The sequence below is a fragment of the Lygodium microphyllum genome, chromosome 26 (genome assembly GCF_053477565.2).
Source record: "Lygodium microphyllum isolate KBCC chromosome 26, Lygodium_microphyllum_v1.1.10, whole genome shotgun sequence".
Taxonomy (NCBI): domain Eukaryota; kingdom Viridiplantae; phylum Streptophyta; class Polypodiopsida; order Schizaeales; family Lygodiaceae; genus Lygodium; species Lygodium microphyllum.
The window spans coordinates 73,689,866-73,761,954 of NC_141160.1; positions in this window are offsets into that span (position 1 = coordinate 73,689,866).

Consider the following 72,089-nt stretch of genomic DNA (forward strand, 5'->3'; position numbering starts at 1 on the left):
AGAAGGAAATCAACCACTATGACCTTAATCAAACAGTGGAGGAATGCATTGGTATGACAAAGTTAAGTAGCATGGAAACATTATATTCTACCCACAAATTAGAGTGGTTTTAGCATAATGGACATACATGCACAGAGATCAAGGTAGACAAGGATTATGCAATCCTTCTCAAACACACATCAATAACATGGTAGTTTCATAGTGCATTGGATGGCAAAAATTACCTATTCACAATATTGTATACAACACAATTAGCTTTCAAGGTAAGTAGATGTAAGAACTAGTCAAAGGCCTATGGGAGGCTTGGGAGGAGTACAAAGACGCGGGGGTCTAGTTAAGAAACACAAAAAGTGAACTTCTCTGGTTAGTATATTAGAGGCCATAAGGATCAATGTGACAATGCCACCAAATTGAGGAATCATATTGCAACATGCAACTCAATAAAAAAAGAGTAAGAATGTGGAAAGATATTTGAGATGCCAAGGAACATAGTTGGAAGCAAGATGAGGAACTCAAGAGGTGTTTTGACTAAATGCATTGGTCTATGATATAGAAGAAAGAATTGGAGAGATACCGATCCCCTCTTTATCCAACTAAACATGTAGGTCAAGGTGCAAGACTTCAGGTGGATGATGAGACTCTGACTTCTGCCATCCCCTAATCTCGAGAGGGACGTGGACATGTTAGCCAAAAGACTCAATGAACGCTAGCTTTTGCAATGGATCTCATAATTAGTGGTCTTACAATTTTGAACACGTGGTCCACGACTATAACCCCAAAAGCTTCTTCACTTATGTGGCTGATTTTACACAAAGGGTTACAGACTAATAAACATGCACTCAAAATAGAGGTAGGAGATGGCCACTTCCCTAGATGAAATAATGAGATTGAAACCATCCCCCACTTATTTATTTCTTGTGATCGAGGGAATAAGGAACCCCTACAATAACTCTATAGAGTAATTTTTTGGTGCATTCTCAAGCCTTAACATGGAAATAACTCGTCCTTTGGGAGGCTAATGGAATAGCAACAATGTACAAATAATATGTTATTGCGTGACACTAGCTATTGTGGCTTCTAGATTGAGAGTTGATTTTATAAATGAGGATATCATAATCAAGGAGGATGCCCAAAATTCTATTCAAGCCTTGAAAGTCTACCTCTCCAAGAAAGAGAAATCATCATTACTCTAGGCCAAGGAATTGAAGTGGCTCATATTTTACTGTCACTTAGGGGACACATATAGCAAGTCCTTGTGGAAAGCTTACTACAAGGGACAACACTTGCATGCTAGTCTACAAAATAAAGACATCTTAGATGGAAAAAAGGCTACTTTAACTTTTTGTCACTATCGCTATGCACTAGTGCTTTCGGCGACTTGTATAGTGATAATCACTATTTTCATATATTGCCATAAAGTTGCTTAGTTGGACTAATGTGTATTGGCTATTGCCTTTCGAAGCCTACATTAACCTCATTTTTTAAAAAAAATATTGATGAATGCACTTTATGCAAATTTTTGAGTGATAATCGACAAATAAATAGTGTGAAACTCAATTGATATTGATGAGAACTTTGAGCCCCTTTTAATATTGATAAATGCACTTCATGCAAATTTTTGAGTGATAATCGGTCAAATAAATAGTCGTGAAACTCAATTGATATTGATGAAGAGTTTCTCCATTGGTGAAAAAAAAGATGGGTGTTATGTAGCTTCCATTGTTGCAATAAATGTAGGAATGTAGGCCTAGAATGATTGGGCTGATGCAAAGGCACTGTCTGCCAATGAGTGGGGTGTGCGAGTTCCAACCAGTCGCAAGTTCGATGCCTCCCAGCTGCTGGTGCACACGGTCTTAGAAGCACCTGCCAGCTTCCAAGATGGTGTTCGGGTGAAATCCCGTTAAAGATATATATATAGCCGGTTGGTGGCAAAATAACGCATTACCAAAGGCACTCTCTGGCAGCCATCCGAGATACGTGTGTGTGGTCACTGGTGTGTGTAGAGAGAGAGAGAGAGAGAGAGAGAGGGGGCGCCGCGGGGGGCCGGGGCCCGGGGCGGAGGGGGTTGTGTATTTTTTCACCTTTTCTTTCTTGTCAGCAAAAAGAGGACGGCGGGTCATTTCATTCCAATCCATGAGGAATTGAAGAGAGAAGCACACCTATCACAGTTCACTCCTTTCATCACTCCCGATAGGACATCTCTCTCTCTCTCTCTGTCTCTCAGAGGAGCAAGCTGGCAGCTCGGCTGCATACCTAAGAATCCCTATCACGCCTGTCTCTCATCAGACCCGATAGGACATCATCATCTTTCTCTCTCTCTCTCTCTCTCTCTCTCCCTCTCCCCCTCTCCTGGTTAGTGGCTGGCTCTGGGGCGCTCAGTGACGAAGTTCTCATGACAGCCGTTCCTTTTTCTCGTGAATCGTAATGCAATAACCACACACACACACACACACACTCTCTCTCTCTCTCTCTCTCTCTCTCGTGTACATACAGAGAGAGAGAGAGAGAGATGGTCGTTGTATTTCTATTGGTATGCTGGAGCGTGCGTGACTGCGTTGGGTTTGTTGCAAAAGGTCGTGGCGCTCGGTCATCCCACGAGTCATGTCCCATCAGAGTGTGTCATTATATATCGCAGCACTGCGGGGGCTGCAGCCCTGCAGGCTGCGCCCAGAGGCCCTAGACTCTAGTCTCTCGAGTCTCGAGTGTGATGTGCTTTCCCGATCAGTCACCATACCATACTCCTTTGGGAAGAGCATTCAAGCGAGCATGAACCCACACCACGTACGCCCCCCAAACGCGCGCCTATCCATGCATGGCACGCGTGCCCATCCACCAATTGAAAACGTCCCCTTCCCTTCACATGACTTGATGGGTTAAACTTTAAAGTAGCCAACAGAGTGACATTTGAGTCGTCCCCATTCGGGCTTTTTCATCTTGGTAACTTATGTGACATTTTTAATCCAACTTATCCTTTGGTGCCTTTTAACATTTTTATCGTAGGTGACATGGTTATAAGTGAAGGGGACCACAAAAGAGTGACAATCGCGGGCGCCTACAAGTGACTCTCAAGGATGATGCATTGCTCTGAGGTTTTGCAAATCAAATTCCAAAATATAAAGAAATTTACACGGCTCAATCGGTCACTCACATGAAACCTACATTCGTAAGAATCTGTATTATAACTTCAAATGGCTAAAAACGACTTATATTTCGTGTTTTGCTTCTTGGGTGGCAGCATCATTTTATTCTCCCCTTTACCTTAAAGTAGCACTTACTTTTTGGCATCTCATGTAGCTTTTTGAAAGGGTAGTAACCTATAAGACTTTGAAGGCCTAATAAATAACCTTTAAGACTTGAAGGTCCTTTCAATATTTCATTTGCTTTTAAGGGGAAGGGTTGAAACCCCCTTTGATAAAGATTTACACTACTCAAATCCAAGGGGTGAATATGACGTAAGCTCAAGGATACTAACTCAAAAGTGGTATCTTTCTTAGCTAACTTAGCCATAATAGCTATGGCTTCAAAAGCTATTTCATGACCAAAATCAATAAGCACAGTTTGTGCTCTCCTTTGCTTACAACTAGGATTTCATTCATGATAATAAGCCAAATACTCGTAAGGTTTAAAGCTCTCAACAAATCTCAAATCTTTCTAGATTCGTCACTCAAGCCTTCTTTACTCCCTACTAATAGCAACTTCTTCTAACTGACAACTACTATGTAGATCAACTTCCTTTCTTATCTTTATCAACTTGCATTTGTAGATACATGGAATACTTGCAACCTTGAGACAAACCCACCATATCTTCATATATCTATAATAGAGGACACATTGAGGAGAAAAATGTTGATATTTGTTGAGCATATCTTTAGAAGGCAATCTTCTAGACGCTCCACATAGTTACATTTAACTTGAAGGAAGGAGTAGCTTTCCAAAAATCTTTCAACCTTTTCTTCTAGATATGAAAAGATTCTCAAGGATCTTGTGTTTTTTTTCAAGTTTTCATTTAAAAAAAAACTAACATGTTATTGAGTTCTTTAGAGGCACCTCTAGTCTTTTGTTGACCAAGTTCTTACCTATTAGATACCCACTACTTTAAAAATCCCTCTTAATTAACATGCGCAATATGCCAACTATCACTTTGAATTCAAAAACTCTATTTGGTTGCCTAAATCAATTTTATTGAAGTTAAAGTGATCTATAGTGTCAATAATGTCCCTTAATATAGGCCTTTGTGAATCCCATACATCCAACCAACATTGGATGTCTTTCTTGAGTAGAGAAGTTGAGAGCTTCACATTATCCATCACTAGAACAAATGCATCTTCAAATGCAACACCTTACAACTAGATAATCCATTGTGATGAGGTATTTCCTGCTCCTATTAGTAGCGTCTGACTAGTCACATCTTAAACATATCATGTCTAAGTATAGGCTAGTGTTTGAGCAACATTATGTGACCTTATCACAAAATTTTAAGCCTTGAGAAAAGTAGTCATCATGGCAATTAAGCCCCTCCTAGTTTACCACTTGAGAAAGGGATAGACGATCTAATGCTTCAAGGTTGTGACCTAGGGCTGATCCTCACATAATCTCCTACATAAATTGAAGTAGAGCCTTAACTCCTTTTTATTGCGAAGCCTTTGGAATATCACCGTAGCTAACATACAATGCTTTAGTCTTATATGCATTGATTAGAGATCTCGATAGGTTTGGAAATTCATCATAATCCTACAAAAAGATGCGATTGAGTTGTCATCTACTAACATTTGAGCACATACTAGAGTCTTTCCACTAGGAAGGGGAAATTCTTTAATCAATCCATGTATGCTTCTTTTGATGCAAATTAGAAGAGACTACGTAATAAGAGAAAGTGAAAATGGAGAAAGAGGTCATCCATGCCCATTAGGGGGAAGATGGACTCAAAAATATCCCTTTAGCTTAAGAGTTAACGACATGTTTATTAATGATAAGATATTTGAGTGGACCAATGGAAGAGGGGATGGTGTGCACATTTTATCCACTTCCTTTTTTCCATTGTCCCTATCACTTATAGGCTTACCCCCTTGTGTCCTCTTTTACCTCCCCACTTTTATCACCCTATGTCAAAGGGGTCCCTTTGGGCGTCTAAAAAGGTGACCCAAAATTTCAAAATTCTCCCCACTAAAAATGGCTTCCCCCACCCCCTCCCCCCAAGACCTCTTCTTATGTCATGTTGTTAACCCCAAGTCAAGAAGGCCGAAGAATGAATGAAAAAGCGGAAAAAGAATGGAAAAAGAGAAAAGACACAGAGGCGGCCTCTAAAACTAAACTGAGGCAAAAAGAGCAATTTTAAGGAAAAGCGCCTCAAAAACTCTAAAAACTCTTGTAAAAGAGTTCCAAGCTCCCTCCTGTGCCACTTGTAAAAGAATAGACGGGTATAGTATTAGGGCATGAAGCAAGAAGAGGGAATTAGAAAAAGGGACCTTGCCACTGACCAATTCCTGGGCCGAGTCCCAGAATCGTACCTCGGCCACGTGTCAAATTCGGCCCATCTGACCAAAACCCTAATCGGCCCGTCCGAATGACTCCGTCCGAGTCCATTCTGTCTAAGTTCCCGGATTCAGCCCTCGGCCCATGTGCCTCGGCCCGTCCGATTAACCCATTCGGACCCTGCAATTCAGACCAGTTGGGCTGAGTGTAGATTTTTGCCAGATCTTCAGAAAATTGACCTGACCTGGCTAGGACTCAGCAGCTCAGACTGTCGAGAGCCCGTAGGGCGCTCAGAACTTGATTCTGGCACGCGGAATAGGCAAATAGGAGGGCACGGCTGCTTAGCAGCTAGGAGTGGCAGTTGCGAGACCTAGAGACTTCGACTCGACCCGCTGAGCTATAAGGCCTGATCGGACCAGAAACGAATGAGGCATTATCTTAGGGGAACCCTAAACCCTGACAAGATGGCCAGGAAGTTGACCAACAAGCCTATTCGGCCCAAAACAATGCAAGAGTGCGTAAGACGACTAGGAAGTGGTTGCTGCACTCACCCTGAATTTTTGCACTTGAAGTACACTTAAGGAAACTGAAAGCCTGATTGAGCACAAGTGCACGAGGAAAGACACATTTAGTGGCCATGAATTGAGGACTATATTAAATAACTGAAGGAACTCACCTAGATAAACCACTCAAGGAACCCACTGATAGGAGAAAACCCAATACAGAGACAAACCGTCAACGCTCAGAGGTAGGACTAAGCAAGGGACGCCGACGAAGTAGATCTGCCGAGCCTACTGAACCTAATCGATAGCTTGGTGGAGCATGACAACTCGACAATGGCAGAGGAAAGTTCAGACCACAGATACAACGAGGAATTCGACTTAGGAGCCTTTCGAGATTCAGTTCAGTAGCTAGTCAATAGTTACGACGCTCATGCTTGGTACGAGCACCGTGGTAGGACGGCGGACGCTATCATTGCAGATCTAGAAGAGGAGAAAAAACTGGCCCACAAGGCATTGCAAAGCATGCTGAGTACAATAGGGATCAGCAGGCGAGGAATCAAAGGCAAGGCTTGGAGTTGCGAGAGGTGTAGCGGGTACTAAACTTGGCTGGCAGGAATCAAACGGACCATGAGAGGGCACTAGAAGGAGACTTAACACTGAGTGAGCTTCTGATGAAGCGACTGCTCGATAACATGGCTGCAGAGCAAAGTGCCACGGCTCTAGCAACATCGCTGGTCTCAGAATTAGGAGCAAACCAAGGCTCAAAGAGCCAGGCTAGAATCCCTATTGTTGCCAAGCAACTCAATAAGTACCAGCCCCATGACGATCCCTACAGCTTTGTCGAGCACTTTGAGCAAGTCTGCGAAGCCAACGGCCTCAACGACCTGACTCAACGCTCACAAGTGTTCGGGCTTTGCTTGGGCGACAAGGGTAGGACGTGGTATACGAGCTTAGATAACGCGGAGTGAGCCAACTTCGATGGCCTCAAGGATCTCTTCATTAAGAGATTTGCCGAGCCCGGATACTCTGATAATCTACTCGTATGCTTGATGAACGTCAAGCAGAAAGAGAAGGAGGACATTCGCGACTACGTGACCCATGTACGGAGTCTCTTTAAGAGAATCTCTACTAGAGAGCGACCGACTGAAAGAGCAGTGTCAACTGTATTCATCAGCGGGATTCAGAACAAGGATCTATACAAGGCTTTGGTAGGCAACTCGAGCTTGCAGTGGGACGTGCTAGCCAGGGTCTTTGAGGAGGCCATCCGAGTGGACGATCAGCTGAAGGAGCAGAGCTCCAGAAGCACGAACGTAGAAGAGACCACTTCGCAAAGCTCAGAGAGGCTGTCAGCCTCGAGTGAGTGATCAGCACCATCAGCCCGGGATAAGGGAAAAGCAATCGACACAAATCAAGACTTGGCTGATGTTAGAATGGAACTAGCCAAGTTGCAAGAAATGTTGAGATGACCAATGCGTCCACACATCCAATGCGTGTACTGTGGCGGAAACCACTTGCCAGCCAAGTGTCAAGACCCTAGGTCACGACCTTGCGCTAACTGCGGTAGGTTCGGTCATGACGTCGCGCATTGTAGACTGCCAAGGAGACTTCCATACTCACAACCATACGGCTAGCCTTACCTAGTGAGCAGGCCGCAGCCATTCTTCGGAAGGGGAGCCCCATTGGCCCTTCTCGTGCCCAATGATGTTAAGTCGGCCGTTCCTAGGATGGAGATAAATCCTACAGGCATTCCTAGGCTGCCTAGTCCTTACGTAACCCACCCACCGAGTGACGCTCCTGTCCACTATGTGGAAGAACCAAATGAGGAGGAAGCTTACATATGCCCTTATGTTTCGCATGACGACGAGGGCAACACTGTCCTCATGGGCTATCAACCAGTCCCGGTGATGGTGTTGGGAAGAGGACGAGGTAAGGGCCTAGGAGGGCAGACAGAGGACCCAATTACATGTTGAACCTGTGGCCACCCCGGTCATGTCTCATCGTGCTGCCCTGAAAGGGAGCAACAAAATAGAGATAAGGCCGACCAAAGGTGCGCTGAGTGCAGAATCACCCATCTTTTCATCGATTGCCCAAGGAGAAAACCGCCACCTAGTTCAGCCAATGAGCCATCTGTCCCATTGGGGTTGTTCGGTGTCGAGAACCACGACGGGGAGGCCATGCCTATCCCATTGCAGGTCATGATCCGTGCCCAAATGAAGCAAGCTGGCATCTCTCTGCCAAGATCTAGCAATCTAGATGCAGTCTCGATAGGGAAGAAGGGCTGTAGATGGCAGAAGAGGAAGTCGGAAGCTAAAATCGCACTAAAGACTGAGAGTGTTACAACTCTGCCCACTACAAAGAAGGTCTTCGATGCAGAAGCAGAGACGTCAGCCCCTAAGACAGCCGAAAAGGGAAGCGCTAAGGTAGGGGAGTACCCACAACCGAAGCGACAATTAGAGGCCATAGAGAAGGTGAGGGAATGGGTGAAAGAAGCCCAAGAACACCTAAAGGATGCTGAGCCCATCATAGAAAATGGGATCGATGACCTCTCCAGCATAAGTACGTCAACCTCACTTCCACAACCAAAGTCGAGAGAAACAACTGCACCACAAGCGGTGACGTTAAGGCCAAGCCTTGACGCTGCTACAGGGCCACGGTTCAGTCACGGCCACTGGTCAGGACAATTCAGGTTAGAAGAGAGACGAACACCCAATGATCTCCTAACCACACTAGTGACTACCCCTGTAACACTCAGTTTGGGAGATCTGCTTAGGTAGCACCCCACCCTATGGGAGGACCTTAAGCAATGGGTTGAAGGGACACAAGAGCAGGTCATGACAGACTCTCATGACCATGAGGCAGAAACGCAAATACCAAGTTTAACGTTGCACACTGCACCTAAGTGCTTGCACATCAATGCCATTTGGGAAGGCTCCGAGATGCATGCAATCTTACCAGTTTTAGCCCTGGGCGACACAACGAGGAAGGGAATCGTAGACATGGGAGCCGGGGTTAGTATGCTTAGCCACACAGTGCTTCAGACTTGGGGAAACCCACATGTTGAGACTGCTAGGTTTAATGTCACGCTAGCGAACGGTATGAGAGTTAAGCCATTCGGGGTGCTTAAGAATTGGCCAGTGAAGATCGCAGGTGTCCAGTTCTCCGTTGACTTTACAGTCATGAAAAGAGTGGACTACGACATCCTATTAGGCCGCCCCTAGATGCGCAATGCTAGGGTCATCGAAGATTGGGGCAACAGCTTGATCTTCCTTGGCAATAGGATGGACGCTGTGAGAGTGGAGATGGACACTTGGAAGACTTCATCCGTCAACTTAGATGCCATCTCTGCTATGCTCAAGGGTAATGCTCAGACCAAGAAGTCCTATGGGGCCTTGACCAGGTATATCCCATACCCAGAGGACGAGCGGGATTGGATGCATGTCCTTGCTACAATCGACCTGCCGTTCTCTGATCACGAAGCATATGAGCAAGCCATCAAAACAATCAGCAAAGCTGACAACACACCCTCCGTGCCAGTCTGCATGATGGCAGTAAGCCTTCAAGGGAAGCCGAAGCCCGTCAACTCCCACGTTCTAACCAACAAAAGGAAACTCCAGGAGATACTGGAATATCTATCGGACAAGCTAACTGGCAATCCAGCTGCAAATCTCAAACCACTCCAGGACCTCTTAAATGAATCCAAGTGGCAATGGACCAAAGTGCATGACTTAAACCTCATGTATAACTGGGCCCTGGTGCCTGACCAACGACTAAGGACAGACTGAGTCCTAGGAGATGACGAGCAATCTGATGAAGGAAATTCGAACGACGAATACGAAGACTGCCAGTCCTTCAATGATGAAAGTGAGGGTGAGGTAGATACTGTGGAATACGACACTGAAGGACAAGAAATAGAGCAAATACGAGCAGAATCCAAGCCACAGAGAAGGAGTATCTTCTGAAGGGAACGAGGAGTCATGAGCGTGGAATGTGACCGCGCCTAGTTGGAACACTAGGAGCCATAGACCTCAAGCAAGCGAGACTAGCCCAGCTAGGAATGACGTTGGTATTGAGAATTGAATCACCATCTGAACTGCACCCACCAGGAGAAACCACCTCTTCTAGCGAAGGAGGGGGATTCGAATCTGAATCAGAGGTTAGCTCGGAGAGTGATCTAGAGATCCCTAGGCTGCCCACAACCAAACGCACCAAGGAGGACCTACCAGTCCACTTGAGGCGCAGGCGATTGAGACAGGAGAAGGCAAAACAACCCAGGGAGGATCGAACGGAAGAACAGCGAAAGCCGTAGGACCTCCCTAAATGATTCACAAAATTCAAAAAGGGGGATAGGGTGGTAGTGCTGTTAGGTGCCAAATGTCAGAATAAACAAGTGAACCAATCGAGGGACCAGCCAGGGTCAAGGAGGTGGACCTAGCCCAAGAGGGGGAACCACCTCAACCAGTCTTCATTGCTGATGATTTGACTAATGAAGAAGAAACGAGTCTTATCGCTCTCTTGCGAGAGTACATAGACGTGTTTGCCTGGTCCTTAGGAGAGCTTAAGGGGGTAGACCCAAGTGTCGTGACCCACAACATACCCATGACGCCGGACACAATACCGGTCAGGCAGCGACTATACCCTATGAATCCTAAACATGCTCATGCTGTCAAGGAGGAGATTGATAAGCTAATGAGAGCAGGATTCATTTATGAAATTGAGCACACGGACTGGGTATCGCCCATAGTTATCGTGATGAAAAAAAATGGAAAAATCTGAGTGTGCGTCAATTACAAGAAGGTGAACGCTACCACCAAAAGGGACAACTATCCGATGTCATACACGAGCACATGCTGGAGAGAGTGGCAGGCAAGGAAGCCTACAGTTTCCTGGATGACTTCTCAGGGTACAACCAAGTGCAAGTGCATCCTGCTGACAGGCATAAGACTGCCTTCGCCACTGAGTGGGGTGTCTTTGCTTACATAGTCATGTCCTTCGGGTTGACTAATGCCCCTGCCACTTTCTAACGCTTCATGTGCACCATCTTTAAGGACATGCTTTGCAAGGAGTTAGAAGTCTTTGTTGACGACCTCTGTGTCCATTTGACATGGGTCGAATACTTAGACAAACTCCGAGCAGTCTTTAAGCGGTGTCGTTTATACCACCTCTCCTTGAACCCCTTAAAGTGCCAGTTTTGGGTGAAGCATGGATGCATCCTAGGGCACGTGGTGTCAAGGAACGGCATTGCCACTGACTTCTTGAAGGTCAGGGTCATCATTGACCTTCCACCCCCGAGCAACTACAAAGGAGTTCAATGCTTCATAGGCCATACAGGGTACTATCGGCGGTTTGTACTCAATTATGCACTGATTGCCAAACCATTGTACAAGCTGCTTATAGTCTTCGAATGGACTGAAGCATACCAAAGGGCATACGAAGAGTTGAAGAAGGCTCTAACCACAGCACCAATCCTACGAGCCCCCGATTGGACCATCACCTTCCACGTGCATATCGACGCTTCTAAGTTTGCCATGGGGGCAGTGTTGTGCCAGCCTGGCAAACACAATTTAGACTATCCAATGAGCTTTGCTAGCAGACAACTCACTGAGACAGAAATGAATTACTCAACGACAAAAAGAGAAGGACCAGCCATGGTATTCGCAGTGAAGAAATTCCGGCATTACCTCTTGGCCACACCCTTCACCTTCTTTGTAGACCATCAAGCCTTACAATATCTAGTAAACAAACCTTGTGCTACAGGACACATTGCTCGATGGCTCCTTCTGATTTTAGAGTTTGACTTCTCTGTAGTGGTATGGAAGGGAAAGCAGCATTACATGGCTGATCACATGTCGCGCGTCCCCACCGGAGAAGCCGCTGGACAAGGTGTTTATGATGAACTGCACGACGCCCATCTGTTTAACCTCTCCAGCGAGAGAGACCTGTTTAAGGCTGATCTAACACCGTATTGGGCAGATGACATATTCCAAGTGCTTGAGCATAGACTGCCTGACTGACCAATAGAAAAAGCTCGGCTTAGGAGATTAATCCTTAAGATCCAACCCTATCAAGCTGATTGTATGCCAACTCTACATATTGGGGCAAGATGGATTGTTGCGCAGATGCGTGTGCGAATATGAGGTGCACGATGTGCTCTTAGAAGCGTACGGCGGCATTGCTGGAGGGCATTTTAGTGGAGACACGACAGCATGAAAAGTGTTGCAATCTCAATTGTGGTGGCCCATGCTTTTCCGTGACACAGCATGATTCGTCAAGCACTGTGACGAGTGCCAGCAGACAAAGGTCCCAATTCGCAAAGATCGAATGGAATATCCATCCTCTGGAAGAGGTAAATCCATCGTGGAAAGCTACATGTAGAATACCAACTTCTGTAAGTGGTATTGGACAAAGAAAGAATGGTCTGATGGAACATATTCCTAAAACTGCTCAAATGTAGACCATAACAAGTCCATTCTGGATTGCAATCTTTCCACTTTATCTTGGAATAGAGGACACAAGGTAGCCTGTCTTTGAAGAGCAGCCAAGTCCTGCTGTGAAAGAGAAGGGATCAAGGGAACATTAGGGCTTGGAGGAACAGAGAGTGACTTTGCCAGTTGATCTTGCAACTGCTTGATTTGGGAGGCTTGGGATTCCACTGTGTCATTAGCAATCTGTATTGCTCGTCGACAACCCTTCGAAAAATGGGGAATTGATTCCATTGGGCCCATCAGTCCTGCAGCACAATATTCGCAGGCTAAGCACATCATTGTGGCCACGGATTACCTCACTAAGTGGGCAGAAGCGCGAGCCACACAAAAAAACGATGCTAGAATGATGGCTAAGTTCTTATGGGAGCAAGTAATCTCACGATTCGGTTGCCCCATCGAACTGGTCAGTGACCAAGGCATGCACTTCATCAATGAAGTGATTGCACACCTCCTGTCCACCTTCCTCATCATCCATCGCAAGTCCTCGCCGTACTACCCTCAGGCAAACAGCCAGGCCGAATTAACAAATAAGGTTCTCATCAATGTCCTAACCAAGGTCGTTTCTGCTTCACACAGCGGACTAGGACAACAAGTTGATGGCAGCTCTGTGGGCTTACCGAACCACCTATAAAATGGCTGTCGGCCAAACCCCCTTTAGGCTGACATATGGGACAGAAGCAATTCTACCGATAGAGTTCTTCATCCCTAGCCTGAGAATAGCGCTTCAAGAGCGATGGGAAGGGAAGGAGGCATGGACGCAGCGACTAGTTGAACTCAAACATCTCTCAGAGACTCGTCTTCTTGCCACCCATGCACTAATCTGTGAAAAAGCCCGACGCAAGAGCTGGTTCAATAAGCACGTCAAGCAGCGCGAGTTCGAGCAGGGTGACTTAATGCTCCTCTACTCAGTTAAAGGGCATAAGCAAAAGATGAAATTTAGAGGTCTTGGACCATTCAGGGTTCGTGCAATCAGCCAAACAGGCAATGTTGAACTCGAGACCCTAAACGGTGAAGGAATAGGCTTCTTCAATGGCAGCCGTGTCAAGAAGTACTACCCTCCTACGCATCCTTTGCATGAACCGCTGATGTTAGAACTGCCTGTCAAGGTCCAAGTAGCCACAATCACTGAAATCAACGACAAGGATGAGGAAGTCGTGGCATCCGCATACCTTCGTATCACGGTCACAGCCAAACAAACATGTGCTTTCACCGCCTTGATCGACGAGGGAGCTGACTTCAACGTCCTGACCTACGATCATTGGACTCAACTTGGCCAGCCACAACTTCAACCCACCACTACAAAATTAAGCCCATATGGGGCTCATTCCTACGCACTACTCGGCAAGTGCAAGGCAGCCGTTTCTATCGAGTCTAAGACTGTTCCAATGCTTTTCTACGTGCTGCCAAATGCTAAAAATGCAAGCACAGAGTCACTACTGGGCTGCACCTTCAAAAAGTAGACCCACTGCAATGTCCACTACGCATTGCAGCGCATCCACCTAGCAATAGGCAACTTTCACATTGTTACAGCTTTAAGCAAGGGCCGCGCGACCTCATCCCGGGCCACCCAGCCAACCATCGATAGAAACACCCGTAGGCAATTCTAAGGAGGGGGGTGGAATGTGGCCGCCACTCCCCAAGTCTCATCACCCGCAACCCATACCAGCCCAAGCTAAGGCCCCACAATCCCGCCTCCAATGGGTGCCTAAACAACCGCAACAGCTGCCTAGGAGTCGACGCTCCTACCCTCAAAAGACCAGAAACTCTAAACCTAGGAGGCCAAATGCAGCCATAGGAATAGACATGTAATCAATCAAAGATGGGTCCCCAAGGCTCTCTTGCGCACACAAGGCTACTATAAGGGCAATGCTTGGCTATGGATACCTAAGGCCCACGTGGCCAGAGGCACCACTCGCACGCCAACCTCAGGCTCGATCATCCCAAAAACCGTAAGACCTCGAAACCACGAGCCGCAGAGCTTCCCAATCCGCAACCATCAAGTCCATCCACGCGCGAACCAACACGAATCACCCAAGCCTGTCAGACCAATCATCAACTGCCAGCTCGAGTATCATTACAAGTAGGAAACGATCCGAGTTTCCAACTCCATCCTGAAAGCAATAGGCCATCACGTGAGGCCGCTGCTAACCTAGCTTCTGTCCCAGCTACCCAATCGCAAGCTCCTGAACTCCTACCACAGCAACTCTCCGTAGTCAAGGGCTCAAGTCCTACCAAAACCCAACCACCCACAAGCCTTAGGCCCTCTTACGAGAGGAAATTCTTTCTATTACTAACAGTTGATTTAGCTTAGGAAACAGGGGATGATGTGGTGGATTGCATTGAATGACTGGACGCTACTTTTGTGTCGCTAGCTCTGAGCTACGATCGCCTCGACTTAGGCCTATTGGATGAATCCTTCGCAACTGAAGTTCAAACGATGCATTGTTCTTGGGAAACGTTTGAATTTGCATTTGCAAAAGCCCCTACCTCCGCTGCTAAGTTGCTCGGCGGTGAGATCTCAAAAGAGGAGGCAATCAAACAACGCCTCATCACGTCGTATGATCAGTGAACCACCTCCGCCACCATCACTAACCAAGAAGTGGCAGAGTTGTCAAAACTGGCTAAGATGAAATCCCAGTTCTTAAGACATTGGTACGATCTTAGACTGCAATGGGAAGTCGAAGGATGCCGAGTAATGACCAACGCCGAGCAGCGATGTGCTATCAAGACGGCAGAGTACGACCCCACATACATCGCGCGGACATCATATCGAGTGTTAACCATGCTGTGAGGCCGTCCTATAGAAGACCACATCAAGGGACACCCCTACCTCGACCGCCTATTGACTGAAGAAGAGTTACACATCACTAGCTGAGTCAACTCGAGTGACTTCCTCGAGTGACTTCATAACTGATGTTCTCACATACATCACTCAAGTGGGGATTAAACCCTTCGACCTGGACCACGAAGCCCATTTGGAGTGCAACCCCAATTTCTATACTTGGCTCCTTCACAAGTAGCCGTCCATGCTGAAAGACCTACACCTTCTAACCCTCATCCTAGGAAGGATTCTTCTCAGACAAAAAGGGGAAGGGGTAAGGTGAATCAAATCAGAAGTAATAAAGCAAATCAAAGCCATGAAGTATGTAGACATGCATTGTGGAAGACGGATGGGGTAGGAAAGAGGACACAAAAACCTTGAATTAAAAGGCAAAAAGTCAAAGTCTGAAAAGAGAACTTGCACTAGACTTTAATAAGTTCATTCAGAAGCATAAAGTTTTTTCTGTTTTAACGATTACTATGTCATAAGCACTAACGAAAATTACAGTTATGATAGGAACAAAAGATGTCACAGCAGGACCGAGCCCACCGACTCCCCTTCACAGAGGAAGAGAGAACGCGGTACAACATCAACCTGGAGAACCGCACCTATAATCAACTGAAATTTCGAACTATCCACAATTTGGAAGAATTAGTGGCCAAGGAAGAGGCGGCCAGGAGCATCGTGGAAAGTTGCAACCTTAAAAAGTACCTGGAAAGTTTCTCATGAGAACCTGAGCACACGAGCTGGGTGGAATTCCTCAAGACCTACAATCCCGATGGAGAGTGCTGCAGATGCTGAATCAAGGCAGGATCAAAAGCGCCCATGCATGGAGGCCTCCACCACCCCCACCCACACAACAATGACGCCACCAGCCGGTTACGATGACTACGTCGCTGAGCTGCTCTCCCAACCGAAGAGAGCGAAGGAGGAGAAAAGGATGGCTGTGGCTGAGTTGATGGCAGAAAAAGAGTCAGTGGCGGCTTTCCAATTGGAAAAAACCCGCATCATCGCCATGCAGCAACGCCAAATCTTCAAACTCAAGCAAGAGTTGAAGGCCAAAGAAAATAAGGAAGAGAATTACAATTAGCGGCTAGAGGACGAAAACCAGGAACTTGTGCAGATGCAGCAGGAGTACAAACTCCTCCTGATGCAATATAAGGACCTGGAGTCAAAACATAAGGAACTGGAGTCAAAGACTGCCACCATTGAGCAGATGATGGGGGAACTGAACGCCAAGGAAGAGGAGAGGAGCCAAGAGAGGGAGCAACAATGAAAGAAGATCAAGTCTATCTCCGATCAGCTACATCTCGGGAAGACAGAACAAGACAACATGAGCAGAGAGCTCAGGGCCCAGGACCAGAAGCTCGTAACCCTAGCTCAAAAGCAGGGGGAGAGCATGGAAGGAATGAGCAAAAGGGCCAAGGAATGGGCTATGCAGAACGAGGCATGGGTGAAGGCTCTGGCATGGTGCCTCGCCTTGGCGGAGACGAAAAAAATCTTGGCAGAAAGCAAAGCGGAAGCCATTCAGACAGCCTTCACCGCCCAACAACAAGTCTTCCTCAAGACGCTGCTGGATACAACTCAACTAGAGGGAACAGAGTCGTTGGAGGTGGTAAAGAAGAAATTAAGCATCGCACGACGCAGAGCTCTGCATGCGGGGCTGTAGATGCCACCCCAACCTGCAAAGGTAAGGCTGGGCCTAGAGGAGCAGCGAAAGTATCTACTATTGGCCGGCCTAACTCCCCAGGAGGCAGATGCCCTCGGCTTTGAGAAAAGAACACTACAAGAAAACCGACAGGGGGAGGAAGTCGAATTCAGAATTGACATGAACAAATTCACAGAAGAGGTAATCCCGCAGCCCCCCTCGCCGCACGAACAAGATCAGCAACAACAACCCGACCCGCCCCTGGACCGACATGCCATTCTTAAAGAGCGGCGAAAAAAGCTGGTGGAAGAGACCAGAAAACGGCTGCAGGCCAAGCCCGTCGTGCACCTATGCAATTCCACGCAGAACTAGTGGTCTGGGAATGACAAGAACTGGAAAAGGACCCTTTCTCCTTCAGTTTCCTTATGCCTAATAGTCTGAGAAGGGTCCTACCGATCAAGGCGATGGAGGAGGTGATAGCGGCGGCTGGCAGCCGATTAGGCCAAAGATGGTTAGAGGACAGGGCAAGAACCCCCACCTTGTGGGGCACGGAAGAGGCCGAATTCTAGCAAGATAAGATATATGAGGTGCCACACACGGTGAGGGGCTACGACTGCTAACCCCTCTGGAGGAGGCCCCATTTCACTAGCACGAGCACATTGCACCAACACGCTCACGACAGCACCCCCTAGGTAAAGCACCGCACCTTCTTCTTCAGGTACACCACTTCCGCCCAACCACCAACTTCGGAGGCCCTCGTTCACCCATGCAATCCACACGACCATCGTTCTTGAGTTTCCACAAACCCCTGAGTCTACATGTAGCCCTTAACCTTACACCCACGCCAAAAGTGCCATGGGTTTGGCACCCGTCTAGGAGGGGGGTAATGTTAACCCCAAGTCAAGATAGCAAAGCCAAGATGGCGAAAAATTGAGGAAAAGTAAAGGAAGATGAAGAAAAAGAGCAAAGACACGCAAGCGGCCCCTAAAGATGGACCGGGGCAAAAAGCGTGACCATTAAAGAAAAGGTGCCTCAAAAAACTCAAAAAAATCTTTGTAAAAGAGCGCCAGGCTCCCTCCTGTGCTGCCCATTGTAAAATATTAGACGGGTGTAGGCTAGAGGCAAGGGGCTAAAAGAGGAAAATGGAAAAAGGACCTTGCCACAATAGTCAGCCATGTAAAAAAGGGATGGGTGCCCATGGGATTTTAAGGTTTTTATATAAAGTTCAAAAAGTGAATAAGAGATCATTCTTTGGTGTGTGGCAAAAGAAGTCTTCTTCTTCTTCTCTCCTTCTCACCTTCTTGCTTGTGTTTGCTCTTGAGAGAGGGAGTGTGAGAGTATGAGGGAGTGTGTGTGTGTGTGAGAATGAGGGATCAAGAGGGTGAAGCTCTTCGCCATCTCCTCTTCTTCTTCTTCTCTCCCCTTCTCTCTCCTCTTGCACGCGCGGCTATGGAGGATGGAGCTTAGAGGTGGAGGAGGCTTGAGGATGCTTGAGCTAGCATCTAGGATCGTGGAGCTACCGGTGTGTGGAAGAGAGGAGGCAACTCATATCGGCACTAAGGTAAGCTCACTACACCCGTAGGATCGACGGCGCGTTGGCTAGGTGAGAGATAGCCATTAGAGCTCGCTTGGAATGCTTGAAACAATAAGCGGTCCGTGGGTCTTGGCGGTTGAGCGAAAGCTCCCACATCTGCTTCCTAGTTTCTTCAACTAACTTTCTCGTCTCTCCCTTAGTGCGGCTTGTCTCTCCGCGGATGGATCAACCTGTTGCTATTCTTGGACATGCGGCAAGGGGGGTTGTGGGATCACCTCTTCTGTGAATCTCCCCATAACGAATTCAAGCTCAGCCTCCTCCCCGTACCGGTCTTCTTGTTGTGCTCCTTCTTCAAAGCCCATTGCATCAATTTCCTGGGGGGTTAGGCTGGCCAGTAGTAGGTATTTTTGTTGCTCTTCTAGGCTCAGCCTAAGCTCCACAGGTTGAGGTGGCATTTGCAACCCTGCATGCAAAGCTCTGCATGCAATGCTCAGTTTTTTCTGTACCACCTCCAATGACTCCTTTTCCTCTGGGTGGGTTGTATCCATTAATGTATTAATGAAGGTCTTTTGTTGGGCACTAAAGGCTGTTTGGGCGGCTTCTGCTTTACTCTCTATGAGGATTTTTTCTTTCTCCACCAAAGCGAGGCATCGTGTAAGTGTCTTCACCCTTTTTTCGTTCTGCGCTACCCATTCCTCTGCTCTCTTGTTCATCTCTTCCATGCTTTCTCCCTGCTTCTATACCAGGGTTACGAGCTTCTGCTCTTGGGCTTTCAGTTCCCTGCTCATGTTCTCTTGCTCATCCCTTCCCAAGCGTAGCTGATCGGTCATAGACTCAATCTCATTTTGCTACTGCTCCCTCTCCTGCTTTCTCTCCTCTTCTTTGGCATTCAATTCCTCCATCATTTGGTCGATGTTGGTAGTTTTTGCCTCCAATTCCCCATGTTGCATCAGGAGGAGCTTATACTCTCTCTACATCTGCACGAATTCCTGATTCTCATCCTCAAGCCGCTACGCAGATCTCCTCCATGTCCTCCTTGGCCTTTAATTCCTATTTGAGCTCAAAGATCTATCGTTGCTGCATGGCTATTGTGCAGGTTTTTTCAAGCTAGAGGCTATCGACTCCTTTTTCGCCACCAACTCAACCACCACAGCCATCTTCTTTTCCTCCTTAGCCTTCTCCAATTGGGAGAGCAACTCAGCGACGTACTCGTCATAATTGACTGGTGGTGTCACTGTTGTGTGGATTGGGGTGGTCGAGGCTTCCACTCTCTGACACTTCTGGTCTTGTCTCGACTCAGCATCTGTGGTTGGTCTCTTTTTCCCCGTGGTCGTGGTCTCCGTGCTCTTTCCCTGGGCCATTTCTTTATTGATAAAATATTGCATCCATGCCACAAAGTTGGAGATCTCTACGCTGGTGGGGATGCTAGGGGTGAGGGTGGTTGGTTCGGTGGGGGGCACCATGAGGGTGGGGATAGGATGGAGAAGGGCCTTGCCTTTGCCTTCAAGGACAGCAGGCGGTGTGACTTCTGGTACTTGCATGCTGGAACTAGACCCTTCTTCCCTCAGCGGGCTCCAGGCTCCCAGATCATCGGCCCTACTCTGCTACTCAATGGACCATTGTGTGGCTTCGGCCAAGTTCTCCTCCTCCTTCCTTCTTAGTTCCTCTTCTTTCTCAGCAGCTCTTCTTTGCCTTGCTTCTTCAGTTTTCATGTACTCTTTCTCCAGTTTCTCTTTTTCTTCCTGTTCTTTCCTTTTCCTCTTCTCAGCCTCCTATTTTGACACCTTTTTAGCCTCGTTGACTTCTTCCTTTACTTTTTCTTCTTCATGTTTCTTCTTCTTCTCCCTCTCCTTGGCCTCCTTTTGAGGGATTCTCTTTTTGCCTTTTCCAAATCCTCTTTCTCCTTCTTGCAGCCTTCATGTGGCTTCTTTTTCTTTTGTGCCATTTTCTTCTTTGGTTTCTTGGCCTGCTTTTTGCCCAATTTTTCTTCTTGTTCCTACCCTTCCTTATCGATCTCGGTCCTCACTGGACCTCTCTTGGTCCTGGTGAGGGGGTGACCTATCAGGCGTTTCTCCTTCCCCTTCTTCTGCATCTTGTGTCTCCTTCATTGCCTCCTGGATGAGCGCAATCAAAATGCTTCCATAGGCAATAAACGAGGCCTTGGACGAGGCATTTTTTCTTTCCATGGCCTTGGAAGCTGGGGACTCCCCTCCTGCTAGCGTGCTTCCTAAAGCAAGTGCTTTAGCTGCCTGGTCAATGGTTTCGCATACATAACTGTTCCAGTCGACTTCATGCAATGTGTGAGCCACTATGTTCTCCAGCACAGGCACGCTGATTCAATGCATTAAGGCATTGTAGCACTGGCTGGAGAAGAGCGCGTGTACTAGCTTCGTGGTGGTTGCGGCTGTTTAGGCCTCCATTGAAACCTAGGTTGTTGGGCGTTAGCTTTTGCTGCCATGAGCAGTGATTCTTGGGAGGTGGTGGGTGGTGGCCGAGCACTACCCTTCTCCTTAGATTTGGCTGCTAATATTTCTACCGGTGGCCGTGCGGACTGGGGTGAGGTCGCGCAACCCCTGTTGAAAGCCGTAACAATGCGGACATTGCCTATGGCGAGGTGGATGCGCTACAACTCATAATCAACATTGCAAAGAGTTTGCTTTTTGAAGGTTTGCTTTTTGAAGGTTTGCCCTAGCAAAGAGGTGCATGCGTCTTTGGCGTTTGCCAACACGTAGAAGATCATCGATACAGTCTCAGACTCGATAGAAACAGTGGCCCTACACTTGCCAAGAAGTGCGTATGAGCGGCCCCCATATGGGCTTAATTTGGCGTTAGTGAGATGTAGTGGTTGTTTGCCTAAAAGATGAGAAGAATCGAAGCTTGCACTCGAGAGCTATGGCAAGAGAGCAAGAGCAAGAAAGAGAGAGACAAGAAATGGGAACTCCAACAGTCGCAATGTGTGACCGGGCCTTCCTTTATTCAAACTCTCACTAAAAGAATAAAGAATAAAGTGACGGTGATGGGAGCCCGCCACCTGCAGTGTGCAATGGTGGTGACTGTCAGTGTAGTAATACAAGGGCGGCTAGACAGAGGCGCCTTAACCCCCAACAACCTCCCACTTAAAGGCAAATCTACCCTAGTGAGGAGTGAAAAGAAAAAGAAAAAAGACAGTACAACATGTACACATGTACAACAGGATTAGGAAAGACGTCATCTCATCCCACGCCCATCAACCTCCTGAGGAAGGCAAAGCGCTCTGCAGAGAGGCTTTTTGTGAGCAGATCTACATGATTCTGGTCAGTCAAGATCTTGACAAGGTCAACAGACTTGTCCTCAACGACCCCACATATGAAGTGATACCTCACCTCAATGTGTTTCGTCTTCGCATGGAAGACCGGATTCTTGGCTAACTGAATAGCACTCATAGAATCTGAATGCAGTGTAGGGGTAGCATCAATACCAAGGTCAGCAACCAAATGGCCTCCTTGAAAACCTCAGTGGCTGCAACATACTTGGCCTTTGTAGTAGAAAGGGCCATGCATTTGTGCACCCTGGACAACCAAGAAACAACACCTCCAGCATAGGTGAATACATAGCCGGAAGTGGACTTTCTACTATCTGCATGTCCTGCATAATCAGAGTCAGTGTACCCCATGACTCCTGTATCCTGGCTGCCATAGTATATGCACATATCTGCAATGCCCTTCAGGTACCTCATGATACCCTTCACGGCATCCCAATGCTTCTTGCCAGGTGTAGCCATATAGCGTGTCACAACACCAATTGCAAAGGCAATATTTGGACAAGTGGCTATCATGGCATACATAAGACTACCCACTGCGGATGCATAGGAAATCTTGGCCATCTCGACCCTCTGCTCATCTGTTTGTGGACAATCAGCCTGTGATACCTTCACATAAGAATGCAATGGACAGCCAATAGGCTTTACGTCCTGCATGTGGAAGCACTCAAGGACTTTATGAATGTACTCCCTCTGTGAAAAGTAGAGGAGTCCCTGATGCATGTTGCGTCTAATGCACATACCAAGTATGTGAGAGGCCTATCCTAGATCTTTCATCTCAAAGCTCTTCTTGAGCTAAGCCTTAAGAGCATCTAGCTCATCATGAGCTTTCCCTACTATCAGCATATCATCCACATAGAGTACCAAAATCAATAAAGAACCATCACGGGCTTTCTTTGTGTGTAAAGACACGGAACCATAGCACTCCTACTATAGTCCTGTGACTGCATAAAGGCATCAAACTTATGATACCACTCCCTAGGTGCCTGCTTCAAGCCATAAAGACTTTTCTTCAATTTGCACACTAAGTGCTCCCTGCCAGGTTCTACAAAGCCCTTAGGCTGCTCCATATAAATCTCATCATGCAAGTCCCCATGTAAGAAAGCCATCTTGACATCCATCTGGTATAAATCCAAGTCAAGCTGAGCAACCAAAGCCAAGACTAAATGTAGGGTGGTCATCTTAACCACAGGAGAAAAGACCTCATCAAAGTCCACACAATGCTCCTGCTTAAAACCCTTTGCTACCAATCTAGCCTTGTATGCCGGCTTGGGGTGTCCAGGGGTACTTTTCAGCTTATATACCCACTTACATAGCAAAGCCTTCTTGCCCATAGGCAAGGAAACCAAATCCCAAGTGTCATTCTTATGCAAGCAGTCTATCTCAGACTTCATAGCCCTCTCCCAGGAGTGACTGTCACCCCTGTGCATAACCTCATCATAAGTGAAAGGCTCTCTTGCATTTGTAACCAAGACATAATGCATCGAGGGCTAAAATCTATTAGGTGGACGTAGGTCTCTAGTAGAATGTCTCACGGCAGGCTCTGCTGCCTACCCAACTGCATGTCCAACACCCTGACCATGAGTATCTGCTACAAATGTAGGCTGTCCAACTGGCTGTGCGGGAGCTCTCGACTCCTCCTGAAATATGACCCTGCGGATCTCAATAACTCTCTCAGGCTGTCTATGCATCTTGTCTTCATGGAAGACTACATCATGACTGTGGTTGACTTTTCGCGCCTGCGGATCCCAGAGATAGTAATCCATCTCACTTGCATCCCCATAACCAAGGGAAATGCATTTGACACCCTTAGGATCCAACTTTCTTCTCTTATCCCTGGGCACATGGCAAAATGCCTCACATCCAAAGATAGGGAGATGTGCATAAGAGGGAGGTTTTCCAATCCATACCTCCTCTGCAACCTAGAAATCCAAACCACTAGAAGGTGATCTGTTTATGACATGCACAGCTGTACTAACAGCCTCAGCCCAAAAGCTCTATGTTAGGCCTGCATGGCTAAGCATATTGCGTACACGCTCCTAGATGGTTCTATTCATCCGCTCAGCCAAACCATTCTGGGGGGGGTGTAGGGGGCGGTCAACTGACGATTAATACCCCTCTCATCACATATCTGTTCAAAAGCACGTGAGACATACTCACCCCCATTATCTTTTCTTAGGCATTTTAGCCCATAGCCAGACTGGTTCTCAAACAATGCAAGCCATCTCTGAACACAGCCAAGACATCAGATTTCAGCTTAATGGGATAAGCCCAAACTTTTCGTGAAAAATCATCTATGAATGTATCAAAATACTTTGCACCACCCATAGACTGATAAAACATGGGCCCATAGACATCCGAATGTACTAATGCCAAGGGCTCACTCATGCATGACCTACCACACTTCAAAGTAGGTACATGATAACCTGCATCATCAAGCTATCCAGCTGACAGGAGACTGTGTGTCAAAGCAGGTACATGACGTACATCCTGCATAACAGAACTGCTGCCAGAAGGAAACTGCAGCCTAACATCACCAATGCCCACAATGTCAAGAGAGCTGTCATCATCCAAGCGCACAGAACCCAAAACAATACAGTATGAATAAAACCACTCTCGGCAAGGTGTCACATGAAAGGATGCACCTAAGTCCAAGAGCCAACACTGTGCATACATAGAGTATATCTCTGTCATCTGTGAAGCACTAGAAGAAGCTGCAATGATATAATCATTATCAACATCCTCAGGCTACATAACATTGATCTCTTCAATTTTAACACTGGACTTTGCAGGCACTATGCTGCGATCAAAAGACTTATCCTACACTTTGTCTTTCCCCTTATCTTTGCACCTTTCATTGCGCAATTCATGGCATTGTGGCCTAATATGGCCCTTTTTTCCACAATGGTGACAAGTAACATCTGCATTCTTGCCACAAGATTTGCTACGTGACATCCCATGACTCATTAAGAGTATCAAGAAAGAAAAGAGAAGTGACATCCTCTGCAAAAGTGATGTCGTACGAAGTCAAGTTCTTGAGTATAGCATGGAACTGGCTCAAGTGAGCAGACATGGTCACGTTCTCCTTCATGCGCAGATCCATAAGCTGCTTCAGCCAATACATCTGACTTGTTGGACTTTTCTTGTCATAGAGATTCTTGATTTTATCCCACAATTGCCATGCACTCTGTTCTTCCTTAAATGCGTTGTAATGAACATGTTCTATGAGAGATAATACAATAGCTGACTTGCATAACTCATCAAGCTCAAGCCATTTCTCATCTGGCATAGTTGCAGGCGGATGCCCGCTCAACCTCAATGGTTTGATCTGCGATTTTTGCACCAACACATGCCAAATTTGACTCTTCCAATAAGAGTAATTCATACCATTAAGCTTAGTGATGTTAAAAATAACATGATCAGTTGACAAACTCGCCATAATGCAGGTTGGAAGACTGTAGACAATTCAAAACTGCTTGCTATTTATTGTAAAAAATGACCAAAAAATCACTAAAATTGAGAGAAAATGGTGACAAAAGTGTAACCAAAGCTGCTGCCCACCAAGTACTAGTGAAAGTACATCGTTTCATAATATTTCAGCATGAAAAATCCATGTCATTTCGAAGTTATATGCTTGCTGTAATAAATGATAACAGGGTACTGTGAGAGGCAATTGCTAACCAAATCACTGCACCAAGTCAAGAAATGATAGCCAAGACAAAGCATCCATTAGTGAGAGTAGGCATACCCCCTGGACAATAGGGCAAAGTATGCATAACACTAGCAAGAGCTGACACCAGTAGGTGTATGCTCACAAGAGTGCAAAGCCCAAGCTCAAGTCAAAAGAAACTCCAAGATATCAGTGCATGAATCATGCAACATTTAAGTGTAAGAGATCCTAAAGTCTCAAGTATCTGCAAAATGCTCAAAATAGCATAAACCTCCTACTCAATGTCGGTCAAGCATACAAGATGCTCCCACTGGCTCAAAAGGCGGATAAACGAGCTCAACAACTTAAGCAAACCAAGTCAAAATACCAAAGACAGGTAACCAAGACAATGCCTCAATAGCATCCAAGGTCGTAATGGAAAAAGCCAAGTCATAACGGAAAAATCCAATTCAATGTCCAACTGCTCAAGGGAATACTCAAATGAATGTCGAGATGAGCTCAAAAAACTACCATCCACAGCCAAAGCATAAAGCATTCATCAAGACATCATAACCCGTACTGGGTAGCCTAGGCATAAACCATGTCATAGATGAAATGCCAGCTGCAAAGAAGTGACAGTCAAACCCAAATAGAGCTCTAATCTCAGCTCAAAAGTATTCCAGAGCATAAACAAGACATGTGGCATAGTCCAAATACATCATGACATCATACCGAGTAGCCGGGAGCACCCCGTGACCAATAGGCGTAACCCAACTGTAGCATAAATAGCTTCAACCTTGAAGTTTCCAGCAGCATATAACCTCTGTAAAGTGAGCAAATCAGTGCTCAATCCAAGCTCAAATCCATAGGCAAACCATAGGCATACATTCCCGTATGTATAGACACCAATCGGGCATCAAATGCCAAGACCTATAATTAAGCATAAAATTGAAGTAACAGGTGGCTGTCCTATTTTGGACAGATCTGGGATTGTTCAAAACAGTCAATGGCTGAGCTAAATCAGCTCCAAATGTGTCTCACATAAGAGGCATAACATCCACAAGTAATTCGGTATCAATAGACATTAGTAGAAGCATCACATAAGCCATAGGCATACAAATACATGCTGTCTCAGACCTGAAATCTGTTGCAAAATATTCTATCATTAGAATTTGGCAAATCCAACATCACCATCGCATCCGGAGCGTGCCAAAATCCCAACTTAGACTCTTACCTTGCCTGAATCGGGTTCTGAATGCTTGAGATATGACAAAAAGAATGATTTTTGGGCTAGATTTTGAAACAGGCACAAAAAAAACGTGAGCTGGCTGGGGGGTCTGTTGTCCCACATGTCAACAATGGGACTCAAAGGGGGCACAAATGGGGGCCAAAGAAGGTCTACACCAAGCCTCAGCAAGCCTTGATAGGCTGGAAGCAAGATCCAGGTGAAGGAAGTTCCAAGAGGTGTGAGCTATGGCTGCCCACAACCTATGAAAACCCTCTTTACCTAGACCTGTGGACTGAAGTAAAACTCTGAAATAATGAAGCAATACCTCAATGTCAATGCCCTGATGGTGACTCAATAGGCTGGGAAGAAGCTCCGGAAGCTGGGGAGTGATAGGAGCTCAAGAGAATGAGCTATGGCTGCTCGGAAGGAGACCCAATGCGAGTGGGGAGTCAATGGGAAGCTGAGAATGCCACGAGCCAAGCTCAAGAGTTGGGAAGCCATGCTCTGATACCAGTTGAAAGGTGAGAAGAATCGAAGCTTGCACTCAAGAGATATGACGGGAGAGCAAGAGCAAGAAAGAGAGAGACAAGAAAATGGGAACTCCAACAGCCACAATGTGTGATCGGGCCTTCCTTTATTCAAACTGTCACTAAAAGAATAAAGAATAAAGTGATGGTGACGGGGATGCCCGCCACCTGCAGTGTGCAATGGCACTGACTATCAGTGTAGTAATACACGGGCGGTTAGGTGGAGGCGCCTTTACCCCCAACATTGCCAAGTTGGGTCCAATGATCGTGAGTCAAGACATTGAAATTCGCTCCCTCGTCAATCAAGGCATTGAAGACGCATGTTTGCTTGGCAGTGACCCTAATGTGCACGTAGGCGGGCTCCACAGTTTTCTCTTCCTCATCATCGATTTTGGTGATGGTGGCTACTCGTACTTTGACAGGCAGTTCCAACATTGGTGGCTCATGCAAAGGATGCGTGGGAGGATAGTACTTCTTGACACGACTGCCATTGAAGAAGCCTATTCCCTCATCATCTAGAGTCTCGAGCTTGACATTGCCTGTTTGGCTGATTGCATGGACTTTGAAAGGTCCAAGACCCCTAAACTTCACTTTTTGCTTATGCCTCTTAACTGAGTATAGGAGCACTAAGTCACCCTGTTTGAAGTCGCATTGCTTGACATGCTTGTCAAACCAGCTCTTGCATCATGCCTTCTCGCATATGAGTGCATGAGTGGCTAGAAGGCGAGTCTTTGAGAGGCGTTCGAGTTCAACTAGGTGTTGCGTCCATGCCTCCTTTCCTTCCCACCGCTCCTGAAGTGCGATTCGTAGGCCATGCATGAAGAATTCTATAGGGAGAATTGCTTTGGTTCCGTAGGTCAACCTAAAGGGGGTCTGTTTTATAAGCCGTGTGGTAAGCCCACAAGGTTGCCATCAAATTGTTATCCCAGTCGCTACACAAGGCAGAGACCATCTTGGTTAGGACATTGACAAGAATCTTATTCGTGGATTCTACCTGGCCATTTTATTGAGGGTAGTATGACGAAGATTTTCGATGGATAATTAGGAAGGTGGATAGGAGATGCATTATCACTTCATTGATGAAGTGTGTGCCCTGGTCACTGACTAGTTTGATGGGGCAGCCGAGTCGTGAGATCATCTGCTCCCACAAGAACTTGGTAGTCGTTCGAGCATTGTTCTTTCGTGTTGCTCTCACCTCTGCCCACTTCGTTAGGTGTCTATGGCCATAATAATGTATTTGACCTGCGAATACTGTGCAGTGGGGCTGACGGGTCCTATGAAGTCAATTTCCCATTTTTCAAAAAGGGTTGCCGTGCAATGATTGGGGTCAACTCCATTTGGTCCTTGCGAATCGGGACCTTCGTCCACTGACACTCGTCATAATACTTAACAAATCGTGCTGCATCACGGAATAGCGTTGGCCACCATAGTTGAGACTGCAGCACCTTGCGGACTGTCATGTCTCTGCTAAAGTGTCCACCAACAATTTCGTTGTGTGCCTCTGAGAGCACGTCGTGCATCTCATGCTTACACATGCATATGTGCAGCAATCCATCTTACCCTAGGCGATACAGCTGGCCTACTATCAACTGGTAGGGTTGATTCTTGATAATGAGTCGCCTCAATCTTGCCTTCTCTATCGGTCGCTCAGGCAGTCCGTGCTCAAGCACTTGGACTATGTCATCTGCCCAATATGGCATTAGATCAGCCTTAAATAAATCTCTCTCGCTGGAGAGGTTAAAGAGGTGGGTGTCTAGCAATTCATCGACAATGCCTTCTCCAGCGGCTTCTCCTGTGGGGATGCATGACATATGATCAGCCATGTAGTGCCATTTTCCCTTCTGGAGAAGTCAAACTCCAAAAGAAGAAGGAGCCGCTAAGCTATGCATCCTATAGCGCAAGGTTTATTCACTAGATATAGCAAGGCTTGATGGTCCACAAAAAAAGTAAAGGGTGTAGCCAATAGATAATGCCAGAACTTCTTCACAGGAAACACCATGGACAAACCCTCTCTTTCTGTCATCGAGTAGTTTATTTCCATCTTAGTGAGTTATCTACTAGCAAAGCTCACTGGATAGTCTAGGTTGTGCTCACCAGGTTGGCACAACACTACCCCCACAACACTGCTCACCAGGTTGGCACAACACTGCCCCCACAGCAAATTTAGAAGCATCGATATGCACATGGAAGGTAATGGTCCAATCTGGGGCTCCTAGAATTGGTGTTGTGGTTAGAGCCTTCTTCAACTCTTCATATGCTCGTTGGCATGTTTCAATCCATTCAAAGACAATCAATAGCTTGTATAAAGGCTTGGCTATCAATGCGTAATTCAGCACAAACCACCAATAGTATCCCGTATGGCCTAAGAAGCATTGGACTCCCTTATAGTTGGTTGGGGGTGGAAGGTCAACAATAACCCTGACTTTCGAGAAGTTAGTGGCAATGCCGTTCTTCGACACCACATGGTCGAGGATGCATCCATGCTTCACCCAAAACTGGCATTTCAAGGGGTTCAAGGAGAGATGATATAGGCGACACCGCTCAAAGACTGCTTGGAGTTTGTCTAAGTGTTCCATCCAAGTCGAGTGAACACAGAGGTCATCGACAAAGACTTCCAACTCCTTGCAAAGCATGTCTTTAAATATGGTGCACATGAGGCGTTGGAAGGTGGCAGGGGCATTAGTCAACCTGAAAGGCATGACTATGTAAGCAAAGACGCCCCACTCGGTAGCGAAGGCAGTCTTATGCCTGTCGACAGGATGCACTTGCACCTGATTGTATCCTGAGAAGCCATCTAGAAAGCTGTAGGCCTCCTTGCCTGCCACTCTTTCATGCATATGCTCGGTGTATGGCAATGGATAATTGTCCCTTTTAGTAGCAACGTTCACCTTCTTGTAATTGACGTACACTCTAATTTTTCTGTTTTTCTTCATCACGATGACTATGGGTGATACCCAATCCGTGTGCTCAATTTCGTAAATGAATCCCACTCTCATCAGCTTATCAATCTCTTCCTTGACAGCATGAGCGTGCTTTGGATTCATTGGGTACGGTCGCTGCTTCATCAGCATTGCGTCTGGTGTCATGGGTATATTGTGAGTCACTACACTCGGGTCTAACCCTTTAAGCTCTTCCAAGGACCAAGCGAATACGTCTATGTACTCTCGCAAGAGAGCGACAAGACTCGTGTCCTCTTCCTTAGTCAAGTCGTTGGCAATGAAGGCTAGTCGGGGTGTCTCCCCTTTCTCGACTAGGTTCACCTCCTTGACCTTGGCTTGTCCCTCGATTGGTTTGCTCATTTGCCCTTGCCGTTTGGCACCCAACAGGATCACTACCCTATCTCCTTTCTTGAATTTCATAAATCTTTTAGGGAGATGTCGCCGTTTTCATTGTTCGTCTGTTCTTGTGTCCCTGGGTTGTTTCGCCCTTTCCTGCTTCAATCGTCTGCGCCTCAGGTGGACGGCTAGGTCCCCGTTGGTGCGTCAGGTCTTGGGCAGCCTAGGTATTTCTGGGTCGTTGTCCAAGATTACCTCGGACTCAGAGTCAAACTCACCATCTTCGCTAGAAGAGGTGGTTTCCCCTGGTGGTCGCAGTTCAGATGGTGATTCTGTCCTAAGCATTGGTGTCACTCCTGGTTGGGCTAGGCCTCCTTGCTCAAGGTCTATGGCTCCTACATGTTCTAACCAAGCGTGATCACTATCCATGCACATGACCTCTCGCTCTATTCTGTAGACACTCCTTTTCTGTGGCTTGGAGTCCGCTCATATTTATTCTCACTCATGTCCCTCAATGTCATATTCTACCGTGTCCATCTCACCCTCACTTTTATCACTGAAGAATTGGCAGTCTTCGTACTCGTTTATCAGAGTCCTCTCCGTCACTGCTCATCGTCTCCTAGGGCTTGGTATATCTCTTGTCGTGGATCAGGGACTAGGGACTAATTGTACATAAGGTTCAAGTCATGCACCCTAGTCCATTGCCACTTGAATTCGCTTAAGAGATCCTGGAGTGGTTTGAATTTTGCTGCTAAATTGTCAGCTAGCTTGTTCATTAAGTATTCCAGAGCGTCCTAGAGTTCTCTTTTGTTGCTTGGCACTTGGAAGGTGATGGGCTTAGGTCTCCCAAGAAGGATTCCTTCCATCATGCAAACTGGTACGGAGGGCGTGCCGTCAGACGTGCCCATCATCTTGATGGCTTGCTCATACGCCTCTTGATCCAAGAACGGCAGGTCGACTGTAGCAAGGACATGCATCCAATCTTGCTCATCCTTTGAGCATGGGATATACTTGGTCAAGGGCCCATAAGACTTCTTGACTTGAGCATCACCCTTGAGCATCGCAAAGATGGCATCCAAGTTCACTGGTGAGGTCTTCCAAGTGTCCATCCCTACCCTCACAACTTCCGTTCTGTTGCCTAGGAAGATCAAAGCCATTACCCCAATCTTAAATAGTTCTGGCATTGCGCATCTAGGGTCGACCTAACAGGATATCCTAGTCCTCCCCCTTCATGACTATAAAGTCGACAGAGAACTGGACACCCCCAATTTTCACAGGCTAGTTTTTAAGTACCCCGAATGGCTTCACTCTCATGCCGTCTACTAACGTGACATTAAACCGAGAGATCTTGACAGGTGAATTTTCCCAGGTCTGTAGTACTGCATGGCTCAGCACACTAACCCCATCTCCCGTATCTACAATCCCCTTTCTCGTAGTGTCTCCTAAGGCTAGGACTGGTAACACTGCATACATCTCGGTGCCTTCCTAGAAAGCATTAACATGCAAGGATCTTGGCACAGACTACAGCGTTAGACTCGGTATTTGTGTTTCTGCATCATGATCATGCAAATCCGCAGCTTGTTCTCGTGACCCCTCAACCCACTGCTTGAGGTTTTGCCACAGGGTGGGATGTTGCTTAATCAGGTCTCCTAGGGTTAACATCACAAGGGTGGTCACTAGCATGGTAAGGAGGCTGTTGGCTACTCGTCTCTCTCCTAAACCGGATTGTCCTGGCCAACGGCCGTGACTGATTTGTGGGCATGCATCATCAAAGCTTGGCCTAGGCGGTGCTGCTTACGGTGCGGTTGCATCTCCTAACTTTGGTCGAGGGGGTGAGACCGGCATGCTTATGCTGGGGAGATCATCAATCTCGTCCTCTAGGATGGGCTCAGTGTCCCTTAAGTGCTCTTGGGCCTTTTTCACCCAGTCCTTCATTTTCTCTATGGCCTCGAGTTGGCGCTTCGGATACGGGTATTCCCCTACCTTGGTACTTTCTTTTTCGGTCGTCTTGGGGGCTGAAATTTCTGCCTCTGTGTCCGTGACCTTCTTTCCAACTGGCAAGGTCGTAGCAGTCTCAGTTTTCAGTGCGATCTTAGATTCCGACCTCTTTTTCATTCAGCTGCGGCTCTTCTTTCCTATCGAGGCTGCATCGAGGTTGTTGGGGGTCCTGGTAGTGATATGTCAGCCTGCTTCGTATGGGCACGGGTCATGACCCGCAATGGGATAGGTGTGGCCTCCCCATCGAGGTTCTCGACACCAAACAGCCCCAATGGAACAAATGGTACGTTGACTGAACTTGAAGAAGGTTTCCGCTTTGGGCAATCGACGAAGAGATGGGTGATTCCGCACTCAACACACCTTAGGTTAGCTTTGTCTCTATTCTATTGCTCCCTCTCGGGGCAACGTGATGAGGCATGACCTAGGTGACCACAAGTCCAACAGATGATTGGATCCTGCGTCTACTCTCCTAGACCTCTACCTCATCCTCTCCCCAATGCCATCATCAGTACTGGTCGATAATCCATAAGGACTGTGTTGCCCTCGTCATCGTGAGAGGCATAAGGGTATAAGTAAGCCTCTTCCTCATTTGGCTCTTCCACGTAGTGGACTGGAGCATCACTCGGTGGATGGGTCACACAGGGACCAGGCGGTCTAGGTATGCCTGTAGGGTTTATGTCCACCCTAGGGACAGCCGGCTTAATGTCGTTAGGCACAGGAAGGGCCAATGGAGCTCCCTCCTGAAGAGTGGCTACGGCATGTTTGCTAGGTAAGGTTGACTGTATGGTTGGGAGTACGAAAGTCTTTTGGGTAATCTGCAATGCACGATGTTGTGACCGAACCTGCTGCAATTAGCGCAAGGTCTCGACCGAGGGTCTTGACACTTGTCCGGCAAATGGTTTCCACCACAGTATACACATTGGACATGTGGATGCGTTGGTCATCTCCACATGTCTTGCAGCTTGGCTATCTCCATCTTGACATCAGCCAAGTCTTGGTTCGTCCCGGTGGCTTTCCCCTTATCTTGGGATGATGGGGCTGGTCGTTCACTAAAGGCTGACGCTCTTTCTGAACTTCGCAAATTGGCTTCTTCTGAGTTGGAGCTCCTGGAGCTCCGCTCTTTCAACTGATCATCAACTCTGATGGATTCCTCAAAAACCCTAGCCAGCACGTCTCGCTGCAAGCTCGAATTGGCTGCCAAAGGCTTATGCAATTCCTCGTTTCGAATTCTGCTGATGAACACAGTTGAAACTACTCTTTCAATCAGTCGTTTGCCCATAGGGATTCTCGTAAAGAGGCTCCTCCTCACGTGGGTTACGTAATCGCAAATGTCCTACTTCTCTCTCTGCTTGACATTCATCAGTCGTACTAGAAAATTGTCGGAGTATCCAAGCTCGACAAATCTCTTGATGAAGAGATTCTTGAGGCCATTGAAATTTTCTCACTCTACGGCATCTAAGCTTGTATACCAAGTCCTGCCCTTGTCATCTAAGTAGAGCCCAAATGCTTGAGAGCACTGAGTCAGGTCGCTGAGGTCGTTGGCTTCACAGACTTGCCTGAACTGCTCTACAAAGGTGTATGGATCATCATGGGATTGGTACTTGTCGAGCTGCTTTGCAACTATTGGGATTTTAGATTGGCTCTTAGAGCCTTGGGTTGCTCCTAATCCTGCCAGTAGTGATGTCGCCAATGCCACGGCACTCTGCTCTGCTGCGGTGTTGTCTAGCAGCCGCTTCATGAGAAGCTGGCTCAGTGTTAGGTCTCCTTCTAGGGCTCTCTCGTGATCCGTTCGGTTTCTACCGGCTAAGTTCAACACTCATTGTACCTCTCGCAACTCCGTGCTTTGCCTCTGGCTCCTTGCCTGTTGGTCTCTATTGTATTCGACCATGCTTTGCAATGCTTTGTGGGCTAGCTTTCTCTCTTCTTCTAAGTCTGTGATGATAGCATCTGTTGTCCGGCTGCGGTGCTCATACCAAGCGTGCACATCGTAGCTATACTGACCAATTGTTGAATAGCCTCTGGGAAGATGCCTAAGTCGAGTTCCTCGTTAGACCTGCGGTCTGAGCTTTCTTCTACCATAGTCGAGTTTTCATGCTCCACCAAGCTATCGATCAGGTTGAGTAGGTTTGTCAAATCCACTTCGTTGGTGCCGCTTGCTTGGTCCTACTTCGCGTGTCTCCATCTGTGGGTTCTCTCCTATTGGTGGGTTCCTTGAGTGACTTATCTGAGTGAGTTCCTTGACTTATTTAAATACATTTTGAAAGGTGAGAAGGATCGAAGCTTGCACACGAGCTATGGCGGGAGAGCAAGAGCAAGAAAGAGAGAGACAAGAAATGGGAACTCCAACAGTCACAATGTGTGACCGGGCCTTCCTTTATTCAAACTGTCACTAAAAGAATAAAGAATAAAGTGACGTGACGGGCGCCCGCCACCTGCAGTGTGCAGTGGCGGGTACTGTCAGTGTAGTAATACATGGGGCGGCACGGCGGAGGCGCCTTTACCCCCAACAACCTCCCACTTAAAGGCGAATCTGCCCTAGTGAGAGAGAAAAGAAAAAGAAAAGACAGTACAAATGTACATAGGTGAGGAAAGGTGACATCTCATCCAATGCCCATCAACCTCCTGAGGAAAGCAAAGCGCTCAGTAGTGAGGCTCTTCGTGAGCAAATCTGCAGGATTCTCGTCAGTGGAGATCTTGACAAGGTCAACAGACCTGTCCTCCACGACACCACGTATGAAGTGATACCTCACCTCAATGTGTTTCGTCTTCGCATGGAAGACCGGATTCTTAGCCAACTGAATGGCACTCATAGAATCCGAATGCAGTGTAGGTGTAGCATCAATCCCAAGGTCAGCAACTAGACGGCCTAACCATATGGCCTCCTTGCAAGCCTCAGTGGCTGCAACATACTCGGCCTCAGTGGTAGACAAAGCCGTACACTTCTGAACCCTAGACATCCAAGAGATAGCCCCTCCAGCATAGGTGAATACATAGCCAGAAGTGGACTTCCTACTATCTGCATGTCCTGCATAATCGGAGTCAGTGTACCCCACGACCCCTGTATCCTGGCTGCCATAGCAAATACACATATCTGCTGTGCCCTTCAGGTACCTCATGATACCCTTCACGGCATCCCAATGTCTGCTGCCAGGTGTAGCCATATAGCGTGCCACAACACCAACTGCATGTGCAATATCTGGACGAGTGGCTATCATGGCATACATCAAACTGCCCACGGCTGATGCATAAGGGATCTTGGCCATCTCGGCCCTCTGCTCATCTGTCTGCGGACAATCGGCCTGTGATACCTTCACATAAGAAGGTAATGGACAGCCAATAGGCTTTACGTCCTGCATGCGGAAGCGCTCAAGGACTTTATGAATGTACTCCCGCTGTGAGAGATACAAAAGTCCCTGATGCCTATCGCGCTTAATGCGCATCCCAAGTATATGTGAGGCCTGTCCCAAATCCTTCATCTCAAAGCTCTTCTTTAGCTGAGATTTAAGAGCATCTAGCTCATCATGAGCTTTCCCTACTATCAGCATATCATCAACATAGAGTACCAAGATAAGCAAACTGCCATCACGGGCTTTCTTCGTGTAAAGACACGGATCCATAGCACTCCTACTGTAGCCCTGTGACTGCATAAAGGCATCAAACTTATGATACCATTCCCTAGGTGCCTGCTTCAAGCCATACAAGCTCTTCTTCAACTTGCACACTAGGTGCTCCCTGCCAGGTTCTGCAAAGCCCTTAGGCTGATCCATATAGATCTCATCATGCAAGTCCCCATGTAGAAAAGCCGTCTTGACATCCATCTGATATAGATCTAAGTCAAGCTGTGCAACCAAAGCCAAGACTAAGCGCAGGGTGGTCATCTTAACCACAGGAGAGAAGACCTCATCAAAGTCCACACCATGTTCCTGCTTAAAACCCTTTGCTACCAATCTAGCCTTGTATGCCGGCTTGGGGTGTCCAGGGGTACTTTTCAGCTTGTACACCCACTTGCATGGCAAAGCCTTCTTGCCCTTAGGCAAGGCAACCAAATCCCAAGTCTCATTCTTATGCAGGGAGTCTATCTCAGACTGCATAGCCCTCTCCCAGGAGTGACTGTCACCCCTGCGCATAGCCTCATCATAAGTGAAAGGCTCTACTGCATCTGTAACCAAAACATAATGCATAGAGGGCTGAAATCTGTCAGGTGGACGTCTATCTCTAGCAGACCGTCTCACCGCAGGCTCTGCTGCCTGTCTAACTACCTGTCCAACATCCTGGCCCTGTGGAGGAACTGCTGCAGGCTGTACTACTGGCTGTGCTGGAGCTTTAGGCTCCTCCTGAAAGATCACTCTGCGGATCTCAACCACCTTCTCAGGCTGCCTGTGCATCTTGTCTTCATGGAAGACGACATCATGGCTGCGTACTATTTTCCGCGCTTGCGGATCCCATAGGCGATAGCCCATCTCTCCTGACTCACCATAGCCAAGGAATATGCATTTAATGCTCTTTGGATCCAATTTACTCCTCTTGTCCTTGGGCACATGGCAGAATGCCTCACATCCAAAGACACGGAGATGCGCATAAGAGGGTGGCTTACCAGCCCAAACTTCCTCTGCAACCTGGAAATCCAATCCACTGGAAGGCGATCGGTTTATGACATGCACTGACGTACTAACTGCCTCAGCCCAAAAACTCGGGGGTAGGCCTGCATGGCTAAGCATAGAGCGCACACGCTCCTGAATAGTCCTGTTCATGCGCTCAGCCAAACCATTCTGGGGTGGGGTGTAAGGGGCGGTCAACTGACGCTTAATACCCCTGTCATCACAAAACTGCTCAAAAGCATGCGAGACATATTCTCCCCCATTATCTGTCCTAAGGCATTTCAGCCTATACCCAGTCTGGTTCTCAACAAGAGCAAGCCATCTCTGAAAAATTGCCAAGACATCGGACTTCTGCTTTATGGGATAAGCCCAGACTTTCCTAGAAAAATCATCAATGAAGGTAACGAAGTACTTCGCGCCACCCATAGACATGCAAGGCATAGGCCCACAAACATCGGAATGCACCAATGCCAAGGGCTCACTCATGCGTGGCCTACCCGATTTCTTATGCGTAGACCTATTCTGCTTACCATAAAGACAATGATCACACGAGTCAAAACATGCATAATCCAAAGGCGGAAGATACTGCAAACCAGATAACATTTTCATTCCTTTCAAAGACATATGCCCCAAACGGGCATGCCAATGCGATCAGAGGACTTCTCCTGCACTTTATCTTTCCCCTTATCCTTGCGCTTCTCATTGCGCAACTCATGACACTGTGGTCTAATATGGCCCTTTTTCCCACAATGATGACAAGTGACATTTGCATTGCGTCCACGCGACTTACTACGCGACTTGCCACCACGAGATTTAGACCGACCCTTCTGCGAGTCACGGCCTCGGCCATTACCACGGTCATACCTGTCATTCCTGCCTCTAACTGTCAAAGCATGACTACCATGAGAGGCATCCAAGTTTTTGCGATTCACCTCTTCCTGAAGAAGAGCACTCTCAACATCTGCCAATTTTAGAGTAGCACTAGAGGCACAAAGAGCAGTGCGGAATACATCCCATGACTCATTCAGAGTTCCAAGCAAGAAAAGAGGAGTTACTTCCTCTCCAAAGGTGATATCCTGCGAAGTCAGGTTCTTCAGTATAGCATGGAACTGGCTCAAGTGAGCAGACATAGTCGCATTATCCTTCATGCGCAGATCCATAAGCTGCTTCAACCAGTACATCTGACTCGCCGGACTTTTCTTATCATAAAGATTCTTGATCTTATTCCATAGATCCCATGCACTCTGTGCTTCCTCAAATACATTATAATGTACCTGTTCAGTGAGAGACAATACAATCGTGGACTTGCATAGCTCATCAAGTTCAAGCCAGTCGTCAATGTCCATAGTTTCAGGCTGCTCCCCACTCAACCGAAGTGGCTTAATCTGAGATTTCTGCACCAAAACCTGCCATATTTGACTCTTCCAGTAAGAGTAGTTGGTACCATCCAACTTTGTAATGTTAAAGATGGCACTATCATGCGAAGATGACGCCATTATGCAGGCTGGAAATGCCCAAACAGTCCAAAACTGCTTGCTGTTTTACTGCAGAAACTGCCCAAAAATGACCAAAACGGGGTCCAAAGGGCGAGCAAAGTGTGCCAAAAGTGGCTGCCCACTTAGTACTAGGTGCGGTACACCAAATCAGGATATTTCAGCATGAAAAGTACACCTCAGTCCACCAATAACTGCTTGCTGTAATAAATTGCAGGTATGCAGTCTAGAGAGCAAACTGTCCCAAAATAGGATCCAATGTCAAGCAAACAATGCTAGGTCCAAAGCCGGCATGAAATGGACATAAGCAAGGCCAATGACAGTGAAAAGAACATGAGCTCAACACCAAGCATGTCAAAATAACATCTGCCAGTGAAAGGCACACCACCAGACACTCTAGGCAAAGTGTTCCTGTAACTGCCAAAACTTGACACAAATAGGTATCTGCTCAAAGAGAAAGATCCAAATATGAGACTCAGCTCATAAGCATCCTCTGAACCAAGAGTACATCAATGCATATCCATAAAGATCGGAGTATGATCCCAAAGTCTCAATGTGTATGTAGCTGCTCAAGACATAAACTGCTCCAAATACATGTAAGTGCTCAAATAGCATGCAACTGTCAAAGGTCAAGAAAGCATGTAAAATGCTCCCATTGGCACAAAAGGCGTACAAAGCGAGCTCAGAAGCTCAAACAAACCAAGAGAAAGCACCAGTGATAAGTGACCCTGTCAATGCATCAAGCGCATCCGAGAGAGCATGACATACATGAAGCACCGGTCGTATTAACCATGAAGCAATACATAAGCCCAAATAAGCTCTCGGTCAACTCAATGACATCCAAATAGCAACCAAGATCAGTGATCAAGTAAGCCGGGAATGCTCAAATACATCCAAATCCAAGCTCCAAATGTCGGTATCGCATACACGAACCAAATAGCATATGTCACGAACCAAAGCATGTAATGCAAAAGCCTAACTGTCAAGTAGAGACATGAGGCATAGGCGGTCCACGAGCATGCCGAGTCAGTCCAAATGCCAGTGAAGACGGAGCTAATGCGAAGCTCAAAAGCATCCCATAATCTCATACATATGCTCCAAGTCGTCCCCAAATGTCAGAGATATCATGCCAAAGCTCAAAGCATACATCCGGTATCGGTAGGTAAGTGCCAAAGCATGTAAAGTACCTTCAGCCCACTGTTATTCCAGCATGTATTTACTATTCTAAACAGTAGATTTCAGCCCCAAATTCAAGCCAAAATCATGGTCAAACCAAATGCATACATCCCCAATACATCCGGGTAGGAAGTAGATCGCATACGGGCATCAAACAAGGTAACCGGAGTAGAGTATAAGCATTAAATGCCAATGCCAAGTGTGGCTGCCCTATTTCTAGCACTGTATAACAGTAAATAACAATCCCAAATCAGCCAATATTTCAAGCCAAAATCATGGCATAATCATGTGCATACATTCCCAAGGCACTAGGCATCATGTAGACCGCATACGGGCATCAAATAGCACAACCGGAATGGAGTATAAGCAACAAATGCTAATGCCAATGGTGCTGCCCTGTTTTCAGCCTGTTATGACAGTTTATGACAGTCCCAAATCTGAAGAAATCAGCCCCGAAAGATCAAGACCAATACCCAAAGCTTGAATGACATCAAACATGAAGTCTATAGCCCTCTTGATCAAGGTAGAGAGCAAGAAGCAATGGCCAAGTGTGGAGCTGAAGTAGATGAGTGCTCACAGCCTGGAAAAAATGATGCAATCTGCCCTGTTGGTGCTGAACTTGCTGTTGCTCCACATGGGCTAAAAAAGGGGGTAATGGGGGGCTCAATGATGGCCCAAGGTAGGCACATACCAAGCCATGAAGGCCCAATGCAAAGGGGAGGGAAGATATGAGCTATGGAGCTCAAGAAGAGTGGCTGCCCTTTGTTCCTGCCCTGTTTCAATCTAAGAATACACTCAAATGCCTGCAAATGCTGAAGCAATACCTCAAGGGCAAGGCCCTGATGAAGCTCAAGAAGGCCAGGATGGAGCTCGGGAAGCCGGGGAGAGTCGGGAGCTCAAGAGGTCGGCTATGGCTGCCGGGATGGAGACCCAATGCATGAAGCAAGTCGATGCGAAGGTCGGGAAGCACCGAGTCGAGCTCGAGCAAGAGAATGCCAAGCTCTGATACCAGTTGAAAGGTGAGAAGGATCGAAGCTTGCACGCGAGCTATGGCGGGAGAGCAAGAGCAAGAAAGAGAGAGACAAGAAATGGGAACTCCAACAGTCACAATGTGTGACCGGGCCTTCCTTTATTCAAACTGTCACTAGAAGAATAAAGAATAAAGTGATGTGACGGGCGCCCGCCACCTGCAGTGTGCAGTGGCGGGTACTGTCAGTGTAGTAATACGCGGGGCGGCACGGCGGAGGCGCCTTTACCCCCAACACATTTCTCAATTCTTCTCCACTCAGTGAATGTGTTCTTTCCAGTGCACTTGTGCTCAATCAGGCTTTCAGTTTCCTTAAGTGCACTTCAAGTGCGGAAATTCCAGGTGAGTGCGACAAACAGTCTCTAAGCGTCTTATGCACCCTCGCTTCGTTTTGGGCCTGATAGGCTTTGTCAATCGATTCTCTGGCCATCTTGATGGGATTTAGGGCTTTTCGGTTATGTTGCCTTGCCCGTTTTTGGGTCCAATCAGGGTTTTACGGCTCAATGGATTGACTCTAGGTCTTTAGGTTTCTAGGTCTTGTGACAGCCCACTCAAGCTGCTAAGCGGCTGCGCCTTATGATTTTGTCTATTCCACGCGCCAGAATCAAGTTCTAAGCATCAGGAGGGCTTGCGGCAGTTTGCGCTGCTAAGCTCTAGTCGGGTCAGGTTAAATTTCTGAGAAGTTAAGGCAAATTCACACTCGGCCCAACTGGTCTGAATTGCAGGAGTCGAGTGGGTGACTCAGACGGGCTGAATCACACTGGTCCGAGGACAAAAACTTTTCGCGAGCTGAGGTCCGAGTGCCATCACTCGAACGGGCCGAGTCAGATGTTGGACCGAGGGCCGAGTCGCGGGTCTTGGGCCGAGGGCCGAACTGGTAAATGGGGCCGAGTGGACTATGAGCTGAGTGTCAAGTTGGTCAAAGAGCCGAATGTCGTCACTTGGACAGGCTGTGGCTATGGGCTGAGGGCCGATTAGGGTTTCCGGGTTGAGCCGGTCAAATGGCATGGTCCGAGGGCCGAGTCTAGGACTCGGCCTAAGAATGGCCACTCGAACGGGCCGAACGCAGTGCGACAAATGCCGCACGACGATGATTTTGATCAAATCTCGTGATTTAGGCAATCACTCCAAGCACAAACTTCCAGATCCTAACTAAGGTACCAAAGAAAGTGATTGGTATATCTGAGGTGAGCAGTAGGCTCTCCGATGACGAGATCGAATCGAATCTTTGTGGACTCTCTCTCTCTCTCTCTCTCTCTCTCTCTCTGTAGTGGTTGCAAATGAGCTCTCCCTTCTTGGCTCTTAAACCCCCTCCCGCGTAAGGTTTTGATGCTCCCAATCACTCACTTGCTGACATTAACCATTCCAAGCAAGCTTTTTGCCATTTTTTGCATGATTCATGCCCTGTTTTGCAACAGTAAACCCTATCCTTTCCCGATTCGATTTCCTAATCCTATCCTACACTAAATGCAACAAGAATCGAAAGCAACAAACTGAAATGATTTCTCCATGCCTTCCAATCATCAAACAAACTAACTAACCCAAAATACTTACTTGTTTTGAAGATCAAAACACCCAAACTTCCTATCTATTTCAAGCTTCGTTTCGGGGATGAATCCCTTACTTTGATGCTCGATATGAGGAGCGCAAGCGCTCAAGCTTGAATCCGTTGGTCCCAGCAACAATAGAACCAAAATGTGAGAGCTTTCGCTCAACCGCCAAGACCCATGGACCGCTTATTGTTTCAAGCATTCCAAGCGAGCTCTAATGGCTATCTCTCACCTAGCCAACGCATCGTCAATCCTACGAGTGTAGTGAGCTTACCTTGATGCCGATATGAGTTACCTTCTCTCTCACTACATCGGTAGCTCCACGATCCTAAATGCTAGCTCAAGCATCCTCAAGCCTCCTCCATCTCCAAGCTCCATCCACCATAGCCACGCGCGCAAGAGAAGAGAAGAGAAGAGAAGAGAAGAAGAGAAGAGGAGATGGTGAAGAGCTTCACCCTCTTGATCCCTCACTCTCACACACTCACTCTCTCACACTCTCACACTCCCTCTCTCAAGAGCACACACAAGCAAGGAGAGGAGATGAAGAGAAGAAGAGAAGAGCTCTTGTTAGCCACACACCAAAGAATGAGCTTCGATCGAGTGCGGCGCACGTAAACAATGAAAACTCGATTTCAATCGTTTCTCATGCTTCACTCAATCATACCAGGCAAAAACTTCCAGATCCGACCTAGGGAAGTAAGAGAAGGGACTCATATACTTGGATGGAGTGACGGGCTCATCGATGGTGCGATCGAATCGAATTAGCCGGTAGCTCTCTCTCTCTCTTTCACACTGAACTGCTGCAAATGAGTGTTTCCTTGGCCTTTTGGCTCATACCCTTTCCCGGGTATGGTGTTGACGCCCCGAATCACTCACTTCCCACTCTTAAGCATCGCAAGCGAGCTTTTTGCCATTTTTACATGATTTTTTTGCCCTGTTTGCCCTGTTTTGCAACAGTAAACCCTACCCTTCTCCGGTGCGATTTCCTAATCCTATCCTACTCTAAATGCAACACGAATTGAAAGCCAAATACTGAACTAATTTCTCCATGTTTCCTAATCATCAAATGAATAAAATAACCCAAAATACTTACTTATTTTGAAGATTAAAAACACCCAACTTCCTACCTATCTCAAGCTCTGTTTCGGGGATGAATCCCTTACTTCGATGCTCTATATGAGGCGCACAAGTGCTCAAGCTTGAATCCGTTGGTCTCGGTAACGGAAACAAAATGTGGGAGCTTTCGCTCAACCGCCAAGACCCACGGACCGCTTATTGTTTTAAGCATTCAAAGGGAGCTCTAATGGCTATCTCTCACCTAGCTGACGCGCCGTCGATCCTACGGGTGTAGTGAGCTTACCTTAGCGCCGATATGAGTTGCCTCCTCTCTTCCGCACACCGGTAGCTTTAAGATCCTAGATGCTAGCTCAAGCATCCTCAAGCCTCCTCCACCTCCAAGCTCCATCCTCCATAGCTGTGCATGCAAGAGGAGAGAGAAGGGGAGAGAAGAAGAAGAAGAGGAGATGGTGAAGAGCTTCGCCCTCTTGATCCCTCACTCTCACACACACACACTCCCTCACACTCTCACACTCCCTCTCTCAAGAGCACACACAAGCAAGAAGGTGATAAGGAGAGAAGAAGAAGAATCCTTTTTCCACACACCAAAGAATGATCTCTTATTAACTTTTTGAACTTTATATACAAACCCTAAAATCCCATGGGCACCCATCCCTTTTTTACATGACCGGCCATTGTGGCAAGGTCCTTTTTTCATTTTCCTCTTTTAGCCCCGTGCCTCTAGCCTATACCCGTCTAATATTTTACAATGGGCACAGGAGGGAGCCTGATGCTCTTTTACAAAGATTTTTCGAGTTTTTTGAGGCGCCTTTTCTTTTATGGTTGCACTTTTTGCCCCGGTCCATCTTTAGGGGCCACTTGCGTGTCTTCGCTCTTTTTCTTCATCTTCCTTTGCTTTTCCTCCATTTTTCGCCATCTTGGCTTAGCTATCTTGACTTGGGGTTAACAGCAACTAAGAGCCAAACCGGTCGTGCAGCCATCTACACCCCTCCCACCGTGCCCTGATGACCTCCCTCTGCTGGATTGCACGTGGAGCTAGTGATTTGGGAGCGGGAGGAAAGAGAAAAAGACCCATTCACCTTCAGCTTCCTCATGCCCAACACCCTGCGGAGGGTCCTGCCACTCAAGGTGATGGAGGAGGTGATCATGACTAGCATCCGACTGGGACAGAAGTGGTTGGAAGAAAGGGAGAGGACCCCCACTCTATGGGGAAATGAAGAAGTAGAGTTTTGGCAAAACAAGGAGTTTGAAGTGCCACATACTGTACAATGACACAACTGCCAATCCCTATGGAGGAGGCAAGTGTGCGACATTAGCATGCTTGCCTGGATGGCTTTTTATAACACCCTGCCCTATGAGAGAAACGACCCCATGTTCATGGTGTACCCTTGTAGGGTAGGTGTGGATTTTGTTGCCACCCTCCATGGGCATCATGATTTTCCTATCATCTACAACTCCAATGCTATCTCCTTTGAACATGACCTCCTCTTTGACTTGGGAAGCCTAAATGATTCCATGACATGTTTCCTCACGGACTTCTCTTCATGCCCCGATCTAGCCTTTATAACGACCTATAATTATCTTAGGTTACTTAAGTTACTACTCAAGCAAGACCCGACCCCACAAGAACGTGGCCTGCCTCCCCTCTTTTTTGACCCTAACGCCATTGACAGTTGTGCCATGGTGCGTTTAATAATGAGGGCTAGCCTCCTTCCCTCTTTTTTCGTAGCTCTCGTAGAGGATATGAACGACAGCCAGTTCACTAGATGCAACCATCCTTTCCTCTCCACCACCTCCCTCCACGTCCGTATGAATCTCAAAGGATACATGCAAAGCCATCAATTTTTGAGCAAATCCATCTGACCCCCTTCTCCGCCTAAATCAAACGAGGAAAATTAGGCACAGGATGTCATTCTACTAGTGTAATACTATTCCAAAAAAAAAAGAGAAGAAGAAGAAAAAGAAAAAGAAAAAGAAAAAGAACAAGCATCCAAGGAAGAGCAAGAGGAACATTATGCATGGAATGGACAAAACAACTCACTTACAGAAGCACTTAGCACCACATGAAGCACAATGACTGCACCTAGGGGTACTCACGTTAGGCATGCCCGGTGGCTTCAGTCGACTGGCCCCGCTCCTAACCCCCTCGCCCTTTTTGCTCCCCCACTTTATGCTTAGGGCACATCAAGGATAGGACATACCTAGGGGATACCACTCGCCTATGGTTAGACCTGTCACCCTAAGCTACTTGCACCGCATCTCCCTTGCATGAATGGGGTCCTCAAGTGTGGGACATCACCTAGGGTAGCTTGTGGTTAGACCCAAATCCCCATTCCATCAACACATACACAATACACTACAAAATACGATCTACACCCCCTTAGGTAGAGCATCGCACCTTTTTCTTCCGGGCATCACAAAGGCGACAAACCACCAACTTCAGAGGCCCCGTCATCCACTTGCTATCCATTTGGCTTCTCCAACAAACCTTATTACTAAGCTTTTACGAGCACATGGGTTTACATGTGGCCCTACCCTCACACAACTACTTCGCCAACGGCCTCTTAAACCCAATGGCAGCCAAGAGTGCCATGGGATTGACACCTGGGGGGTAATATTAAACCCAAGTCAAGAAGGCCGAAAAATGAATGAAAAAGTGGAAAAAGAATGGAAAAAGAGCAAAGGCATAGAGGCGGCCTCTAAAACTAAACTGAGGCAAAAAGAGCAATTTTAAGGAAAGACGCCTCAAAAACTCAAAAAACTCTTGTAAAAGAGTGCCAGACTCCCTCCTGTGCCACTTGTAAAAGAATAAATGGGTATAGGCTTAGGGCATGAAGCAAGAAGAGGGAATTAGAAAAGGGACCTTGCCACAATGGCCGGTGATGTAAAAAGGGATGGGCGCCCATGGGGGTTTTAGGGTTTGTATATATAAAGTTCAAAAAGTGAATGGAAGCTCATTCTTTGGTGTGTGGCTAACAAGAGCTCTTCTCTTCTTCTCCTTTCCTTGCTTGTGTGTGCTCTTGAGAGAGGGAGTGTGAGAGTGTGAGAGAGTGAGTGTGTGAGAGTGAGGGATCAAGAGGGTGAAGCTCTTCAGCATCTCCTCTTCTCTTCTTCTCTTCTCTTCTCTTCTCTTCTCTTGCGCACGCGGTTATGGTGGATGGAGCTTGGAGATGGAGGAGGCTTGAGGATGCTTGAGCTAGCATCTAGGATCGTGGAGCTACCGGTGTGTGAGAGAGAGAAGGCAACTCATATCGGCATCAAGGTAAGCTCACTACACTCGTAGGATCGATGGCACGTCGGCTAGGTGAGAGATAGCCATTAGAGCTCGCTTGGAACGCTTGAAACAATAAGTGGTTCGTGGGTCTTGGCAGTTGAGTGAAAGCTCCCACACATGTATAGTCAAAAAAAATATTTTTTAATGTTTTTTGACAAGACATACTTTAAGTTTTGGTCATTCTCTTATCTCCATTCCACAAATATTCTCATATTTCTATCCTCATATAGCCATAGCCACATAACCCCAGCTTCTCCCCAGCCATAGCCATACAATCCCCAGCTTTTCTTTTTCTTTTAAGCATAGCCATGGCCACATAGTAGCCCCTAGCTTCTCCCAACCATAGCCAACCAACACCCCACTTCTCTCTTTCTTTTATGATCATTCTCTTTCTTCCATTCCACAAAACTTTCCATCTTTCTATGCTAAAATAGCCATAGCTACACATTCCTTCTTACTTCCATTCCTCTCTTTCTAAGTAGTATTCTTCTCAAATCTATTCCAATGGCATTTACATGCTAGAAAAGGTGAGCTTGTGATTCCATATCTACTATCTATGTACACAATACAAAGGATAAGCATGGAAAATAGGAAGGAGCATTGTTCAAGAAGGATGCATAGGTCTATGTGCAACCTTCAACAATAGAGCCTCATCGAGCTCGTCGTTGTGGTGTACTACAAATTCATTAAAGGGAAAAGTGCTTGGGTTTTGGGAGGGTTGAGATAGTAGTCTTATTGTATCATTTTTACATGTGTATGGTGCGAAGGATTTGAAGTTACCTCCTAAGACTACTAGACAATTCTTCCCCTCGAATTGTAAGTCATTGCTTTTATGTTCTTAACTTCTTATATGTTTTTTACATTTTTACTTCTTCTCTCTTGTTAGATATTTTCCCTTCGAATCTTGTTGAGGATTAGCCTTTGAGAAGCTTTTCTTTGGGACATACAAATCTCTACATATGGTTGTGTGGATGAGACATTGATGATAAAAAAGTCATTGCAATATCTTTCACATCATAATATATTTTTTTCTATAAGTTCGTGTATAGTGCCTACATTACTTGATTCATATGGTTCCCTTAAATTACTTCATTATCCATCTCTCAATTCTTTGGAATGGCGCATTTTGGATGAGTGAGTGCTTCAGACATTAAAATTGAAGATCATACATGACATTCATAGCTAGTTGAATTTGAGAGAGCTTCAAGATTAGTGGGCCTTTCATGGTTTGTACCAATTCATATTTTTGCTTATATTTTCAAAACCACTAATATGCATCAATGTCCCTCCATGTTCATATGTGTAAGAACATAATTGAGGACTTTCTCAATTCCAATTTTGAAGAAGGATATCATGAGGTGGGTGGAGTGCCCAAAGGTGACATCTTTTTATGTAGAGTGGTGGTCTCTAATGTTGCCTTTTGTTACTTGATTGCATGTTCATCATTGTACTTGTGCTTCTATTACTGACGTTGGATGAAGAAAGTAGGCCAATGGATTCTCTTAGAGTCCACTAAAGCCATGGGATGTAAGCATTTGATATTCAAATTCCTATGCAAGATGGAATGATAGAGTCAGTCATAGTGAGTGATTGCTAGAGTCTCCTAAATCTACGAGAGCATCTTGTCTTGATGGGAAGCATTTGTATGGAGAGCTTTAACTTTTATATTGGTGGTAGAAAGGTGAGCTTGTTTAATATTGGATTTTTTTTTGTTTTGGTTGGGATACTGCATAATGTTTTTTCTTTTCTTTTTAGATAGGCAAAAGAATAGAGAAGAATTGTATGCTATCAAGTGCTTTGTAACAAGTTAGAATTTGTGTGGAAAATGATGCATTGAAAATTTACGATCAACAATTTAAGGGATTTTATTTTTAAATCCTTTATATGTATTTTAGATTCTCTAATATTGTATATTTTGGATTTTTTGTGATTTTGTTTTTTTAATTTTAAAATATCTATTTAAAATTAATGGATTGTTTAAAACTAAAAATTTAAGTCCATGGCCTATAAAATCTATTCACTTGACCTCATTTTCATTTTCTAACGTTTCAACCAGTTCTCCTCTCCCAAGTACCATTGCACTTGCCTCCTACACCCCTCTTACCATGATGGATCACACCTTTGATAGCTTCATGCAATTCCTTTAGGGTGCAAAATTCGCTAAGAGATTGGATTCCTACCAAATTTTTTGTCCCAATATCAAGTATTATGATACGGAATTGTGGCATGGTCTAAGCTTGCAATACCCTATCGAGTACATGAATATATACCTCCGAGAGTATACTATTGGCTTCAAGGATTTCATCGAGGAATGGGTGCCTTGCAATCTCTTAAATTACATCAATCACACAACGGTATTTCACAAATGACTAGGTTATTTCTATGCAAATCTCACCCCTATACCTACTTCAAGCACCTCACTCGTTGGGAGGCCAGGGAATAGAGCATTGATCCTCATGCAAAATAACCCTCCTAAATTGCCACCTTCATTTTGTTACTCAATGAAGGTGAGGACCCCTCGCAGTCATAGTAGATGCTAAAGAGCATGTGGGAGGGTTGTTGAAAGATGTCTCTAACCCAAAGTCTTTATTAGTTGATAATGCTAGAGAGGAAGCGAATGTTCTAGAAGAGATTAAATCTCTAGATCTTATAGTTGATAGAGCTATAGTTATTGTGGATAGCACCTTGGGAGGTAGCTCATGTGAGTAAAAGGATGCACCCTCTACGGCCAATGTAGATTGTCACATAGATAGCATGAGTGAAGTCTTCAATGATGACAAATAATTTGTGTTTCTCCATGATGTGGAGAAATTTTTTGGAGTGAGAGAGGATGAGGTGTTGTCAATATTGGTAATCACCAATGACGTTCCCCTCATGTTTGATGATAGAGCACAATAACCCAAAGCTTGAAGACATAGAGGGCACACTCATAGCTCTTGGAGATGCCATGGGCTTGGCAAAGCATGCCACGGTTGGCACTCGAGCTTGAGGCAGCACATGCCAACTTGGTGGTAGGACAAGTGCCCTTGGAATAGTAGCAATCCCCCCTCGATCGATGAGTTTAAGTCAAGTGCAGACTTGATTAAACCCTTTGAGATTGTCTTGATGCCCAGCAGGAAGCAAGTGTATCAATAGTTTGTTTAAACACTTTTTTTTTTACTATGCATACTATTTTAAGCTAACTTCATGTCAATGTAGGCCATACTTGACATTGATGATTTTGCAAGGCACTAGAAGCATTGGGGAGTGTTCAAGAAGGGTGCCTTGATAGGATACTACATTGAACAAATTCCCATTGGTGACATAGCCATTGTCCATGCTACATCCACCCCAAGAGGCCGTGCTCAACTCTTTATCTTGAAGGCCCTACCAAAAGTGCTGTATATGTCCACCATAATCCCAAATGTGCACAAGATAATTCTTGTTAAAAAGGAGTTGATGAAGTATGTTTTTGGTAAACACTTGTGCGGTAGGGTACGACAAGCCATGGGCATTAGCAAAGCCATAGGAGCTAGCCAGGCCACCAACAAGAGAGTGTCAAGGTTGGGTTACTATTAGAGACTAAGAAGAGACACAAGCAAGCCTATGAGAAAATCAAGTGCTTGAAAATGGCCTAAAACTTGTATTGAGCCACCCTGAGGATCAAAGCGTAGCCTTGTAAAGAAAAAACCCATTGTACTCTCCACTGTAAGACATATATATTTTTCTTGCAATCTATCTCTCAAGCATATTTTCTATTTTTTTTTGTGCTCAACTATCTAAGATTGGGGCTTAGGTATGGTTTGCTTAGCGGGGGCTAGTTCTAGAGAGGAAAGAGGGGTACTGGAGGAGGAGGAGGAAGTGCTCTAGCTCATTTCATTGGTAGCTTGGGTCATCGCATGGGGCCCTTGCCACTTGTTGAGCGCCTCTTGATTGCATGGCCATTCAATCTTGTCATGGGGCATATTGATATCATTGTTAATGTTTTCCTCATCATCATTGTCTTCATCTTCTTCATTCATAGAAGTGTCACCCTCATTATTCTCCAGTTGGTTGTTGTCACCTTTCATGTCATCCTTGCTTGCTTTTTCCTCTTCCAAATGGTCTCCTTGCTCACGAGATATTTTCAAAGTCTCCAAGGTTGATTTATTGAGAGCATTTGAGCCTTTGGATGGACCCTCAAGGGGGGGGGGGGGAGAGAGACTATGAGATGATGAGATTGTGTTGCTATTGGAGTTATCTCGTTGTGGATGAAATTGAAGATCTCTTTGCCTTGCCACAATGGACTTGCCCTTGGTGTTATCCTAGTAGTGGATGTCATCGTGTAGTTTGGTGCGAGCCATGAGATGGATTAGAAGAGGAGAAGAGAAGACAACAATAGAAGTATGAAATAAGAAATGAACTAAAAGAGCTCTATTTATATGAAATCTAGTATTAGGGTTTAAGGGGGTTTTCACACACAATGTTACATACATGCCCAATTTTTCCCTTCCCTTTACCTTGTAATGCACCATGCTACATGTGTATTCACTACAGATATATTTCACCACTTTTTCTTATTATGTGATTGGATTTGTTGCCCGAGAGATTTAGCCAATATAGTAGCCTTAACGTTCTCAAATGTGATGAAGAAAATGAAGGTACATCTCTAAAACTAATCAAACATTTCTACAAGGTAGCTTTACTTGACATGACCACCTCCATGGCAAGTGTTCTTGAAATATGCACCATGAGCTCGATAATGAGACTTTTCCATGCCTTGGATACTCTATATTTCCAAAGGTCCATACTTCTCCAAAAAATATGATCCATGAGCATATGATATATGCTGCAAAGGTATAGAGCATTGACATTAGATTTGGAATGTCAAAGTGTACAAATATAAAATAACATGCAAGTAGTAAAATTAAAGGCATATCATATAGTGGGCAATATTGGTTTCTCCTCATGTATTGATAATAACAAACTTTGTAAGATCATTGACCAATGTATAAAATTCAGCTTGAGTGGATAACCTATTGATTATTTTAGTATTATACATGCTAGATTATTAAAAAAATGATAAAGTTTCACTTGAGCATTCTTAAGACTAGGGTCTCTCTCCAAATCTGTATTGCATTTGTATAAATCTTTCCACAAATCTCACTTTAACTTTGATGGCTTGCCAATCATATTGCTCAAGATTCTCTTCATCTTCATTCCACTCATTTGATTTTTTTTGTGCTACGTCATAAGTTAGACTTAACATTGTTTTGTTCTTTTTAATCTTAACCTTACCAAGAATCATGTGCTGGGGGACTTGCTTAGCTGTTGTGCCAAACACGCACCATACACATAAGAGGAAGCTCACTTAAGAATACAAGAAGAGAGATGGAGGCCAAAACGTTTGCTTGGTGGTTTTTTTTCTTCTTCTTCCACACAAATCCAATGTAAACAAAGTATAGATAAGATACAACATAAAGGAAAGTAGCCTACTAAGTCAAACAGTGCATAGTTGACTATAACTAATTTATTGGCACTATATCTATGCTAGTTGTAGGTAGGTGTAACAAACTAAATATAATAATTGATAAGTCAATAGCCATGTGAGGATCATAATGATCATCAGTGCACTAAGTGTAGATGTGCGGAGCCATCTAGCCATGCGGCCCATCATTAATGTCGGTACATGTTGAGCTTGCCATCCCAATACTCCCCCTCAAACTCAACTATATCTCTGCAACTCCAAGTAAGCATCGAAAATTTCAAAGCTTCTCTGTACCAAATGCCTTTGTGAAAATGTCAGCTATCTGGTCCTGTGTATTGATACATATCAAGTCAATCTCTCCTACAAGTATATTCTCTCTAGCAAAGTGGTAGTGTACATCAATGTGTTTTGTCTTAAGTTGGGAGCTCATGCTTGATGGCCAAGACCCACGGACCACTTATTATTTCATGTGTTTCAAGGAGTACTAATTGGCTACCTCTCACATAGCTGACACACTATCCCTCTCTACGAGTGTAGTGAGCTTACCTCGATGCCCGATTGAGTACCCTCCTCCCTCGTGCACATGGGTAGCTCCATAATTCATGATGTGAGCTTGAGAAATCTCAATCCCTCTCCTTCAAGCTCCATCCTCCATAGCCGCACGAGAAGAAGAAGAAGAAGAAGAAGAAGAAGAAGAAGAAGAAGAAGAAGAAGAAGAGAGGAGATGGTGGGAGCTTCTCCACCCTGGTCCCTCACCCTCACACACTCACTCCCTCACTCACTCACTCACACTCCCTCACTCAAGCACAAGCAAGAAGGCAAGAAGAGCTTTTGCCACACACCAAAGAATGATCTTCTCATTTGCTTTTTGAGTTTATATACAAAACCCTTATCTCTTTGGGCACCCATGCCCTTTTTTACATGACCGGCCATATGGCAAGGTCCTCTTTTCCCATTCCCTTCTAGTTGCCCTTTCTCTTTACCTACGCATTTCTACCCTTACAATTTGCACAGGAGGGAGCCTGGCACTCTTTTACAAAAGTTTTATGGACACCTTGCATTTAAAAATGCACTTTTGCCTTTGACTTAGCTTTTGAGGTTGCCCTTGTGCTTTTGACCATTTTCCTTCTTGCTTCTTCCTTTGTGTCACATTTGGAGTTTTCTTGGACTTCTTTGGACTTCTTTTTCTTTGTCTCGAACTGTGGTTAACATTACCCCCTCTTTGCCAAGTGCCAGTCCCATGGTGCTAATGGATAGTAGCAAGAAGGTGGGGTGGGTGTAGCTAGATGCCTTTTTGAGTTTGTATACAAGCCCTTGCTGAAGATGGTGTTGGATGGATCTACGCTTGAAATTGAAAATGGTGTTGGGGCAGGTCCCTCCCTGTGACACTGACGGTGGGTGGATTTTCCCTTTGAAATTGAAGGGTATTGGACGAATCCTTCTTGGAAAATGACGGATGGATGGATCTGTCCTTGAAATTGACGATGGTGTGGGACGGATCCCTCCTCATGCCCTCCAAGGTCAATACGACACGATCTTAACCTGCAAGACAAAGTTATGCACTTTCCTAAGGGGTGCATCTACCTCTTTCTTTAGTGCATGGTGCAAGTGCCAATGGAGCTAGGAGTTGGGTCACAAACCTCAGGTAAGCTTGCGGTGTTGTCCCACACCACTTGAGGACCCAGTTCGTGCATCATTGTAGGTGTGGTGTGCGGCTTAGGGAGATAGGTGTGACCTCCCTAGGTATGTCCTGCCCTTGATGTTCCCTAAACGTGATGTCAAGAATCAAAATGGGCTTGGGGGTTAGGGATGTAGTTGACCGATTGAAGCCATTGAACACACCTAACTTGAGAACCCCTAGGTGCACTGATTGTGACCTACGTGTAGTGAGGTGATTTAATTGCTTTTCTGGTAATTTCCTTCTCTTTTCCTCTTATTCTCTTCTTTCCTTTCTTTTTCCTTTGCTTTTCTTTTTCTTTTTTTCTTTTAAAAAAAATTACATTACTATGTTGAGAAGCTAGTCTTCGTCATCAGAGTCATGAGAGGTAAAGTTGGGGACTTAAGGGATTTTTCAAGGAATTTCTAGCTTTGCACATACCCCTTGAGGTTCATTCGCACATGAAGAGTGGAGGTGGAAAGAAATGGATGATTGCAAGCGTGAAGCAACTATCATTCATATATTCTAGGAGGGCTAAGCAAAAAGAGGAAAGTAGAGCAACTCGCATAATTAATCTAACCATAGTGTAGTCTTGCCTGCCCTACTGTTGTGTTTCTTCGGCAAACCCTAGGGCATCCACTTCTTGTGGGGTCAAGCTTGCCCTTAGTAGATAACTCCTCCGCTCTTCAAGGCTAAGGCTAACACCCACTGCTTGCACCAGCGTATGCAATCCTGCTCTTAGGGCCTTGTGGGTAATACCCAGCTTCCTCTTCAATGGTTCAATGGCCTCCCCTTCTTCTATTTGAGTGATATCTAGGATTGTGTTAAGGAAGGCACATTATTGGGTCTCTAGGCTCACTTGAGCAGCTTTGCCTTGCTCTCAGCTAACACTTTATCTCCTTCTACATGGGCAAGATGGCGTGCCAAGTCCTTTGACTCTTCTTTCATCATATGAATGGTCCAATCTTCTTCTATTCTTTTCATTGATTCCAGGTCCTCCCCTTGCCTTTGAGCCAAGATTATGAGTCTTTGCTCTTGATCTTCAATCTCTCTCTCTAGCCTCTTTTGCTCCTCCTACCCCAAGGTTGCCTCCTTTTTTTAATTTTCTATCTCCTTTTGATATATGTGTGCCATTTCCTCTCGTGCTGCTTCTAGCATCTTTGTGGCATCTTGGACGTTCTTCATTTCTTTTTGTAGCTCTTCATACAACTTTGTGAGCTCGTTGATACGTTGCTGCATCTGTTTCTTCTTAGGAGCCAACCTTGCTTCCCACTTTTCTTCTTCCCCCTCCTTAGCATCAAGCTTTACCTTTAGCTCATGTATTTATTTTTGGCACATAGCTACTTGGTGGGTCTTCTCTAATTGGAATGCCACCATGGACTCCTTTTTGTCTTCCAACTCAGCCACACTGCTACCTTCTTATCCTCCTTTTCTTTCTCTAACTATGAGAGAAGCTCTTGGATGTAGTCATCATAGTTTGTAGGTGGAATCATCATTGTGGAAATGGAGGTCGTGGAGGTTTCCACCCTCTACCTCTTAGGGTCTTGTCTCGACTCGACATCTGTTGCTTTGTTGGTCGCTTAGTTCGTGGTACTATAGGGGTACCTTCATCTGTCCCTTGGGCTATTTCTTTATTAACTAAGAATTGCACCTAGGCCAATATGTTGCTAGCATCAACTTTAGGCGTGGAGCCCTGGGTGGTTGTGGTTGTAGGGGTGGTGGTGGGCACTAGGAGAGTAAGGATGGGATCAATAAGGCCCTTACCCTTGCCTTCTTTCACCAAAGGTGGCGTGATCTCTCTAACTTGGGTACTTGAGCCTGGGACTTCATATTGTGGTGGGCTCATAGCACCTAGTTCATCCTGTTTGCACTGTTGTTCTATTGACATGTGCATTGCTAGCATGATGTCCTCTTCTTCCTTCTCAATTCTTCCTCTTTTTCAGCTAGCTTCCTCCTTCTCTCCTGTTTGGTTCTATTTGATTCTTCTTTTAACCTCTCTGAATCCTCCTTTTATTCTTTTTTTCTTCTTTCTTCCTCTACTTAGATTCTTTCTTAGCCTTTTCTAAGTCTTCCTTCTCCTTCTTCCTGCTTTCTTCTTCTTCTTCTTCTTCTCACATGCAGTCATTTTCTTTGCTTTCTTAGCCCTTCCATGGCTAGGCTGTGTTTCCTTTTCCTCCTCTTTGTCACTTACTGTTTGCTCAATGGATTGTTCTTGTTCATGGCGAGGAGGTAGTCTTTCTGGTGTCTTGTCAACCCCTTCTTCTTTATCATTTTGCATCTCTTTCACTACCTCTTGTATAAGAGCTTTTAGAACTCCCCCATACCTAATGAGTGAGGCTTTTGATGATGGGTTTCTTTCTTTCAGCTCCACCTTTTGATGCCAGGGATTCTCCACCTATTGACTGGCTTCTGAGGGCTAGTGCCTTGGCTGATTGGTCAATTGTCTTTCTCACATGACGGATGCCTACTTGAGTGATGTAGGTAAGAACATCCATGAGGAAGTCACCAAAGTCTATTCAACTGGCAATGTGTAACTCCTCCTCAGTCATAATTTGATCTAAATATGAGTGGGTTAGGAGATCCTCTTTTAGGGATCGGTTACGAATGGTGTTCAACACCCTATCAGAGGTTGGAGCTACATAAGTGGGGTCATACTCTAGGGTTTTGATTGCATGTCGTTGCTCAGCATTGGTCATGATTTGGTAGCCCTCTTTCTCCCATTGAATTCAAAGAGCATACCATTTTCTCAAGAAAGATGAGTCGTTGTTAGCAAGTCGTTTCAACTCCTCCATTTCTTGGTCAGTGGCAAGGACTATGCTCCTGTCATAAGACGTAATGAGATGTTGTTTTCATGCATGTTCTCAGGATATCTTGGTGGCAATTAGTTTCTCAGTTGCCTAGGGATCTTTAACAAATATGAATTTGATTCCTCCCAAGAGCAAGGCAACGTATGTACCTCCATTGCTAAAGGCTCATCCAAAAGACCTAGGTCTAGTCTATCATAGCTTTTAGCAAGTGTGGTAAATGTGGCATCTAAGCGTCTTAGGCAATCAACCAAGTCATCCCTCGTATTTTTAGCAAAGTCCGCAGCCAAGGTTAGAATTGATCTCCACTTGTAAAAAGGTCTAAGGCCTGCAGGTGGTTGGGGTTTGATGGGACTAGACAAGTCAGCAAAGCTGATGGGGTTGCAACTTTGGTTGTTCTTGATGGCGCGGTTGAATCATTGGTGCACTCGCCTTGGCTTGTGATGTGGATGCCACACTATTAGACTTGTTGAGGTTTTAGGAACACTACTAGGAATAGGTTGAGGTGTATGAGTAGCAGCCTATGGTTTTGATCGATGGATTTGTTTAGGTTGCTCTGCTGGCCTATGCGTTTGAGGCTCTATGGGTTTCACAACCTGAGACATTTGTGGCATTGGTACTTTTTCTATCACATGACTTGGTGTGGTCAAGTTTGAGAGCGGCGTTTGAGTAGTGCCCTTGGACATCCTGGCTTTAGGTACCCAAATCCAAGTATTACCCTCGTAGTAGCCTTGCGCTTGCAATAAGGTCTTCGGGACCCATTACTGCTTGATCACTCGTCGATGCCTGTAGCTCCTTCTTTGCCTCCTAGTTTTTGAAAATGAGTTCCTAGCCTTACGAGGTTGTGCTTGTGTGCTTTTAGGTGGCGGCCCTTGATATTTAGGCATCCATTTGAATTGCAGTGCATGGGCCTTATCTTTGATTTGTGCGGTTTGTTGGCTTTGAGGTTTGGTGGCTTATGATGAGTTACAACCCCTTTGCTTAGGCTTGGTGGTGGGTTGCTCTACACAGTGGCTTTGCAAGCTTTGATGGACCGATGCTACCCTTGTTGAAAGTCGTGACTATACATACATTGTTGATGGCTAGATGAATGCATTGTGATTGGTAGTCGACATTACAAAGTGTCTGCTTTTTAAACATACATCCTAATAGCGATTTTATACCTACACCTTTCACATTCAGCAACACATAAAAGATCATTAGTATGCTTTCAGACTCAATAGAGACTGCAACCTTGCCCTTTCCCAGAAGTGCATATGATCGATCCCCAAATGGGCCGAGTTTGGGGTTAATGGGTTGCAATTGTGGACTACCAATTTGAATCCAATGATCATAAGTCAAGATATTAAAGTCAGACCCACCGATCAATGCATCAAATGTATGTGTTTGCTAGGCAGTGATAGTCATGTGCATGTAAGCCGGAGCTATGGCTTGGCCTACGAATACTATGCTGCGAGACTAATATGCCCAATGAAGTCAATTCCCCATTTCTTGAAAGGGTTGTCTTGCAATGGTTGGAATTAACTCCATTTTGTTCTTGCGAATAGGTACCTTGGTCCGTTGGCACTTGTCGCAATGCTTTACAAATCATCGTGCTGCATCTCAAAAAAGGGTAGGCCACCACAGTTGAGATTGCAGCACTTTGCGGGCTGTCATATCTCCACTGAATTGTCCTCTTGCAATTATGTTGTGTGCATCTACAAGTGCACAACTACGGTTGGAATTTAAGAATGAGTCACCTAAGTTAGGCCTTTTAGATGGGTCGTTCAGGTAGTCTGTGTTCAAGCACTTGGACTATGTCATCTGCCCAATATGGCATCAAGTCAGCTCTAAACAATTCTCATTTGCTAAACATATTAAAGAGTCGTGCGTCTGGCAATTCGTCCAAAATGCCCTGTCCAATGGCTTCTCCTGTGGGTATGCGAGACATATGGTTAGCCATGTAATGCTGCTTCTCCCTTTGCATACAACCACGGAGAAGTCAAGTTCTAAAAGCAGAAGTGTCCTATAGTGCAAGGTTTGTTAACGAGATATAGCAAAGCTTGATGGTCAACAAAGAAGGTAAAAGGCGTAACCAAAAGATAATGCCGAAATTTCTTTACAACAAACACCATGGCCAAACCCTCTTTCCATACTATTGAGTAGTTTATTTTTGTATCCGTGAGATGACTGCTAGGAAAACTCAATGAATAGTCTAGATTGTGTTTACCAAGCTAGCACAACACAACTCCATGGTAAGCTTTGAAGTGTCAATGTGAACGTGAAAGGTTATAGTTATGGTCTAGTCAGGGGCTCGCAATTCCTCATATGCGCGTTGGCATTCCTTGATCCATTCAAATATTGTTAGCAACTTGTATAGAGGTCTAGCAATCAATGCATAGCTCAGTACAAATCTCCGATAATACCCCGTATGGCCTAGGAAGCACTAAAATCCCTTGTAATCAAATGGTGGTGGTAGATCGATAATAACCATGAGTTTTGAAAAGTTTGTGGCAATGTCGTTCTTTGATACCACATGCCCTAGGATGCATCCATGTTTGACCTAAAACTGGCACTTCAAGGGGTTCAATGAGAGATGATACAATCAACATCGTTTAAAGTCCGCTCGGAGTTTGTTTAGGTGTTCCTTCCAATTAGAGTGAACACACATATCATCAACAAATACTTCTAGCTCTTTCCTAAGTGTGTCTTTGGATATGGCACACATGAGCCTTTAGAATGTGGCTGGTGAGTTTATGAACCCAAAGGGCATGACTATGTAACCAAAGATCCCCCACTCAGTGGCAAATGTAGTCTTGTTCCTATCATCAAGATGCACTTGCACCTAATTATACCCTGAGAAACCGTCCAAAAAATTGTAGGCCTCTTTACTAGCTACTCACTTGAGCATATGCTTAGTATACGGAAATGGGTAATTGTTTCTCATAGTAGCAGCGTTGAATTTCTTGTAGTTGATGCACACTCTAATCTTTGTTTTTCTTCCATATGATCACAATGGGTGAGACCTAATCCGTGTGCTCAATCTTGTAAATGAATCCTACTTTCAATAGTTTATCGATTTCTTCTTTGATAGCATGAGCGTGCTTGGGATTCATAGGCTACGATCACTGCTTGACTGGTGTTGCATCATGTGTCATGGGTATATTGTGAGTCACTACACTCGAATCTACTCCTTTTAGCTTATTAGGAGACCAAGCAAAGATGCCTATGTACTCCTGTATGAGAGCAATGAGACTGGCTTCCCCCTCCTTGGTCAAGTCATCAGTTATAAAGACAGGTCGAGGCATCTCCCCTTCCTTAGCTAGATTAAGCTCTTTGACTTTGGCTAGCCATTCTATTGGTTCACTCGCTTGCCCTTGTTGTTTGGCTTCTAGCAAGATCACTACCCTATATTGCCTTTCTTAAACTTCATGAATCGTTTCTGCAAGTCTTGCGGCTTTCTTTGCTTCTTAGCTTGCGGTTCCTTAGGCTGTTTCTTTCGTTCTTCCTTCAACCTTCGATGCCTTATGTGGATTGGTAAGTCTCCTTTGGTATGTTCGGTCGAGGTATTTCAGGATCACTATCTAAGCTTACTTCTGACTTAGAATTGAACTCTTCACCTTCACTAGAAGAGGGGGTCTCTCCTGGTGGTTGTAGCTCAAAGGGTGAATCTATCATGAATAATGGTGTGGCACTCGATTGGACTAGGCCTGCTTGCTCATAGTTAATTGCTCCTATATGCTCCAACCACATGTGATAGAAATCCATGTGCATGACTCCTCTCTCAATTCTAAAAGTGTTCTTCTTTTGAGGTTTGGAGTCTGCCCGTATTTGCTCAATTACATGTCTCTCAGTGTTGTATTCTATCGTATTGATCTCTCCTTTGCCCTCATCACTTTAACGTGTCCACTCGTCCGCTTGTGGGCACGTCTTAGCAGTCCATCGAGAGGAGGGTCTAGAAAGCTCCGCTTGGCACTCGCAAGGAATGTCACAGGGTTTGCGATCTAGGTCTTCCCGAGTCTGCCCCGAGCAGAAGTGTCCGGCCGTTCCCACTTAGGATCGACTTGAAGTTAGGGTTCCTTTCCTATCAGCAAGGTCTCTAGGAAGTAGCTAGCGTCGAGCTCCAGATAAACAACTTTGCGTAGGAACAACAGAGTCGAAGCGGATTCATGCTGCACTTGGTTCATGGAGAATGGGAAATGACAGGGATGCGAAGCTCAACCTCTCTGCCATAAGGCATAGTCCCATTCCTTTCCCCTAAAATACACATAAATCGGGATTCTAACACTACTGATGCTAGGTTTTCATAGTCTCATTATCTCATTTTTGAGAAAAGTTCCTAGCTAACCAGGACCACCCTTCCGTAGGACGGACCTAAGTCACATCCACCGCACTTTCCTCAGTTTGCTTAATTATCTAATTACCTACCACATTATGCTTGATATGCAAAAGTAGCTTCCTTAATTAATCAATTTAATCACTGGTTCCTTCACGTAACTTAGGCACTGACTCAAAAACAATGTCAAGAAAGTTTCTTTTTTTCAAATATCTGATCTTTATTTATCATAATCCTAGAGTACATCAAGTACCATGTCAGAAGGCTATCCCAGCAATCTACAGGATTGCTGCTCCAAGTTCTGCCCGTAGACTAGTACATGGGCCTCGAGATCCCATCTCGAGTCACAACGGCCTTTTGTGCGGGATTCAAAGGCAAGGAATTTACAACCAGAGCCTCCCCTGGCACCCAAGCGTCCTCCTGCTCCAAGTAGCACCCACGAAGAGACCTCTCGCCGGCAGGTTAGGTTCATATACCCGGTGCGGCTAACAACCCCCTTGGATAGGGCCAGGCAAACAGTCGGAGGTAATTGTTCCTGCCTCTCCCTCTAGGCTTTTAACTTGAAGCATTAAGTGTTTTTCCTTGAATTAGTTCCTTGAGAAAAGGAGTTCAAACAATGTACCTAAGTATACAATCATGATAATTTCGGAGGCCGTTTGTACGACCAACTGCTAAGGTGTGACTCCTTTTTTCCGGATGCTCCCAGCATCCGATCCTGGATTGTTCGCGACTTGGCGAGATCCCAATAATCTCAAATAAGATCATGCAAGCAAATGTTCTTGGTAAGTTAACTTATTTTGACTTGCTCTTCCCCTTGGGTCTTACCTTATGGTATCTTAACCCTAACTCAAAGCATTAACTAGTCAACCAAGGCAACGGACATGCCTTATTCGCAACCCAACCAAGGGTATTTTATTCTTCCAGTTCTTTACTCATCTCCCTCCAACCAAGTTCAGTTAACACACTTGGCAACGCAAGACTCTTCATCTAGGCCTTCATGATACAGTCTAGATGCATGCATCCCTTCCATCTCTCTTAGTGCGGTACTATGCAGAATTTTCCAATCAACTTATGCATCATGCACATGGTGCATTTAATATATTAGTACATCCTAAATGACCTTTAACTCTCTTCATACCTGGCAATGGATACTTAATCCTAATGCACCGGATCTCATGTGATTTGTGTATATGAAAGTCTAGGTTTCTATCCATCGGTACAATTGCATCCTATGAATGGAAACTAACATTTCATGTGTTTATTTTAATCATGATTGCAAAGCATGAATTCTAGATGACTATTACTGTACTGAACTGGTTTAAAAACTATTATTTTATGTAAAATAATACAAAAACCTTATCATTCTATGTGTGTAAAAGCTATCATTCTATGCACATAAACTTATGCGAGCTCCATGCTCTACCATTTCATACATGCAACCTATCACTTGGAGTAAACAAAAATCCTAAGGCTTGTTCTTGTTCCATGCATGTAGCTACCCCTTTATTTCTTCTTCTTGAAATAATACAGAATATGCTTAACCAAAATTAATCATAAAGTCTAGAATATCAAAAGGACCTGGGTTTGATTTGTGATCGTAGGGGCATTTGTTGCGTTGGTCGCTCCGCTTGCCTCTCCCGCATTACCCGTACCATTGGTAGCTCTGGCACTTACACTTCCTGTAACTCTCTTTTTGGGAGCCATTTACCACGCAGAATTTGGATAGTCCTGACCTTTTCGGGATGTGACCGTTGAGTCCATCCTACGGCAAGGTGGTCTCGGTTAGCTGAGAGCTTTCCTCAATGGAATTTATTTGATGCGAACATTAGATAGACAAGGACCTTAGAACTTGTAAGTTAAAAACTAATTCATACCGTTTTAGGGGACCGGAATGGGACTATGCCCTACGGGCAGAGAGGTCGAGCGATGCATCCCTCTTGTTTCCCATTCTCTTTGAACCAAGTGCGGTATGAGTCTGCTGTTAACCCTCAAACGAACGAAGGTAGAAAATCCGGAAAAGCGAAAGAAGAAGACAAAGAAAAAGGCCAAGGCAAAGAGAAACGGAAGACAAAGACGCACAAGGAGAAGAGTCCTAAATAAGGGAGAAAGGTGCACAAGGAAAAGCGCAAGTCAAAACTTTTGTAAAAGAGCGCAAGCGCATCATGGTTTAATTCAAGGAGAGTTGGGCTCTCACCCGTGCAATTTGTAAATGTAGACGGGTGGTGAAAAGGAAGCTAGGAAGATATAAAGACAATGGGAAAAAGGGCCTAGGCTATGGCCGGCCATGTAAAAAAGGGGAAAAGGGGATGACCACCCAAAAGGGATTTAGGGTTTGTATATATAAAGTTCAAAAAGTGAATGGAAGCTCATTCTTGTGTGTGGCCAAAAGTAGCTCTGCTCTTCTTCTTCTTCTTCTTCTTCTTCTTCTTCTTGCTTGCTTGAATTTGTGCTTGAGAGAGGGAGTGTGAGAGTGTGAGGGAGTGAGTGTGTGAGGGTGAGGGACCATGGGGTGGAGAAGCTCTCCATCTTCTCCTCTCTTCTTCTCTTGTCTTCTCTTCTCTTATCTTATCTTGCTCGCGGCGATGGAGCTTGAAGCTTGGAGCGGGAGGATCGAGCTTGCTTGAAGCTTGCACTTGGATCATGGAGCTACCGGAGTGTGCGGGAGAGGAGGCAACTCGATCGGCATGAAGATAAGCTCACTACACTCGGTAGGCATGAGAGCACGTAGGCTATGTGAGAGGTAGCCATTAGCAATCGGCTTGAAACACTTAAAGCAATAAGCGGTCCGTGGGTCTTGGCGGTTGAGCGTGAGCTCCCATTACATTTTGGTTCCGTTGCCGGGACCAACGGATTCAAGCCTTGAGTGCTTGCCCGCTCCACATCGAGCATTGAGGTAGGGTTTTTCACGAACCGGTGCTTGAGATAGGTAGGAAGTGAGAGGGTTAAAGATGGTATTCGATCTCCTTGGCAAGTAGGTTTTTTACTTTTTTGAGATTTATGTTGTGAGATGGAGTAGTGTAGGTATTTATTTTGTGATTTGGATGCATTAGAGTAGGAGAAAACAAAGAAAAACAAAGAAAATAAGCATTAGGGTTTCTGCTGGCAAAACAGGGAAAGAGGGTTTGATTTGCTTGCCGATTTGTACTTTGGAGGTTATTTGCTATTCCAGGGGTATCGAATCCTTCATTCATGTCTATTCTTTCATTTTGGAAGTTTGTGTGACTCCTCAAGACCAAAATCATAAAAAACGAAGCATTATTCGTCAAATCTGCCAAAACTCCGCCGCTTTTGGCCCGTCCGAGTGACGGCCATTCTAGGCCAAACCCCAGAATCGGCCCTCGGCCCGCTCCCATTTGGCCCTTGGCCGGGCCAACTCGGCCCAAAAACTCATTCAGCCTGGTCGGCTGACTCGGCCCATTCACATTCGGCCCTCGGCCCCCGGATAACTCAGCCCTAACATTGACTTGGCCCGGCCGGCCGGCCCATTCGGCCCACTCGGCCCACTTGGCCCTTGGCCCACACCCATTCGGCCCTCGGTCCACTCGGCTCTCGGCCCACACCCATTCGGCCCTCGGCCCTCGGGCAGTCGAATTTGGGACTGGGCCCAAAAACTGCAATTTTTCTAGAATTCCATTTTGGCCAGAAATTGAGTTGCCACCACCAAAATAGACTCTAGAAATCATATAGAGCCAAAGGCACATCATAGATCTATCACTAGGCTAAAATCCACAGCAAATAGTTCAAAAAGTAGCTACCAGAGGTCCTCCTAATCATGCATGGTATTTATCGTAACGACCCTTCGGGACGGGGGGACTACCCCCCCGGACCCCCGCAGAGGGGGCTTGCCCCCTCCGCACCTCCCCGGGTAGGCTGGAGAGAAAACGCACACCGCAACAGGTCCTCCGGATTAGGCCCTAGTGTAGTAATGACTCTACACAAGCATAGATCTTCACTTGCAAAGCAGCAAACAGAAACCCATACCCAAACAAAGACAAACAAAGACCCTAGAACCTCAACAGGCCAATCTAGCCATCAAGGGAAAAAAGGCCACACCACAAGAACACATGTACATTGTGTTCAAACTGCGTCCAATCGAAGCGGAATGCAACATCATCAAGCTATCAATGCGAGGATGACTAGATATGACAGTCCTGATGATAGATGTACCTTGAGCAACACTGCATAGACGACCCAAGACCTCAGTAGAGAATCCACGTCTAACTATGCAATTAGGGACTCAAAGGCATGTATCAGAAGGCTTGAAGCTGTAAACCAAGACCCAGAAGATGAAGACATAGTGCCACTTGCTTATCTTAGGGTCAAACTCACTGCAAAAAGAGAGCATAGTGTTGAAGCTCTCATTGATGAAGGAGTAGATTTCAATATCTTGACTTACGAAGCATGGACTCTACTAGGTCAACCAGAGCTCAAACCGACTGATGCAACTCTTAATCCTTACGGGGAACACCCACAAACACTTCTAGGGAAGTGTAGAATCCTTGTAACTATTGAAACAGAAAGCTTGCCAGTCCTATTCTATGTTCCTCCAAATAGTGAGAATTGTGGAAAGGAAATCCTCCTAGGAAGGCCCTTCAAAAAGGCAACGAAGTGTGAAGTCAACTATATAACACAGAGGATACACCTAACACTACTAAGTGTGAGAATAATCACGACTTTTAGAAAGGGTGACCTCACCAAAGCTCGAGGGAAGGTCAAGGAGCATTCTGACATACCAAGCAAGCCTAGTAATGAGAGCAAGGAGTTGTTGAAAGAGTTGATACAAGCGCAGGTTGAACGGAGAGAACCAGTGAGTGAGGCCATACGTGAATCAAAAAGGTTAGGAGACAAGGCCAAGGATAGGGTTTGGACTTACAAATATCGTAGAAAACTACGAAAGAAGCCCAAGCCTTATAGACGAAGGCATCGATGGAGAGCTAGCACAATACCACGATGGATATCCAAGGCGTTGCTTCGTACTCAAGGATATTATACAGGCAACCGATGGATTTGGGTACCAAAACCCCCTGCTAAACCACCTCTGTTAGAAGCCCAAATTATGTCAAAAGCAAAGAGGCGTAGGAGGAAACCTAAGCAAAAATCCAAGTCTCGAACCAAAAATATTGGAGTGATTGAGCCCCTCATGATTGAAATCAAGAAACCAAACATGACCTATCAAAAACTAGATCCTCAGCCTAGCGTGCTTAGCAAGTAGATATCAGAGATAACTGTCGAGCGTGCACAAGGTCCACTAGTGCCCAAGGAGCCTTTGACTTCCCAAGAGGATAATGAGCACCATAGGCGCAACATTGCTCATGATAAGGTTGATTGCTCAACAAAGCTAATGATAGAATCGTCTAACAATCACGAGCAAATTCTCCAGTCAGTGCCAAGCCCACGTAGGAGTCCCAAATCTCCTACATCCTCTTCACCTAAATGGACACGGGAAGCACGGCAGCAGCAGGCTCGTGCCGCTGTGCAACCTGCACAAGTGAATGCGCAAAGGGCAACAAAAGACACAACCACTTCTAACCTACCTAAGGACTTGACACCGCTATCTACCAATGGTAGCCAGTCCATTGAACTAGCCACCACTACTTTCAATTAGGGACCACAGTAGTCACAACCTTTGGCCGTGACAACACCCATTGCGGAACATGTCATTAGCAATTCACCTTTGGAAGTCACAACAAACATCCTTGACACCTCCAATCCTTCCAAAGCACCTAAAGCCTAGGCTTGAGGATAAATCTCTCGAAGACTTAGCCAAAGAAATGGCGCATCTGACCAACGAACCAGAGATAAAGTGCATGGTGAAGCTTGATCACAAACTGACATCCATCACACGTGCATACGTCCATGTGGACATCGAAAGGCCAACACTAGAGCACACAAAGCTCATAGCTGAACCATTGACTTGGTATGAGTAGCAACATGTTTGTTTCTGCTATGCAGCTATTGTTGAAGAAGTCATGAAGGACATCCCAAAAGCCACGGCTACTAGAGAATTGTGCTTGATATCCTCATTTTATATAGCTCTATGCGAGATAAACAAGGAAAATCTTGAAGCAATCAAAGGAAAAGGAAAAGGACAAGGTGCATTTGCACAAAATTGGTACTCCAACCAAAGTTTGGCAGCCAAAATTGGCCACTGACTAATGACACTTGCTGAGCAAAGGAAAGCCTTTTGGACATCAATACATGATTCCACGTACATTGCCCTGACCTCATTGAGAGTGTTGGCAACTGCCCATGATGTCCAGCTTTCTACCACTATCCAAAAACATCCCTTGTATGATAAAGTGCTTCTAGAAGAAGATCTACACGTGGCTAGTAGGCTAGGAGTAGGGAGCATGGTACTTGATGTCAGCGCATATGCCTTCTGCCTCGCTCAAGACCCTGCAATCCTAGATATCTATGCTTCCCATCAATACAACCCAAATTTCTTCAATTGGTTCCTTCCAAGCCTACATGACAAAAACCCTAAACCATCTCATGGTTCTACACTTGAGTCACCCAAACCTCCAGAGCAAGAGAACAATAGCTCTAAACACAACACTCACCTTGACAAGAAGCAATGGAGACAGGTTCTAATAGATAAGGATAAAAATCTAGAGCAAATACCTAACCAAGAGCAACTGTCAATGCAATCGAATGTGGGGTTGAACAGAGGAGAATTAGCTGGACAGCTAGACTCTCCAAAAAGAGAGGTAGTTGAACCCTCGCAACCTAGCAAGGCCGTTCAACCTAGTGAGGCCGTAGCAAAATCCCATGATGACATGCCACAGAAAGAGAATTCTAAGGCCCAACCAAGCACATCAACTTCTGACCTAGTTCAGGATCCAGAGTCCTTAAAGGATACACCTCTAGTTCCCAAGAGAAAGAGAAGAAAACAACAAAAACAACGATAGTTGCAAGCTACTGTAGACGACAAGAAGATTGGGATCAAGAATACTGAAGAGATGATGAACAAAGCATCTGGTTCATCCATAGATAAACCCATTGCCATCTCTCCTAACAGTAGTGAAATCTCAGACACATCCATGTGTTCTGATAAATCAAAGCAACAATTACTATCAACTGTTGCTTGTGACACTCAATCCACCGATAGAGAAACTCGCATTGATCAATGAAGAGTGGATACAACACTGTCACAATAGGATGCTAAGACCACACCAGTCATAGCCGAGGAGAACCATGACACAACTACCATAAAGCCTCAGGAGAAACATGAAAACCTCGAAGGCATAAGAAATCCTGGCATTGATCAATCTTGCTCATCTAGGCCTGAGCCCCTAGCTATGCTAAAGCCTAAGGAGACCCTTAGAACTTTGCATGAGATAGCAACCGAGCAAGCCCTCATAGAACATAGAGATGTGGCAAAGTGCTTGACCGAGTGGGACACTAAACTGAAATTATTTGCACGTGTCTATGTTCATGCAGACATGGGCACATTCCCTAGGGAGCAGCTTGAGGAATATTTGCCTTATCAGCTATCATGGGAAGAGCAAGAATATCTTGACGGACATTACATGAATGCATGCGACTTATCTATGATGAGGAGGCTGACGAACTACGCTTAACCGTGACATTTAATGAAATGATCTGCCAGCCAAATCTCTTAGAGATAGAGCAACTAAAGTGACAATCAGAGGGTAGAAGCCAATTTGAAAAACGTTGGTTCGAAAACCGCGCTACAATGACCGAACTTGGAGCCCAAATCATGACAGTCTCAGAGGAGCGACTAGCCAAATGGCGGTCCCAAAGAGATCCCACCTATGTGGCACCAACTTCATTTCAAGTTCTAGCTATAGTTCGAGGTATGGACCTAGCTGAAACTAGCCTAGAGAGCCCTTTGATTGATAAAGTTCTCACTGAGGAGGAGCTACATGTTTCCAATAGACTCGGACAAGGCACCATGCTACTCGATGTTGCCAAATATTTATTATTGCTAAGTAGGATACCACAGAAGCTAGATATGTGTGCCACACTTGAATACAATCATGAGTTCTACAATTGGTTTTTATCCTCACGGAGTGACATGGTTTCATGAACATGTACATAAATAAACAACGTGTTTTGTGACTGTGTAAATAGCACCAAAAGAAGCAAAGGCTAACACACCCCATGAGCAATGATGACCAAGTGCAGGTGATACGCATCAAGTCAAAACTAAGGGATTCAGGGTGGCGATGTCTTGTTTAGCTAGACATTTTCATTATGGTTGAAGCATGTGACTTGCATGTACTCTCAAGCCTTTCCAAGTGAATGCTGAATGACACAGGTCAATGCCTAGAAGCGTTTAATATCCAAGTCACCACAAGATCACCAACCCCACAAAGAACCATTATGGAGGAAGTGACAGGAATACCAAGAAACAAAAGCCATGACGGAAGTGCCATTAGATGAGAAACCAAGGACACCTCTGCAGAAAGCACATATTGCAAATGAGCATGGCCAAAGCATAATCATCGATTAGCTCCTCCTTCTTGGCCAAACTCTATGCTTGGGCAGGAGCCACGCTCTCAACAAGGGCGAACGTCTGTTCATCATCCAGGATTCATTTCGCAAGATGCTTTGCCCTTGTCCATGCACAGCTCACTCCAAGTGCTACGTCAATTCTTCAATGTCTCACATGTTACAAAGAGGTTTGCGACACAATCATCTCTGTAATATCCATTCTTCATAGCCTTTGGATCCCAACATTTCTCAATCCAAATGAAAGGCTAACAACCTCAATGTATGGCATTGATTGTATTCATTTTTTCCACCAAAAAAGAAAGAAAAAAAAGAAAAAAAAAGAAAAGAAAAGGAAAAAAAAGAGGAAAAAAACAGCACACACGATCACAGCACCGCACCTAGGGGTCCTCAAATTAGGTACGTCCAGTGATCTTGGTCGGCTGGCTCCGTCCCTAATCCCCTAGCCCTTTGTACATCCCCCAAAATTGTTCAGGGCACATCAAGGGAAGGACATACCTAGGGAGCTCGCCTCGCCTATGGTTAGACCTGTCACCCTGAACCACTTGCACAATTCTTTTGCACTCCATCTCAATGCCATTACAATCAATAGTGGTGGTAAGCAAGGCATGAAAGACAATGGAAAAGTACACCATACTTTTCAAGCACTACAAGTAGCCACTAGCTACCAAAAGCTAAGACATCAAGGAGCTCAATTATGCTACATTGCCTTGACAAGACCATAATGATGTCTCAAGCAATCTTCAAGTGTACTCCCCGTCTTCATTGACAAATTTCTCCATCAACTTAGCCCCTTGCTTCACTGACCCATTGCTATACAAGAAACCAGGCCGCTAGTATTCTAACTAAGTAATACCTAAATATGCACATGTACTCACTTAATATTCACACTATAACCTATACATGGTTTGGGTCCTCAAGTGCATGACAATACTCCAGGCTTTCTTAGAGTTTGACCTGTCTCCCAAACTAATCAAAATATATCTTGTGCATGATAAGAAGAGTAGCACTACCCCTAGGGAGAAACCACCTATGAGAGGTTTTCAATTGCAGGTATTGAAGACTCCAACGAAGGTGTCATTCGCTCTTCATCAACACTCAACTCTGAATTCCTATCCTTATCACCCTGTAAGCCTACCAAGAATCATCATGTACAGAATCCCCAACAAACCGCCACTTGTACTCCATCAGTGCAACCCCCCCAAAGAACAACCCTACCACCAACTCCCATTGCCCTACCACCTACCACTTAACCCACCAACATGTCCCCAACGACCTTCCTCCCCACCACTACCAACACTCGGCCATGGCAACTACAGATGTCCTTGCCACCCACGTCTTCGGTGCATGCTAATGCCTGCTACCTACGACGGTGAGTGCCATGGGGCTGGCACTCATCTAGGAGGGGGGTAATGTTAACCCTCAAACGAACGAAGGTGGAAAATCTAGAAAAGCTAAAGCAGAAGACAAAGACAAAGGCCAAGGCAAAGAGAAATGGAAGACAAAGACGCACAAGGAGAAGAGTCCTAAATAAGGGAGAAAGGCACACAAGGAAAAGCGCAAGTCAAAACTTTTGTAAAAGAGCGCAAGCGCATCATGGTTTAATTCAAGGAGCGTTGGGCTCTCACCCGTGCAATTTGAAAATGTAGACGGGGGCGGTGGAAAGGAAGCCAGGAAGATAGAAGGACAATGGGAAAAAGGGCCTAGGCTACGGCCGGCCATGTAAAAAAGGGGAAAAGGGGATGATCGCCCAAAAGGGATTTAGGGTTTGTATATATAAAGTTCAAAAAGTGAATGGAAGCTCATTCTTGTGTGTGGCCAAAAGTAGCTCTCCTCCTCCTCTTCTTCTTCTTCTTCTTGCTTGCTTGAGCTTGTGCTTGAGAGAGGGAGTGTGAGAGTGTGAGGGAGTGAGTGTGTGAGGGCGAGGGACCGTGGGGTGGAGAAGCTCTCCATCTTCTCCTCTCTTCTTCTCTTCTCTTCTCTTCTCTTATCTTGCTCGCTGCGATGGAGCTTGGAGCTTGGAGTGGGAGGATCCAGCTTGCTTGAAGCTTGCACTTGGGTCATGGAGCTACCGGAGTGTGTGGGAGAGGAGGCAACTCGATCTGCATGAAGGTAAGCTCACTACACCCAGTAGGCATGAGAGCGCGTAGGCTATGTGAGAGGTAGCCATTAGCATTCGGCTTGAAACGCTTGAAGCAATAAGCGATCCATTGGTCTTGGCGGTTGAGCGTGAGCTCCCACTACATCTGCTTTGGTCCAGTTGTATCTACGCAAAGTGGAGCAGTTGTAGACCGACGCTAGAAGGCTATTAGGAAGACCCGACTACTAGAAACCCAGACTTCAGGTCGATCCTAGTGGGAACGGTCGGATAAGTTCCGTTGCGAGGCAGACTCAAGAGACCCTAGTTGGTAAACCTTGTGTCATTCCTTGGGAGTGCCGGGTGATGTCTTCTAGATTTATCTCTCGATGGACTACTAAGATATGTCCCGCAATTTGAGGGGCAGGCACGTTACAGTCACATTGAAGAAGTAGCAATTCTCGTATTCGTCCTTAGAACTATCCTCATCCGACTGCTTGAAGAGCACCCTGCCACGGCACCATGAGAACCACGAACCGGCTAGGTAGAGGCTGCAAATACATTGCTGGCCACAAAAACCTGCAAGAAAACTCTCCTTCTCACCAAAAACCATGCTCTCCAAACACACAAGAGGAAGGCACACAAGAAATTGAGAGAAAGTCTTCCATCCTCACCCTCTTCCTCT